This window comes from Somniosus microcephalus, chromosome 7 (genome assembly GCF_052327205.1).
Source record: "Somniosus microcephalus isolate GS21.2 chromosome 7, FLI_Smic_1.0, whole genome shotgun sequence".
In the NCBI taxonomy this organism is placed as follows: Eukaryota; Metazoa; Chordata; class Chondrichthyes; order Squaliformes; family Somniosidae; genus Somniosus; species Somniosus microcephalus.
In genome coordinates, this window is record NC_140993.1 from 159,484,395 (window position 1) to 159,556,483 (window position 72,089).

Consider the following 72,089-nt stretch of genomic DNA (forward strand, 5'->3'; position numbering starts at 1 on the left):
GAAGGCGGTATACTGGCGGTCCTCAGGGCGGATAGGGAGTTGGTGATAGGCCGACTTAAGGTCGATGGTGGAGAATACCCGGTACTGTGCAATCTGGTTGACCATGTCAGATATGCGGGGAAGGGGATATGCGTCCAGCTGGGTGTACCGGTTTATGGTTTGGCTGTAGTCGATGACCAGGCGGTTTTTATTGCCGGTCTTAACGACTACGACCTGGGCACGCCAGGGGCTGTTGCTCCCCTCGATGATGCCCTCCTTCAGGAGACGCTGCACCTCAGAGCTAATAAAAGCTCTGTCCCCGGCACGGTACCGCCTGCTCTTGGTAGCGACGGGCTTACAGTCGCGGGTGAGGTTAGCGAACAAGGAGGGGGGCGGGACTTTGAGAGTGGAGAGGCCGCAGGTGGTATGCGGCGGGCGGTTTAAAAACTGCTGGTTGTAGACTGTGAGTGGGGGGAGGGGTCCACCGTATGCCAGAGTGACACTTTGGAGGTGGCATTGGAAATCCAGCCCTAGTAGGACGGCAGCGCAGAGCTGGGGCAGGACAAGAAGTTTAAAGTTTTTATATTCCGTGCCCCTAACCGACAGGGTCACCACACAGTAGCCGCTGATGTCTGTTGAATGGGACTTCGCCGCCATCGAGATCCGATGGCGCGTTGGCCAGACAGTGAGGGAGTAGCAGCTCACCGTGTCTGGGTGAATAAAACTCTCCGTGCTTCCGCTGTCGAACAGGCAGGTCGTGGCGTGGCCGTTTACTTCGATGTCCATCATGGACTTGGACAGATGATGCGGGAGGGCTTGGTCAAGCGTGACGGAGGCCAGTGTATGGCTGAGTGAGCTGCTGTAGTCTGCAGGTGAGGCGGTGGTCGGGTCTGGAGACAAAACGGCGGCCGAGTGCGACGAACAAAATGGCGGCGCCCATGACGCAGATCCCTACAAAGTTGGACAAAATGGCGGAGAAGATGGCCGCCCCCACAACTCACATGAGGCACTGCTGGCGTCTGTGGCCTTGATCAAAGATGGCCTCCCCCACGACTCACATGATGCAATGCTGGCATCTGTGGCCTTGATCAAAGATGGCCGCCCCCACAACTCACATGAGGCACTGCTGGCGTCTGTGGCTTTCCCCCTGCAGGCGTTTACGAAGTGGCCTATCTTTTTGCAGCTGGAGCAGGTCGCGTTCCTTGCAGGGCAGCGCGCCCTTTGATGTCTCCCCTGGCCATAGAAGAAGCAGCTGGCGGCCCGATCGCGGAGGTCCGCTGCCGCAACAGGTCCCGGGGGTGGCGGTCCCGATCGATTCCGGGACACCGACGCCGTAGTAGGTCCCAGGGGCGGCGGTGCGAGGGGTATTGCGGCCGGAGTCGGGCCCGAGTCCCAGGGTCGCGCAGCACTGTACCTGGAGTACGCCTCGAGGTCCCGATGGGCCACTTCCAGGGAGCGAGCGAGGGCTGCAGCTGTTTTCAATTCGAGGTCCTTTGATTCGAGCAGTCTTTGCCGTGAGTAGTCGGACCGAAGGCCTTTCACGAAGGCATCGCGGATATTTCCTTCAGTATGTTCTTCAGCCGTTAGAGCTTTAAAGTCACAGGCCTAGAAATTCAGTCGCGTTTGCGCCCACTTATTGGCTAAAGAGTGGTTTGCGCCAGAAGTTTTTTAGTGCCCGAAATTCAGTTGGTCCCTAACATCGGCGTTAGCCGGTAGCGCTGCGCCGGCACCAATGATGTCATCGGTGTGCGCAGCGCCCCGGTTCCAATGCGATTCCGTGCCGACTGCCAAATTCAGTTGCAGCCGCCTCGCCCGTAGCGGCCGCAAACAGCGTTTGAAAAACGGGGCCTTGCAGCTTCGAGAGGCCGGCGCATAAAGGTGGAGGGGCGGCCGGCCGCTTTCCCGGCGGCCGATTGGCCGCTCCTTCCTCCCCAGACTCCCACACCACCCCCCCGCGGCATTGGTGTCTGACCCCCGCGAGCCCGGCACTTCTCCGTGGTGCCGGGCTCATTTGCCGGGGGAATCCAGTGGCGATCTCACGGCTGCAGGCAGCTCCTCCTTAAGAGAAGGAGGAGGCCTGCAGTACCCCAGCCTGCCGCACCGCATCGGGTGGTGCAGCGGCAGCTGGACGCCTGAAACTGACTTTCAGCGCCCCAAGCGAGGCGGCCAAACCCTGCAATAGCTCCAGCCTCCGTCTTGGGTCACTGCAACTGAATTTCAGGCGGGCGCTACGGGAATCCGGGCGAGCGCTAAATTTCGGGCGCTAAAGACCTGGCGCGGCGATAGTGAATTTCTAGGCCACAGTCCCTGCCGAGTGTTTGTAGCGCCCGTAAAAATTCATCTACAGACTCTCCTGGCTGTTGCGAGCGGGATCTTAGGAGATGTCTGGCATACATTGAATTTACTGGGCTCCGGTACTGCTCTTTTAGCAGGTTGAGGGCGTCCTCGTATGTAGCAAGGTCCCGGATGAGTGTAAATGCCTTAGGGCTCACCTGGGCGGTCAGAACTCTTAGTTTGGATTCCGGAGGCACGCCAGAGGCTCCCAGGTAAGATTCGAAGCAGCTCAGCCAGTGTTCGAAGTCGAGGGCTGAATTCGCTGCCTGTGGGTTTAGATCCAGGTACGGCGGTCGGAGGGCTCGCAGCCAGGTCGGCTGCTGGGGCTGTTGTAGCTGGCCGTTTGGCTGGGGCTGTTGTAGCTGGCATTTGGCTGGTCGTTTGGCTGCTCCGGTCCATACATTTCAAAATTTAGCCAATAAAATTGATATACCTATCAATTCAGTCCATGAAAAGCGACGAGTTAAGGTAGTAACTGTAGGTTTTTATTGGCTAAATAACAGAGCCCACCCTCGTGGGTGATCGGTTCCAACAAGGAAGAATACTAGCCAAGCGGTCACCTTTATACCTGGGCAAGCAGGCGGAGCCATGGGCGGAGTCAGCTGAGGTCAGCCCAGGTATAACAGCGTGCGTGGCAAGAGGTAACCTTGTGTAGTGATAACAACAGTGTAAACAGTGATAACAACAGTGTAACAATAGTGAACGGTTGTGAACGATAACAGTGGTTTACCACAGACCCTATCAAGATATTTTATTTGTCAATAATTGAACGATTGCCAGTAACGAACGCGGATATAGAGAAGGAGACCCGCAATGATCTGACGCTGTCTCAGGTATATGATTTGACGGTGAGGGGATAGCCAACACATGGCGACTCACTGTTGCCAGCATTCTCATCCAGAAGAGAACAGCTGTCAGTATGCCAGGGGACAGTGATGTGTGGATCCAGAGTGGTGATTCCACCCAAGTTAAGGGAGAGAGTGCTAAATGAGCTACATGAAGGTCATCTGGGGGGAGTGAAAATGAAAAGCATTGCTAGGGCTTATGTGTGGTGGCCGGGAATCGATCAACAAATCAAAGACCTAACTAAGAGCTGCTTAGGATGCCAGAAGGTCCAAAATGCACCACCACATGCCCCTCTACACCCATGGGAGTGGCCCTCCTCTCCATGGCAATGGGTGCATATTGATTTTGCTGGTCCATTCATGGACTCAATGGCCTAGAAATTCAGTGGGTTGCGCCAGCCGCTAACGCCATTAAAGGGCTATATTTCCGGCGCTAGACACTTAGCGCCTGAACGCAGTCCGATTTGTGCCGACACCCAAATTCAGTTGACATTTAGCGCTGGCGCAAAGTGTTTGCGCCCGCTCAGCTGCGCGCGCAGCTTATGACGTCATATCGTCACGCAACGCTGTTTGTGCGCCCCAAACCGGAAATTCAGTGGCGCCCGCCCAATGTGGGCGTGGCGCTGCTAAGAATTGTGAGGTGGAACGCAAAAGAGGCCCTGTGGGCCTCGGGGAGCGCAAATTAAAGGGCACTTACACTGACCTATAAAGCCCAGCCATTTTGCTGCAATTACTTTACTGCTTTGGATTTCTGGACAGAGACCAAGGGACAGAGGTTGCAGATTTGGGACAACATAGGAGAGGTATTTTTGGCTTCTGGCCAGTGCTTTGACATTTGATTCATTGTAATTTATCTGTTCTCAACTTTATTATGGGGGCTGTATGGGGGGCCAACCCTCAGTTGCAGCATTATGTGCGAAGGGCTCGCAGACGCTGTGAGAGAGGGCCAGCCATGCCTAGACGCAGAGGGGCCATCAGGCGTCGGCAACGTAGGCCTTACCCACTCAGGCAATACCGGCAGCAGGTGTCGTATCTCACCATGACTGCGGCGCATTGTGTGAAGAGGCTGCGCTTCAGAAGGGAGGTGGTTGCACAGATCTGCCAGCTGCTTCACACAGATCTGCGTCCACAGCTGATGTGCAGGACGTCTCTCTCGGTGGAAGTGAAGGTCACGGTGGCTCTGAACTTTTATGCAAGCGGCTCCTTCCAAGCTGCTGCTGCGGACATAGCGAACATCTCCCAGTTCGCCGCGCATCGCTGCATCCGGCAGGTCACCGATGCACTTTACGTGAGGAGACAGCAATTCATCTCCTTCCCCATGACCCGACAGAGGCAGGAGCAGCGTGCAGTCGGATTTGGCAGGATCGCGGGCTTCCCCATGGTGCAGGGCGCCATTGACTGCACGCATGTGGCTATGCGGGCACCTATCCACAATGCCGAGGATTACCGCAACCGGAAGGGCTACCATTCCCTCAATGTACAGCTGGTGTGTGACCACAGGCAGCGCATCCTAGCTGTCAATGCCCGCTTCCCAGGAAGCAGCCACGATGCATTTATCCTGCGCCAGACTACTGTGGCTGACATGTTCGAGGCACAGCCTCCACCAAGGGGATGGCTTATTGGGGACAAGGGCTACCCTTTGTGTACATGGCTCATGACCCCGCTCTGCGCGCCCAGGACCCCAGCAGAGGAGGCATACAACGAAAGCCATCAAGCCACAAGGAACATCATCGAGCAAACGATAGGCGTCCTCAAGCAACGGTTCCGCTGCCTGGATCGTTCCGGAGGATCTCTTCAGTATTCGCCGGATAGAGTCTCCCAGTTCGTCGTCGTGTGCTGCATGCTGCACAACCTGGCTATCCGCAGGACTCAGGCACTGCCACCTGGCATTGCACCACCACCTCAGGAGGACGAGCAGGAGGAGGAGGAGGAGGAGGAGGAGGAGGACCAGCCCAGGAGGGAGCGACAAGGGCCAAGGGCCGTCCGCCGGGGGCTTATTGATCGACACTTCTAGGCCCCCTGTCAGGGAATGGCCTGTGGCAATGAACGCGCCTGAGGCAGCCGCTCCGCAAGCCCTCAGCCGGTTAACGCAACAACCACTTCAAACATGACACCTGGACATGCTGAATAAATCAAAAGCTTTGTTTCACAAACTCAGGGCCCTTCCCACATGAAACAGAAAAACAGACAAGACCCCCAAAAAACAGTCAAAAACATCTGTCACTCCCAAAACCTGGGGAGGACTAACAAAACTTGCCCATCCAAAAGGCCTTCAACAGCGGCCTTACAAAAATAAGCCCCCCCCCCCACAACAGAGACACCCCCGTGAAAACAAAAAATGCCTTGATCCTCGGCCTTAACAAAATAATGCCCCCCACAACACAAGCCCCCCAATATAAAAGAAACCGCTCTCACCACACTCTAATGGGTGTGCCGAGAGGGCAAGTCCTTAGACAGGCTTCTCCGGTCCCTGGCCGACCTGCTGCTCCACCTCAACCTGGGCCCTGCGGGTGTGGCGAGGCTGGGGGAAGGCTCATGAGGGCCACAAAGCGTGTCGGCAGATGCCCTTGGGGGTCGGCCTAGACGAGGCCTGGCCCGGGAGGGGTACGGCTGCTGACTGCTGCAGCTGTGGCTGGGCAGCATCAGTCTTAGCAGCAGCTCGTCGCACCTTGGCTGGGGGAGTGGCAGTGTCGGCAGCACCATTGGGGGCAAGCTGGCTGATGGCAGGTGCGCGCTGCTCGCCAGAGACACTGGCACTCGGCCGGGCTGGCAGTGTAGCAAGCGCAGCAATCTGGGGGAGGCCAGACCGCTGTGCTGCAGCAGGGCGGCGGGTGCCATGGCGATGCCTCCGTGCCACAGCGAGTGTGGCAGAAGTGAGTGCCCGAACTGCCCTGGTATGTGCCCGCATCAGCTCTGCCAGTGTGTGGACGGCACCACTCATCTCGCGAGTCGCGTCCTGCGCTGCCGCCAGTTGCTGCACACCCGCGTCCTGCGCTGCTGCGAGTTGCTGCACACCCCTGTCGTGCGCTGCGGCCAGTTGCTGGACACCCCTGTCGTGCGCTGCCGTGAGTTGTTCGAACCCCCTGGCCTGTGATTCCCCGAAAGCCACCACACTCTGAGCCAGGGACTCAATGGCGTGAGGCATCTGTTCGACCACCCCCATGAACTCTTGGTGGCGCCGCTAAGACGCCGCCGACATCTCATCGAGGACGCGCACCTCCTGGGCGAGGACCGTGTCCGGACTGGAGGGCGGACTCTCCCTCCGGGGAGAAGGCCGCCGAGCTGGCCGACCCTTCCCGCGTGCGTCGACCCCACTTGGGCCAGGTTCTGCCCTCCCCTCCAACACCTCCCCCCTCTGGGCAGAAGGCCGGCGTGCTGCCGGAGCCTTCCCGCGTGCGTCCACCCTACTGGGACCAGCTTCGGCCCTCCCCTCCAACACCTCCCCCCTCTGGGGAGAAGGCCGGCGTGCTGCCGGAGCCTTCCCGCGTGCGTCCACCCTACTGGGACCAGCTTCGGCCCTCCCCTCCAACACCTCCCCCTGGCTCTCCTGCAGGCCAGACGTCTCCCCTCCATTGCCATCCCCTGGCACGGAGGAGGGTTCCCCCGATGTGCCGCCTTCCTCCTGGTCCTCGACGTCCTCCTCCTCCAAGGGCCTGGCTCTCTGCGCTTCAGGGACCACCTCTTCCTCACCAGCTGAAAGCAGGAAGGCACAAGAGTAGCTTTAGAGTGAGGACAGGCCGTCAGCGAGGGAGGCCTGAGTGGTGCATTATGCGCATTTGTCGGTCAGTGGGAAAGGATGTAGATCTGAAGCGCGAGGGCAACGAGAGAGGTGCAACCGGTCATGTCCTTACCAGTGGGTACCAGTACAGGGTCCGCCTCGCCGATCGCGACAGGGCCAGTCACCCGGCCACGCATGAGTCGTGCCACGCTCTCCTCCAGATCAGTGAGCGCCTGATACTCAGGACGGCCTCCACCAGTGACAGCCTGGCTCCTTACATTGCTCGCCAGCTTGGCCTGCAAGAGAAAGGACGGCCTCTAAGTACAGTGTGGTGCCCTGTCGCTGTGTGCACTGCCTCCCATGGTGGAATAGCTTGGCCAGTGTGGTGCCCTGTTGCTGGGTGCACTGCCTCCCATGGTCGAATAGCTTGGCCAGTGTGTTAAGTGCAGAAAGTGCTATTGATGAACATGCAAGTGCCATTGCTGCGGGAGGAGGGCTGCCCATTAGGCCTTTGAGGTCCCTTTGCCCATAATGTGAGGTGCACATGTAAGGATGAGGGGGACACTGGAAAGGGTACTCACCTTCACCATCCGAGTGAGGTCGTTGAACTTCTTGCGGCATTGGTCCGCACTCCTGGGGACATCACAGGTGGATGACACCCTGCGGGCGATTTTGCCCCAGGCTCTCCTGTACTGGTTCCTGGGAGCCTTCCTGCCACTGTCCGGGCACAGGATCTCTCTTCTCTTCTCCACACCATGAATGAGCACACTCAGAGCATGATCTGAGAAGTGCTGCGCTCGCTCACGGGCCCTCTCCATTGCTCCAGGCGCTATTTTGGCACACCAGTAGTGCTGAGGCCTAGCTGCAGGGCTCCAGTATGCAGGGCGTGGCAGCAGTCAAAGTTGACCCTTCCCCCTTTAAGAGCTGGCCGGCGTCAGGGTGTCTGCTGTCAATCAAAACATGACCGCACCTGCGCTGCGCCCGGCTTCGGCGTTATTAGGCCGCATCGCCGGCTTAGCGCCGGAACACAGCATTTCAACGCCAGTTTCAGCGCTCGGCCAAACTTAGGGCCAACTCTACTGAATTTCGGCGATGTGGCCTACACTTTCCGGCGAGCGCTAACTTTAGCGAGCGCCCGACTTTAGCGCCCCAAAAGTGTCCAGACTGAATTTCTAGGCCAATGTTCTTGATAGCAGTGGATGCTCATTCAAAGTGGCCTGAGGTGATAAAAATGTCTTCAACCACTACAGAGAAAACGATTGCAGTCCTACGGACTATATTTGCCAGAAACGGTTTGCCAGAGCAGATTTGCTCTGATAATGGACCACAGTTTGTGTCTGAAGAGTTTCAAAAATTGATGAGAAGGAATGGGGCAAGGCATTACACATCCGCCCCGTATCATCCAGCCACAAATGGATTGGCTGAGAGGTTCGTACAAACCTTTAAGAAGGCGATAAAGGCCATGTGCGACGATGAAATTCCACTACAGCATAAGATGGACAATTTCTTTTTAGCCTACCGAAACGCGACACATGCAGTTACCAACCAGGCCCCGGCCATGATGTTCTTTAACCGAAGGTTGAGATCTCGTTTGGACTTGCTCAGACCAAATGTGCGAAGAAATGTTGAGGACAAACAATTCCAGCACATCAATGAGAAGCCGATAAGGAGCTTCAATGTAGGACAACCAGTCTTGGCCCGTGACTATCGAACAGAGAAATGGCAACCCGGAACGATATGCACAAGGCAGGGGCCATTAATGTACACAGTGGATGTCGGGGAGAACATTGTGAGACGCCACGTCGATCAGATCTTAGCGTCACAGGAATGCGTCAACCCCATGTCTCGAGTACCTGGGGATGAACCCAACATACCGGTAGCATCTGCCTCAGAACCAGTAGCAGTGGAACCCGATGAACTACCCGATGAAAAGGGGTCAGAATCGCCTCTGCACCAAGAACAAGAACCTCAGGAAAGGCGCTATCCCGAAAGGGTCAGGAAGCCGCCCCAAAGACTGAATCTATAAATGGACTATTGTTGTTTAATGTACATTTTAAAGTGTTAATTGTTATTTGAATAGTAGGGGTACTACTAATCTAAAAGGGGAGGAATTGTAGTGTATGTGCCTTTAAGACAGAACTACTTTTACAGCTCCTGTATACTGTAGTACCGGCAGTGACCACACCTGTATATAAGCTTTGCGCATGCCTCTGTACCCCCAGTCTTGAGACTACCCTCCTCCAGTAAATACCTGTTTATTGTTAAGTTACAGCATCCATGTGGTTATTGAATAACAGCATACCCTCAGAATCACGGATCTAACAGTTTCGCTGGACCACCTCGACTGGAAAGCCAAGCCTGGCTCTCGACAGTCTCCCCCGCAATTCTCGAGTCTCTGCTGGATGACTGGGCAGTTGCCCGTGGTCGACGCCCGAGACTCTGGCCTTGACCTCCAATCCACTGATCTCCAGGAATGAATCCCCGGGAGGTGATGCAGAGTTGCAGGTAGGTTCGAACCTGCCTCGTCGCCAATGTTACGTCCGTGTATAAGAAGACACAGACTGCGGAGAACGGTACAATAGGTGTTTACTCAACGTGGCTCAGACTGCAACTGATCTGTACAGATTACTACTCAGCGTTATATACAGGTGTGGTCACTGCCGGTACTACAGTATACATGAGCTGTAAAAAGTAGTCCCCCCCTTAAAGGTACATACATTACAGGACCGAGGCTGTAATGATCTCTGGAGCCAAGTGATCCCGACAGAACCTAAACTGGGCAATGGTGAGCAGTTTATTGGTGAGAGTAAGTGACGCTTGATAGCACGATCGATGACACCTTACATCACTTCGCTGATGATTGAGAGTTGGCTGATGGGGCTGTAATTGGCCAGATTGGATTTGTCCTGCATTTTGTGGACAGGACATACCTAGTCAATTTTTCACTTTCTCAGGTAGATGCCAATATTGTAGCTGTATTGGAACAACTTGGCTAGAGGCACGGCTGGTTCTGCAGCACAAGCCTTCAGCACAATAGCTGGGATGTTGTCGGGGCCCATAGCCGTCGCTGTATCCAGTGCACTCAACCGTTTCTTGATATCACGTGGAGTGCATCGAATCAGCTGTGGAATTTTGAGAATCCTACCACTCAGTGAAGGTTCTGTACACTGCTAATGCCTCCTTTCTACAGGCAAAGCGATGAAAATGTTGCCCCGTGTAAACACTGGAGTAGAATTTCCACAGTGCTTTCCCAATCTCTCACTATGGGCAGGATTTTCATTGGGCCATGGAGTCAGGATTGGAGGCGTGTGGGGGGTTAAAATCCCGAAATCAGGGGTCCTGACCCCATCCTGCACCCAAACCCGTCTCCATGCCAGTTTCAAAGGAGGCAGGTATCCGTCCCACACTGGGACCCACCTACCCGAGGCGGGAAGGGATAAGTGCCAATTAACTGCCTGTTAACAGGTAGTTAACAGGCAGTTTATAGCCTAATCCCTATTTTTAAGGTTGAAGTGTGGGATTCCCGATGGCTCTAAACCACGCCAAGATAGAGGAGTTGGGCCGTCAGGTTGAAGGACTTGGAGGGGTCGAGATGTCGGTGTTCAGGTGAGCAATGTGTGCATGAGTGTAAAGGTAAGTGTGTTTGGTGTGTCTAAACTGATTAAAGAAGTTTTACATACCTTTTCTTACCTTTTCAGTCTTCCTCCCTTTAGGTCTCGGGTGTCTCTCATCTCACTGGCACAGAAAGCAGAATGGCTGCGAACTGTCAAAAGTGGCAACCTGCAGCTTTCTGTGCAGGAGAGATTTCTAACTGAGTCTGTGGAGAAGGACTCATGTTAGAAGTAAGACTGTCAGGTTTTGACAGCTTCAAACAGCTGTGAAATGCTGATATTTCATCTGTCAAAACCTCTTGACAGATGAAATTTCAGTCTGTGACGTCACCTGTTGCCGGGTGGCCTTTAACTAGCCTGCTGAGCCCGCTGGGTGGGCTCAACAAGGTCAATTAAGTTAAAATCACGTGGATTGGCCGCATCTCGATGGAGGTGGGACTACAACCCCGAAAGTTGTAGTCCCGCCTCCTACCCGACTCCTGAGTTAAAATCCTGCCCTATAACTTTGTCGAAGATTGGCAGAATTCCAGAGAAACAACATAAATGGCAGTTTTTTGCCCATTTTCATCATTTTCTGGGGGGTTTCTGTCAAGCTTCGGCCAAAATTACAGCGAGGACCACCCTCGGAACTTCCAGGAGTAGCTATTGCTTGTTTGATGCATGTGTGCACTGCAGACAGGCTGACCTGACAGATGACACCTACAGTGGCTTAAAAGGATCCAGTGGCATAAAAGCTTATTGCAGTAGTAATCTTTATTGCTGCAGGAAGAGTGATCTCAGCTCTAGATGTTGTCTACAGTTCAGCCTGCAACACATGGCAGGGGGTTGGGAACCTGAGCAGGGAGACAGAGGAAAGGGAGGCAGGGATAAAAGCAAAAGATAGGAAGGAGAAAAACAAAAGTGGCAGTCAGAGAAATCAATGGTTTAAATCAAACGTGGCCACAGTAAATAATAATTCTAATAGGTCTAAGTGCGTTAAAAAAAAGGCCTGAAGGCTTTGTGTCTTAATGCGAGGAGCATTTGTAATAAGGTGGACGAATTGGCTGCGCAAATAGAGGTAAATGAGTATGATTTGGTTGGGATTACAGAAACGTGGCTCAAGGATGGCCAAGACTGGGAACTCAACATCCAGGGGTATTCGATATTCAGGAAAGATAGGCAAAAAGGAAAGGGAGGTGGGGTAGCATTACTGGTTAAAGAAGGGATTAATACAATTGTAATGAAGGATATTAGCTCTGATGATGTGGAATCTGTATGGGTAGAATTGAGAAATACTAAGGGGAAAAAAACATTAGTGGGAGTGGTATATAGACCTCCAAACAGTAAGGCGGAGGTTGGGGCTGGCATTAAAAGGGAAATTAAAGAAGCGTGCAACAAGGGCACAGCAGTCATCATGGGTGACTTTAATCTACATATAGATCGGGCCAACCAAATTAGTAACAATACTGTGGAGGAGGAATTCCTGGAGTGTTTACGGGATGGTTTCCTGGACCAATATGTCAAGGAACCAACCAGAGATCAGGCCATCTTAGACTGAGTATTATGTAACAAGAAAGGATTAATTAGCAATCTTGTTGTACAAGGCCCCTTGGGTCGGAGCGATCATAATATGATCGAATTCTTCATTAAGATGGAGAATGAAGTAGTTGACTCAGAGACTAGGGTCCTCAATTTAAATAAAGTAAACTACGATGATCTGAGGAGCGAGTTGGGTAGGATTGATTGGGGAATGGCACTCAAAGGGTTGACGGTGGATAGGCAATGGCAAACATTCAAAGATCGAATGGATGAGCTACAGAATTTGTTCATCCCAGTTTGGCAAAAAAATAAAACAAAAAAGGTGACTCAACCGTGGCTAACAAGGGCAATTAGGGACAGCATAAGATCCAAGGAGAGGACATATAAATTGGCCAGAAAAAGCAATAATCCTGAGGATTGGGAGCAGTTTAGGATTCAACAAAGGAGGACAAAGGGATTAATTAAGAAAGGGAAAATAGAATATGAGAGTAAGCTTTCAGGGAACATAAAAACTGACTGTAAAAGCTTTTATAGGTATGTAAAGAGAAAAAGATTGGTGAAGTCAAGCGTAGGTCCCTTACAGTCAGAATCAGGGGAATTTATAATGGGAAACAAAGAAATGGCAGACCAACTAATTTCATACTTTGGTTCTGTCTTCACAAAGGAGGACACAAATAACCTCCCAGAGATGCCGGGGAACATAGGGCCTGATGAAAGGATGGAACTGAAAGAAATCAGTATTTGTAGGGAAATGGTGTTAGGAAAATTGATGGGACTAAAGGCCGATAAATCCCCAGGGCCTGATAATCAACATCCCAGGGTATTAAGGAAGTGGCCCTGGAAATAGTAGATGCATTGCTGGTCAGCTTCCAGAACTCGATAGACTCTGGAACAGTACCCATGGATTGGAGGGTAACTAATGTTACCCCACTATTCAAAAAAGGTGGTCAAGAAAAAGCGGGGAATTATAGACCGGTAAGCCTGACATCGGTAGTGGGGAAAATGCTAGAATCTATTATAAAAGATGTAATAGCAGAGCACTTGGTAAGCAGTGACAGGATCGGACAAAGTCAACATGGATTTACAAAAGGTAAATCATGCTTGACTAATCTACTGGAATTTTTTGAGGATGTAACTGGTAAAATAGATAAGGGAGAACCAGTGGATGTGGTGTATTTGGACTTTCAGAAGGCTTTCGATAATGTCCCACATAAGAGATTAGCGTGCAAAATTAAGGCACATGGGATTGGGGGCAAGGTATTGACTTGGATAGAGAACTGGTTGGCGGACAGAAAGCAAAGAGTTGGAATAAACGGGTCATTTTCCGAGTGGCAGGCAGTGACTAGTGGGGTACTGCAAGGATCGGTCCTAGGACCCCATCTGTTCACAATATATATTAATGATCTGGACGAGGGAATTGGATGTAATATCTCTAAATTTGCAGACGACACAAAGCTGGGTGGGAGGGTAAGCTGTGAGGAGGATGTTGTGAAACTCCAGTAAGATTTGGACAGATTGGGTGATTGGGCAGAAACATGGCAAATGCACTATAATGTGGATAAATGTGAGGTTATCCACTTTGGTGGCAAAAACAGGAAGGCAGATTATTATTTGAATTGCAATAGATTGGGAGAAGGGGAAGTGCAAAGAGACCTGGGTGTTCTTGTGCACCAGTCGCTGAAGGTAAGCATGCAGGTGCAGCAGGTGGTTAAGAAGGCAAATGGTATGTTGGCCTTCGTAGCAAGAGGGTTCGAGTACAGGAACAAGGATGTCTTGCTACAGTTGTACAGGGCTGTGGTGAGACCGCACCTTGAGCACTGTGTGCAGTTTTGGTCGCCTTACCTGAGGAAGGACGTTCTTGCCATGGAAGGAGTGCAGCGAAGATTCACCAGGCTGATACCTGGGATGGCAGGAATGACGTATGAGGAGAGATTGTGTCGATTGGGCTTATACTCACTGGAGTTTAGAAGATTGAGAGGGGATTTCATCGAAACTTATAAAATTCTGTCAGGCCTGGACAGACTAGATGCAGGAAGGATGTTTATGATGGCTGGGGAGTCCAGAACCAGGGGTCATAGTCTAAGGATAACGGGTAAGCCATTTAGGACTGAAATGAGGAGGAATTTCTTCACCCAGAGAGTGGTGAACCTGTGGAATTCTCTGCCACAGAGGGCGGTGGAGGCCAGTTCATTAAATATATTCAAGAAAGAGTTGGATATATTTCTTAAGGCTAAAGGGATCAAGGGATATGGGGAGAAGGCAGGGACAGGGTACTGAATTTGGATGATCAGCCATGATCTCATTGAATGGCGGAGCAGGCTCGAAGGGCCGAATGGCCTACTCCTGCTCCTATCTTCTATGTTTCTATGTTTCTATGACAGCTCTCATCTAATGCATCTAGATATGTTTATAGAGTCTATACATGCAGATTCTGGAATAGTGATAGATGTGGACATTGTAAGCTGGATTTTGTCAGCCCCGAGGAGGTGGGTATGGAGGCGGTAAAGCTGCAGGATTTGGGAGCAGCTGGCAAACCCGCCCCCAGCCCACCTCCGTGCCCTTTTGCCAGGAGGCGGGAAGCCGTCCTGCCCCGGGTCCCATCTCCTCAAGGCGGGAAAGGGATTAAATCCTATTAACTGCCTGTTAACAGGTAGTTAACAGGCAGAAAAAAGGATTATCCCTATTTTTAGCTCCGAAGTGCAGGCTTCCCGACCTCGGAGAACCCCGCCAGGGTGCAGGAGACGAGAAGGAGGTCGGAGGGGGTCGGAGAGGGTCGGAGGGGGTCTGAAAGTGAGATGTAGAGGTGAGTGATAGGTGCAAGTGTGGAGTGGTAAGTATGTAAGGTGGGTGTTAAGTGTTATAAAATGTTCACGTACCTTTGTTTCTGCCTACAGCCTTCAGCCACTGTGAATGCGAAGTCCCAAAATCTTCATTGTAGACTTCACAGGCTGGCTGTTGGATCCGCCGAACCAACAGCCAGGTGGCTTCTGCAAAGTTGAAAGGTTTGATGAGTCCTGAACACAAGGACTCATCAAACTATACAGAATGTCAGTGTTTGACAGCTTCACAGAGCTGCCAAACGCTGACATTTCTTCTTTCAAGAAATCTTGACAGATGGCCAAGGTCAATCAGGGTAAAATCCCATTGGTTGGCCAGAAGCTGATGGAGGCAGGATTGAAAGCAGCAGTCCCGCCTCCAAAAGCTGCCCATTGACAAAATCCAGCCCAAAGCCCCAGGTGTCATTGAAACATTATTTGTTGGAAATACTCAGCATGTCAGGCAGCATCTGTGGAGAGAGAAACAGAGTTGTGGGGGTGATTTTGCCAATGGGGACGTGATAGAGGCGGGACTGTTGCTTGTTGGGTTTTAGTCCCGCCTCCATCGACGTCCGGCCAACCCATGCTATTTTCCCTTGTTTGACCTTGTTAAGCCCAGCCAGCGGGCTTAGCAGGCTAATTGAGGGAAAGCCGGTTACTGGTAATGTCAGCGAGTGACGTTTCATCTGTCAAGAGCTTTTGACAGATGAATTGCCATCAGTTGGCAGCTCTGTGAAGCTGTCAAACACTGACAATCTGTCTTCTAAGTTGAGTCGTGGGACACAGGCTTACTTAGAGATCTGTCCTGAGCTGAAAGCAGAAGGCTGGTGCATTTGAGAATGCAGCAGCCATTCTGCTTTCTCTGCCGGTGAGATGAGGGACTCCCGAGACCTGAAGGGTTGAAGCCTGGAGGAAGAAGCAATGGCAAGTAAAGCTTTTAAAACACTTAAGACTCACCTCACACACTTACCTCTGGACACATGCACCCATCACTCACCTGCACACCGGACATCTCGGCCCCTCTGACCCCCGCAGACCCACGGCTCGCCTCGTTAACCCTGGCAAGGTTCGGATCCATCAGGAAGCCCACACTTTAGGTGACAAAATAGGGATTATCCAAAAAGCTGCCTGTTAACTACCCGCTTCCTGGGAAGATGGCACGGAGGTGGGTTGGGGGCGGGATGGGTACCCGCCCCCAGATTCTGCCATTTTCCCAGCAGTCCTGCCTCCATACCTGCCTCCCCAGGACTGGCAAAATCATGTTTCAGGTCAGTGACCCAGGGTCATCGATCTGACATGTTGGCTGGAATTTTGCCAGCGCTCAGAGGGCGGGTTTGGAGGCAGGTGAGCTGCCAAAATAGCAAAGATTGACAGCGGGTAGGAAACCCGCTGTCAACCCGCCTCCACACCAGTCTCCCAGGTGTTGGGTCTGCCAGCGGAGAACTGACCCGACACCAAGCAGCAGGGAAGGCAATTGAGCTCATTAAATGGTTTGTTAAGAGCCAATTTAATGGTATTTTGAGGAATCCTTCCAATTTTACATTCTCCCCCATGGGTTACTCACTGCTCGGGGAACACGCCAGCTCACCCTGGCGTGAGCTGTGTCTGCTCTGATGTATCTGATAAGCTGACAGCTGCAGAAGTGGTGTAAAGGATGCCATGTTGCAGATGTTCAGTTTTAGAGTGCAGAAACTTTTGGTTACTTCATTTGTAATACATACAGAGATTTCTTTAGCTTGCAAGTGTTTAGAGGCAACTGTAGGTTGAGTGCCACCTCATTGGAACAACCTCTCTAACCATTGACAGATCACTCCTGTCATCTCACCTGCAGCTGACATCTGTTGCAGCAACATTGGTGCCCTTGAAAAATCAGACCTTGGTCCTCTGAATCCTTCCATGATCAGCCCCAACACCAACATCACCAGGCACACCAACATCACCAACAACATCACCAACCTTCTCCGCTATCTCCTGATGCTGCAGAGGACACAGAGCATCAGCCCCTGACAGCATTGCTGCCTAGGAGGCCAGCAATGGCATTACCATAGCCAGATTTACTTCACTTGACGCTGTTAACCCTGGCTGCCACATGATGTGCCAAGTTGACACAATCCCACACCAGCACCGTGAAGCATCCCTTTAGTGTCCAAGCCATTCCATGCACACACATCACTATAGCAGGGGGGTGGGGGTGGGGGGGGTGGGGGTGGTTGCGAGGAGTTATGTTTCAACATTCACTGGAACTCAGTAAGACACTTCTCAAGGTGCGCACAGATCTGTCCATGAAGGGGCAGTGTTGGAAAAATAGATTTCACTGTATGGCAACACATTACCAGAAACTTCACATGGACATTGGCTAAACCTCTCAAGTGTTTACCCTTATGTGTTGTTAGTTGGTATGCTTGCAGTAGGATGAGGGTGCGTGTGAGGGGTGGCTAGTGAGATAGGGAAGTGATACAGTAGATAGCGAGGGTTGGGTGGAGGTGCAAGGTAAGTTGGTGTGAGTAAGGATGTGCAGGAGAAGGGTATGGAAGGCAGAGTGATGGGGATGTGTTGCGTGGCACAGCTGGGTGAGTTTGAGTGTGGCTTTGCAGTAACGTTTCGTGATCCACTGAGATCATTGAAAGGTTGGCGCCACTGCAGCCAGGGGCCCCTGATGACACCCCTGCTTTTTCCCTCCTGTGTAATGTGCAACCAGGCTGCGTTGGTGTCCTGGGGAGGTCGCTTTCACTCTTGAAAGGGAAGAGAACCTCCCTGCATGCTGTGACTCCCTCCATAAGCATATGGAGGGAGTCATTGGAGAGCCTGGGTGCAAGCGTCCACCTTTGTGCAGTGCTTGTCAGTGTTTGCAGCACCTCAATGCTGTCAAACACTGACAGAACAACTGTCAAACTCAATGTGGCCGTGGTCCCTTTAAGGAAACTGGCTGATGATGCGTCATCAAATGATGTCATCAGACCCGCTTCCTGTTAATTGGCTGGGAAGCCCGCAGGGCGGGCTTAACAAGGTCAATCAAGGGGAAATCCCTTTGACAGAGCAGCTACAGCCAGGATCATGACTGGAATCCGGAAACTACCATCCCGACACTGCTGAGAAAATCGCGGCCGTTAACTGTTTCACTCTCCACAGATGCTGCCTGATCTGCTGAGTATTTCCAGCATTTTCTGTTTTTATTTCAGATTTCCAGCATCCACAGTATTTTGTTTTTGAACCATTATTTGTTCTTCCTTCATGAATTCAACCTCTTTATCTAGTTCATCAGCACTATCAGTATCCCCAAAGGAATTATTATCTTTCTTGGCGCAAGTTGAATTGCATCAGCAAGCAACAATACTGGAAAGAAAGCAATGTCACACTCCCAGGCTACACAAACTAATGCAAGCAAAATATAACCAAAATATCAATGCTAAATGGAAAAAAAACAGAAGTTTGCAATTAAGTTTTGTAACAGTGACCTCATTTTAAGAATCCAACTTGAACAATCCAAGGCAACGGATTAGTTATGTAACCATTGTATATGAGCAATCTCAGTGCAGGGATGGAACTGGCTAAAAACATCTGAAATCATGAGGGATCTATTGACATAATTCTCATGTCTTTATTGATACTTCCACCTGCCAGCAGCGCAGTCTCTGGAAATAACACCAAAATATTTACTGCAAAATATGACACGTCGTGCGTTGGATGCCCATCCCATTCTGTGTCTGTAGCACAGCTTCACAAAATCTACCCTTATACATTTAGATTTTAGCAAAGCTTTTGAGCCAATACCTCAAAAGTGATTGGTCCATAAGATCAAAAGGCATGGATTGGATGATCAGAAATTGGCTCAATTAGAGGAAGCAAAAGATATTTGTACATGGAATTACATGAGAGAGGAAGAAGGTGTTTATTGGGGTGCCTCAGGGATCTATGCTTACAATCTTTATCGTTTACATTGCATATAAATAATTTGGAATTGGAGACAAAAACAAAGCTGTCTAATTTTGCTAATAATGCAACACCGGAGGCCTGGGAGCTACAACTAAAGAAGGGAAAAACAAAATTTAGATAGAGGACTGAGCTGACAGTTATGGCTTAATCTGGAAAAATGCAAGGTGATGGGATTAGAGAAGGGAAATAAGGAGTGAGAATATAAAATAAATGTTAGTGAAGTACATCACACATCATAAGAGAGGAATATGAAGGTACTGGTAGAACACTCATTGAAACTATTAGTACAGTGTGTGATACCAAGTAAAGGAGGAAAACAGAATCTTAGAAGGAATAGCCGGAGGGATGGAATGCAAGTCCCAGGGCATAATTTATCACATGTGCACCTGATGTGTATGAGACTATGCGATAACTATGACATCATTGTTATATTACTGAAAGAATAGCCCTCAGCTAAACATCTGAAGCCATTTTCTACAACCCAAGGGTTTATGAACAAAGGTTATCAGGCAGGTCAGAGTAACTCTGAATGGTCTTTTCATTGATAAGAGTTGTAACTGTAATAATCCCTTCTTACTGTCTGATGAAAGATAATGGGCCGTATTTTCCGATCCCTACGGGTGGGTACGCGCTGCATTCACACCCGTAGGGACATTGGAAATGCCGGTTTCAGGCATGCGAAGCAAATGCGCTGAAAACCGCCATTTCCGATCTGTCAAGAATCCTCTTGACAGATCGCACGCCTGCCCTGGAGAAGGGCCTCTGCGGGTGGAGAGTTCCGCTTTCTGCAGAACCTCCGCCCGCTGAAATCACTTAAAAATCTTACGGCTGGTAAAACATAGAAACATAGAAACATAGAAACATAGAAGATAGGAACAGGAGTAGGCCATTTGGCCCCTCGAGCCCGCTCCGCCATTTAATGAGATCATGGCTGATCATCCAAATTCAGTATCCCGTCCTTGCTTTCTCCCCATATCCATTGATCCCTTTAGCCTCAAGAAATATATCCAACTCCTTCTTGAATATATTTAATGAATTGGACTCAACTGCCCTGTGTGGCAGAGAATTCCATAGGTTCACCACTCTCTGGGTGAAGAAATTCCTCCTCATCTCAGTCCTAAATGGCTTACCCCTTATCCTTAGACTGCGACCCCTGGTTCTGGACTCCACCGCCATCGGGAACATCCTTCCTGCATCTAGTCTATCTAGTCCTGTTAGAATTTTATGTTTCAATGAGACCCCCTCTCATTCTTCTAAACTCTAGTGAATATAAGCCTAATCGACCCAATCTCTCCTCATACATCATTCCTGCCATCCCAGGTATCAGTCTGGTGAATCTTCGCTGCACTCTCTCAATTGCAAGAACATCCTTCCTCAGATAAGGTGACCAAAACTGCACACAATACTCAAGGTGTGGTCTCACCAAGGCCCTGTACAACTGCAGCAAGACATCCTTGCTCCTGTTCTCGAATCCTCTCGCTATGAAGGCCAACATACCATTTGCCTTCTTAACCGCCTGCTGCACCAGCATGCTTACCTTCAGCGATTGGTGCACAAGGACACCCGGGTCTCCTTGCACTTCTCCTTTTCCCAATCTATTGCTATTCGGATAATAATCTGTCTTCCTGTTTTTGCCACTGAAGTGGATAACCTTGCATTTATCCACATTATACTGCATTTGCCATACATCTGCCCAATCACCCAACCTGTCCAACTCATACTGGAGTTTCTCTGCATCATCCTCACAGCACACATGCCCACCCAGCTTTGTGTAAGGCCTGCTTTTACCAGCATAAGAGTTTAAAAAATAGTTTTTTTTTCACTCATTTATAATTTTAAAATACTTTTAAAAAGTAAGTTTATTTTTAGCCCCGTAAAAAAGTTTAATTATTTTTTTCAAATTGTTTAAAATATTTAAATTAATGTATTTTTAACTCATTTTAAAAACATGATGGCTTTTTAAAAATGTATTTAATGTTTTAGTGTCTTTTTTCAGTGATCCCCATTCATACTTTTGACAGGTCTATCTGTCAAATGTATGAAGGGGGATTCCCTTCTTTCATTGGCTCACCTGGCCCACATGATCCCAGGGATGCTTGCGAACCGCATGTGCCCCTGGGATCCTGGGCCCTGCGCATTTCGAATGTGGAGAGACCCAGGATCGGAAGTGTCCGGACCTTGGGAGCCCTCAGGTAAGGGCGTAGATTTTTCCCGATAGGAGGCATCTGCACACAGGAAGCCTCCTATCGGGAATTACGGGCCAGTATCTTCAGTGCACAGAGAAAGCTGTTCAGTGACATTAGTGTTGCTTAAAATCTCTGCTACTAAGGCTCAATTACCAACACAAAGAGCAAAAAAGATTGATGATATCTATGTCTATTTCCCTTATGAAAAAAGAATTGGTGCAGATTGCTCATGTGTTGGGTATAATATGCATTCATCTGCAATATAACATCCCAATACCAAACTCTTAAGTGGTCTAATCATGAATTGCCAAATAATGTGGCTGAAGCCCTTCTCAGTATCATTGGGAAGGAAATGTTTTTCATGTCAGCAATGGGTGGCACAATGCATGTTAGTTAAATACTTCCTCACATTGTTTTGCAGATCAAGTCTTCAACCATGTTGTATTGTCTTCCCTTAATAAACTATGCTTAATCTAAGTGTATACATTTCATAATATAGCCTTAAGTCTTATGATTAATACTTTGCCCAGAATTTTGAGATAAACTTGACTGGTTTGATAGGTTTAGGATATAGATGGCTCAGTTCAGATTTCCAGAAAAACAAACGGTTCCTGTTTATCACAAAATGCAAAGTAGCACCTGCTGAATAACTTGGCACTGACTGCACCTTGTGTTAATGTGTAGTCTCTAGCTTCTCAGATTGGGTTGTTTGGATTTGGATTAGAGTTCAATAGCCTAGGGTCAATTAATTGACCTGAAAATCCAAATCCTGACCAGTTTGTTCACTACAAGCTCTGTTTAAGAATTAAAGGATCATCAAATGTGAAAAAAATAAAACTAATAATGGTGTATTTTCCTCTTTAGGTACCTGCTGGATGCCCACCAGATACAGTGTATTGGAGGAACACTGCATCTGTAGAAGGGGTGGTTTGTGCAATTTTCCTGTTCTGGGACATATGCATGGCCCAGGCACATTAACAGCACAGGTCCATTTCTTGGCAAGGTTGGGATCCGGGGTAGCAACAAGACTTTAGGAGGATTGAATATATAAATTGAAAATGGGGACTGAATTACATCTGAATGTCTTGGGTCAGTGGTAGCACTCTTGCCTCTGAGTCAGAAGGTCATGGGTTCAATTTCCATTCTAGGATTTAAGTACATTAAGCTTTTGGTCATCTGCCCTAATTTCTCCTTATGTGGCTCGGTGTCAAATTTTTTGTCTTATAACACTCCTGTGAGGCACTTTGCAACGTTTTACTATGTTAAAGGTGCTATATAAATACAAGTTGTTGTACATAACCTCAGCTGACACTCCATTGCAGTACTGAGGGAGTGCTGCACTGTCGGAGGTGCCATCTTTTAGATGAGATATTAAACCAACGCCCCATTTGCTCTCTCAGGTGGATATAAAAGATCCCATGGCACTATTCGAAGAAGAGCAGGGGCGTTCTCCTGGTGTCTTGTCCATCATTTATCCTTCAACCAACACCACTAAAACAGTTTAATTGGTTATTTATCCCACTGTTGCTTGTTGGACCTTGCTGTGTGCAAATTGGCTGCCACATTTTCCTACATTACAACAGTGACTGCAGTTTAAAAGTAATTCCTTGGCTATGAAGCACTTTGGTATAGCTGAAGTCATGAAAAGTGCTATATAAGTGCAAGTTCTTTCTAAAGGTGTTATATAAATCAACTTGTTATGGCTGTGCATGATCTGCTGTGAAAGAGCTATAAAGTTGTGTGAAGATACAGCATGGCAATAAATGTGGAAAGGTTACCTGGCAACATTTTGGGGAATATACCTGATGAATGGAACCTTTGGCTAAGCTTACCTTGGTAGCTTCCTTAAAGTGGGCATTTTCTTCCATATATTCTTCCAAATCTTGCAGGTAGTCCACACAGTGCTGAGCTTGGCCCTCACCTCCTGCCAGACATGCATTCAAATATTCACAGCCTGTTTGAAAACTGCAACAATCTTTCCCCATTTGCAACCATATACTTTAAGTAGATGCATCCATTTGAAGTTCCCCCATGATTGCTTGTCAACAGCGCACCCCCACCCCCTGCCCACCCCCTCCTCACCCTAAGCTCCCAATCAATATGGGCGGAAACTTGCCACCTTTATTAAATGGAGGCTGAGCCTGGAATTTCTGGCTGAATCAGCACGTATCCGATCAGGCAAATACTAAATCATGCTTTAGACAGAGCCCCCTCCCCCCCCCCCCACCCCCAAAGTCCTAAATAGGTAGCTTCCCTTGCATCCATTCAAAATCAAAATATTTTTGTGTGCATTCTGGGGCTTCAATGAGGCCACAATATGTAATGTATACAAGTACGCTAGCATACAAAATGGAGCTGCTCAGAAAATTTCTGGCAGGAGGAATCGAGCACAATACATTCCTAAATGTTGGTCTCCTAATTTTATAATCTCCGGTCCCATTCTGCAGCTGTATAAGCAATGCAGATGATCTGAAAATCTACCTCACTGTGTCTAGTAGTATCAAATATGTTTCATAGAATTGATTGAAAACTTATCTCATAATGGTAACTTTCTGGCAATGAACTGTGGCTGCTTTCAGTCATTTCTAACACAGTCAAAGAGTGAAGTTTAAAATCTATGTAATATAATACTGAAGTTGTGCTAGGAACAACAAGAATAATATGCGAGTCCTATGCTTGTCAGCCGATAGACCCTGGCAGTGCAAAAGGATAGAACTGCAGATTAGGCGACTATGTGAAGATCATGGAGATAAAATCAAAATACGTTGGAAATGGTTCAAAGAAAACTAAAGACATAATTTGTATTAAATAAATCAAGAGAGAAGAAATTATAATGGGAAAGTAAACGAAGGAACAAATTATAAAATGAAAGAGAGACTGAGAAATGAAAAATAGTGAAACAGAAACAGAGATAGAGAAGGAAGGACAACAGAGCAAATTAAAACAAAAAGTAGAAATAAGAAAGGCCATCCCAGTGATGCAGTGCATTAGTGTAACAATGCACTGAGACATGAATGAAAATGAGCATCAAAATTAATTTAGATTTTGGCTTTAAATGTCCTCAATCTCGCTCAGCTGCCATAACTGTGGAGGATCAGGAATCGTGCACTATCAGATGTAGCAGAGCAGGAGTTCCCCATTTACATAAAATAGACAAGTCCCTGTGCAAGTACGGGCAGATCTTAGGTGCCTGCTAGTGGGAAAGGCAGAAAATGTTGTGTTTGACAACCACACAGCATTGAAGCTGGTGGGACAGCTTAAAAGAGCAAGATCTCTAGAAATTTGCTCTTTTTATAAGAGGGTCAATTTTATGGTGACAGTCTTTAATCTTCTGGAGAGTGTCAGGCCATAGTTATCGGGGATGATTTTAGTCTTGCTACCATTTCATTTACATCTATAAATGAGGTAGTAATGAGGCAAAACTTGCAGAAAACAAAATAAAAAGGCTGACTTATCACAAGAGGGCCGCTCATACCAAGTTAGATAGCTAGCGCTCCGAATGGAAACAGGCGGGGGCAGCATTAATATATGCAAATAGGGCTCAGTTGACGTTGTCATAGCTCCCAATGACATTTTTGTCTCAGCCAGCGCTGCCACTGCTACATCCTTAACTCACATGGATTAACAAACCATGGGCGGTGCAGGCTGAGCGGTGGCCATTTACAGGGGTATTTAAACGGAAAGGTGGAAGCAGATCTGGCACTTATTTTTTCTTCAGTCTCTTGAGTGTCTTACGCTTTAAAAGATACCATAATTTTCTGCTCTGGTTGCTACTAAAATTTCCTTGCCACTGAAATCTGTAGCTCCATTTCACTCCTGATGTTTCCACCCCTCCCCTTTAAGGTGCCCTCCTACTAGACATGGGTTCACCCTGCCCACCACCTGTCTTATTTGTGACAGAGATGAAAATCACCCCATTATCTGGACCTCCCCCTCCCCTGTGGGCCCCACTTATTGGTCTGGGCACTGATGTTAGCTAGTTATGTCCCATTTCCCGAGATCTGCATGACTTCCACTCCATACTTCGCTGGTTCCGAGGAAATTTGGGGCAACATTTTCCCCTTTATTTTTGGGAGGTCATCTGCTGTGCTTCTCCATTGACAAAATTGGAATTTGATGCCTGCACTCCATAAGCCAAAATGGAAGTGGTTCTTACCCAAACAGCTGACATGTGCAACGATATGAGAGCATACTGCTAGCTTAAGTTGCAAATGCAAATATATAACCTCTAGCTAGCTCCCTATGCGAGTACCAGAGGTATCAATAGCAAGAGGCCACTTAAACTACACCCCACTAGATTATTAAGGACTGAACAACAGACAGCCACCATGAAGCTGTCCACTCCTGCTTGAGAAGCGGGAATAACAATTTTTAAAAAAAGTAAAAATATATTTTTATTGGTTATTTTCTTTTCTTCAGCCTCTAGGCTCCAAATGTCCCCATATCTTAACTACCTGACAGGATGGTCTGAAGATCAATTCACAGGCCTCACCCATGTTGGCCTTAAAGTGCCAGCTAGAGAGTGTGAAAAAGTGGCTTTCCAATTTTCCTTTCTGCGAAGCCCTCCACTCCAAATACACTTCAGATTAGAAATTCAAAATACAGGCAATTCTAGGTGGGGATCTGCCTCTGACACTCTGAGGTATAACAGCCTGGCATTCAAATGCATTATACTCCTTTACTATCAGCGGGGAAAATAATATTTATTTAAAGAAAAGGATTGGACCTGTGGTCCACTGTAAATCCTGATGGTATTTGAATGGCCAAACTCGGTTCTTTTGAATAAACGACAATTTTTTAAAACACTATTTTTGTTGTGGTTCCAACAACAAACAAAAAGTCTTTGCCTGTCATAGCAGCAGAACAACTAACACCAGATGCAGGAAAACTGAGACGCACATGCAGTGTGTTGATGTGCCAGTGAGTGCTGCCATGCAAAAATGGGCAGGTTAATTGAACCACACTTATCAAAATTGGGCTAATTTTTTATTTGGAAATTAACTGAAACTGGTGCAATTAAGATCATTTTATCCAAAATTCAACTTATTCTTGTCACAGAATGGTAGGACATGGGTTTGCTCCTCTCATATATTAAGTTTCTGATCTCCACTGAGCCACTGAGACTGGCACTCAGTGGTGAGGCAAAGAAAATCAGTGGATATTAACCTGGGATACTTCCCTATATTTTTTAGCAGCAGTTACTATCAGCAGAGGTGTGAAATTATTCACCTACCTGTCCCCTCAGCTAGAGAATGGTGCACAGTCTGCGAGGGACCACAAAATGGGAGAAAATAACTTTTAAAAAATATTTACAAATGGCACTTTGCTAAAGAGAAAAATAAAGAGTAGAAGTGTCAAATCAATGCAGGAAAGAAGACAAGTAATTAAGCAAGTGAGATGGTATAAAAGTGACATAGGAAGAACCAACAGTTTGAAAGTAGAAGGAAAGAATTAAAATATTTTAAATAATTTTTAAACAATAGACAGTAGAGCAGGGAAAATAGAATTCCCCCTCACTCACAAATACTGCTATAGGCCACTCCAGTATAGCTGTGAAACAAATAACAGCTTCAAGGCACCAGATTCATTCGTTTCAGCAGATCACTATCGAAGCATTTTAGTGTAAAATGTCGCAGATAACAATGCAAAGGTATAACATAAAACAACACAAAGTGATGCATTTGTACTGAACCAGCACTCATTGGCCCAGAATTTGCAGTCAGCGGCGAAGCAAAGGCATTCGCTGCTGGCCCTGAAGAAAGCTGCCCACAGACATCTTGCGATTTCTGTGGCGAGAAGTTTGCCTTTTCCGACGCAGAATTGATTTCAGCACAGTGTAGTGGGAATCCTTAATGTGATGCTGCTGTGATGTCAGCAAGCTATCTAAGCAGCCAATCACATTGCAGAATTCTCACAGACAGGGAACCAGGAATGAGAAGTGTTACGTTCATAAATAAATAGACGTTTTAATTATGAACAGCTAGCTTGAGCTAGTCATTTATTCAGCCATGTGGACTAGTGTACAGGCATCCATCTTGACTACTTCCTTGTGGGTAGCCCACTATTAAATATACAGCTCCACCTAGTGTACCATTCTAGAATGACATGTTACTGATCATTACATTCCCCTTCCTTAGAGGTTAAACAAAATCAATATCAATCAATCATAACAACATAAACATCTTCACAACAGTCAACACATTTTCAAAGCTTGACTTTATGAACTCTAAGCTTTTCATTCTTTTATTATAGTTTTCTTTGTACTCAAAGATTAAGTCTATCAGGCTTTTTTACTTCACGTGTGGATCTTCTCAGCACAGGTAAGTCTGATGTGTTTTCATGAGAGCCTGTATGTGTGTTTGTGTTAGATTGTTCTGGTGGTGAGTGACAAGATTCAGTTGTGGCATTGTCATCGATTTGCTCTTGGATAGTTTCTTGTTTTCAGGAGGGAATGGCGGTTCCTCCTGAGAATCTGTCCTTCCTCAGTTCTAACAGTGTATGACCTTGGTCCTACTTCCTCAAGAACTGTAGCTTTCCTGTTCCATGCATCTGGATCCTCAATCCTGACAACATCATCCCTTGTCAATGGTTTCAGAGTTTTGGATGACTTGTCATAGTGTGATTTCTGTTTCAGCTTTAGCAGTTGAAGTCTCTGTCTCAGTTCCTTACTCTGTTTTTCTTTTGCACAGCAGGTTAGCGTGGTGCGCAACTTGCGACCCATTAGGAGTTCAGCAGGTGAAGAACCACAGTCTAAAGGGAAGGCTCGGTAGGTCAGCAGAGCGAGATAAGGATCAGACTTGCTTTCTGTTGCTTTCTTCAGTAGCTGTTTGAGAACTTGAACACCTTTCTCTGCCTTACCATTTGACTGAGCATACAGAGGACTGGATGTGATGTGTTGAAAGTCATAATGTGCTGCAAACTGTTGCCACTCCTTACAGTTGAAGCACGGACCATTGTCGCTAACGGCAATCCTGGGAATTCCATGTCTGGCGAAGATGGATTTCACATGCATTATGACACTGCTTGCTGATGTGCTTGACAGCAGCGCCATCTCAGGATAGTTAGAATAGTAGTCAATCACTATTAGATAGTCTTTACCATTCAAATGAAAGAGGTCCATACCAACCTTTTGCCATGGTGCTGTTGGTAAGTCAGCTACTATCATTGGTTCCTTTGCTTGTTTGTTTTGGTGTTTCTGACATGTCTCACATATGCCTATCATGTTCTCAATGTCCTTATTTATGCCAGGCCGGAAAAATTGGGTGAGTAGCACCACCTGTTAGTGCCTAAAGAGGCAGTCAGTGGCTGTAGCGCCACTGGCTGCGCCTCCCGCGATATTCAGCAGGGGCGCTAATGGTGGCATTAGCCATTTGCGCTGCGCCGCCACCAATGATATCATCGGTGTGCGCAGCGCCCCATTCGTGCCCCGTTCACGATATTTGGTAGCGAACGCCGCAGTTGCGCCGTTCACTACCCGCGCCTGGTTCACGGGGCCTTGCTGTGCCGGCAGCAGCGCAAGTTATGGTGGAGGTGCGGGGCGGCCGCCTTTTTCAGCGGCCGCCTGCCAGCACCTCCGTCCCTGGCCTCCTGAGCCCCCCCCCCCCGGTGGCATTGCCGGCTGTTTCCCGAGAGCCCGGCACTTCTCCTTGGTGCCGGGCTCATTTGCCGGCACTCGCGAGCGGGGATCGCGCTGTTGCAGGCCCCTCCCCCTTAACAATGGGAGGAAGGCCTGCAGTACCGCAGCATGCCGTGCCGCAGCGTGTGGCGCTGCGGCACATTGCGCTGCGATATTCAGTTTCAGCGCCCTAAGAGGGACGCGGAGCGCCTCGAGCCTCACCCCGTCTCCCTCTAGGGGCAATGAAACTGAATATCTGATGATCGCTCAAGCCTCGAACGCTGCGCTAAATCCTGCGCTCAGGCGACTTTGGCGCCCCAACACAATTTCTAGGCCAGTGTCTCTTGCTCTCCTTTTGCATTTTTCAATTCCAAGGTGTCCCTCATGAATCCTTTTGAGCATGTCTTGATGTAGAGCCTGTGGAATGACTATTCTGTTCTGTTTTAGTAATAGTCCACTTGCGACACTCAATTCTGACCTGATATAGTACTTTGGACAGGAACCTTTTGGCCAACCATGATGAATGTTCTCTATTACTGTTTGTAACACTGTATCTTTTACTGTTTCTTCTGCTATTTGCTTTGATTTTGTGTCTGACACGGGCAGCGCAGCAGTGACCGTACTCACATGAACATCCACGTCTTCCTCAGTAGAGCTCACATGACTCATTGTGGGTGCTCGGGATAGTGCATCTGCTAACACATTGTGTTTGCCTGGTGTGTAGATCAGTTCAAAGTCATATCTTTGCAACTTCATCATGAGTCGTTGAATCCTTGGAGACATCTCATTCAGGTTTTTTTTTATGATGGCAACCAATGGGCTGTGGTCTGTCTCAACTGTGAAGGTGGGAAGTCCATATATGTAGCCATGGAACTTTTCTAGTCCAACTACCAAGCCTAGACATTCCTTTTCAATCTGGGCGTATCGACACTCAGAATCAGTCATAGACCTGGAGGCATAGGCAACAGGCTTCCAATCTTCACCCTCTGCTTGTAGCAAGACTGTGCCGAGGCCATCTTTTGATGCATCCGTTGACACTTTGATTCTCTTTGTTGGGTCAAAGAACGTGAGTACAGGTGTGGTTGTCAGCACTGTTTTGAGGTTCATCCACTCTTGTTCATGTCTTTCTGTCCATGCAAACTCATTTGTTATATATAGCAGGTCTTGCAGACAGGCTGTCTTAGCTGACAAGTTAGGAATGAACTTTCCAATGAAGTTGATCATCCCCATGATGCGTAGCACTCCTTTTTTGTAAGTGGGTCGGGGCATTTTGAGTATGGCGTTTACTTTTTCCATATCTGGCTCTATTCTTTTACCAGATAGATTATCTCCTAGGAAAGTGACTTCCTGGACGCCACTTGGCTTTGTTGAGCTTCAGTCCATTCCGGCGTATGCTCTGTAGCACTTTAGTCAGTCTCCCATTGTGTTCTTTCAGTGTGGAGCCCCAGATGATGATGTCATCAACATAGACCCGAACTCCTTCCAGACCTTCAATTATGTGTTCCATCGCTCTATGAAAGATTTCAGATGCAGATATTATCCCGAAAGGCATTCTGAGGAAACAATACCTGCCAAATGGTGTGTTAAAGGTACAGGCCTAGAAATTCGGTTGTGGGTCCGCCAGGGCTTTAGCGCCCGAAATTTTGCGCCGGCGTTAATGCCGCTGCGCCCGCCGAAAATTCGGTTGCCCCGGGCCCAGACGGCGGCGGGCGCTAATGGAGGGTTTTTGCGCCTCACTATGGGCGTTCAGTGCAGTTTTGAGGCACTAATCCCCCGCTGCGGCACCCGAGGCGGTGCGGCAGGCTGGGGTACTGCAGGCCTCCTCCTTCTGTTAAGGAGGAGCTGCCTGCAGCCGACCGCTGGCCGGTCGATTCGCCCGACAAATGAGCCCGGCACCTCGGGGAAGAGCTGGGCTCGCGGGCCACACACATCAGTGCCGCGGGGGGGTGGTGGAGGAGTCCGGGGAGGGAGGTGCGGGCAGGCGGCCGCCGGGAAAGCGGCCGGCCGCCGCTCCACCTTTATGCGCCGGCGCAAAGGTGTGTAACATCCCTTTCAACAATCGTTGGTTGCGGCTGCCACGGGCGAGGCGGCCGCAACTGAATTTGGGCTTGGGGCCGGGTTACCACGGCAACCGGGACGCTGCGCACACCGATGACGTCATCGGTGCCGGCGCAGCGCTACCGGCTAATGCCGATGGTAGGGCCCAACGCAATTTCGTTACCAGCTATAATTCTGGCGCAAGACCCTCTAACGCCTCTAATTGGGCGCTAACCCCACCGAATTTCTAGGCCACAGTATTTGGTGCTCTCTTCATCCAGTTTTAGTTGCCAAAATCCTTGTGAGGCATTGAGCTTTGTGAAGTATCTGGCACCTGACATTTCACTGGTGATTTCTTCTCGCTTGGGAATCTGGTAGTGTTCACGTTTTATGTTTGCATTTAAGTCCTTTGGATCCATGCATACTTTTAGATCATTGTTCTTTTTCTTTACACATACCATGGAGTTAACCCAGTCTGTTGGCTCTTCGACTTTCCTGATGACTCCTAGTGTGGTCATTCTGTCCAGTTCTTTCTTGAGCCGGTCACGCAGGGGTGCTAGAACTCTCCGTGGAGCATGTACCACTGGCTGAGCATCCTCCTTTAGCTGGATCTTGTAAGTGAATGGTAGAACTCCAAATCCTTTGAACACATCCTGGAAATTACACACTACAGAATCCACTGAGTCATCTGGTCTGCTTATGGCACAGTTTATACGGTAGACTCTCTTGACCAGTTCTAAGTCCTCACAAGCTTTGTCACCTAGTAGTGAATTAAGTCCTTCAGCCACAACAGAAAACATGAGATGATGCACTTTGTCTTTGACTGCCACTTTAAGTGTGCATACACCTAAGCTATCTATTTTCTGTCCATTATAGTTCTTCAGTAGTACTGACTTTTTCTGTATTTTGGGCTTTTCTTTCATATTTTTAATGTCACTCACACTGATTAAGTTTGCTTTTGCCCCAGTGTCTAGTTTCAATGTAACTAATGCTACATTTACCTGCAGTGGCATCATCCATTTGTCCTCTTTTACTGCATTAACTTTATGTTCAGCATTGTCCATTCCTGAGGGCTGCTCATTTTCTGTATCCTTTTCTATATTGTCACATGACACCATTCCTACAAAAAATGTCTCACTTAAATCAGTGTCCTCAATCACGTTGACTTGTTGCCCTTTCTTTGTTTTTACTTTTGAAAAGCATTGTTTGGCAAAGTGATTCTTTCCATTACATTTTGTGCACATTTTTCCAAACGCTGGGCATTGTCTTGACTGGTGCTGGTAACCACAGTGTTTACAATTAAAAATTCCATCCTCCGATTGCTTTGCATTTCTGTTCTGCCCACATTTCTTCCCCTTGTAAGACACAGCACCGACAGCAGCACAGTCACTCATTACAGGCGCATTATTATTAATTTCACTGAAAGTCTTTGCGTGCTATTAAGCTAGCTCACTGGCATGACATATTTTCACAGCATCCTCCAATGTTAGTTCAGTTTCTCTCAACAAACGTTCCCTGATTTTTTTATCATGAATACCAAACACAATCTGGTCACGAAACATGGATGATTTCAGTTCAGAGAAATTACATGTCTGTGCTTTCAGTTTCAGATCGGTCACAAAACTATCAAAAGTCTAATTTTGCTGCTGTGTCCGTGACCGGAACACGTACCTCTCATAGGTCTCGTTCTTTTTGGGAGAACAATGTGTATCAAACTTCTTTAGCACATCGTCCATTTTTTCTCTGTCCTCCTCTTGATCAAATACAAACGTATTAAATACCTCTATCGCCTGTGGGCCTGCAACCGTGAGCAGTAACGCTATTTTCCTTGCGTCTGGCATCGTACCGAACCCGATGGCGGCAATGTAGAGTTTGAATTGTTGTTTGAAAGTCCGCCAATTGCAGTCAATATTCCCTGTGAGTTTCAAACCCTCCGGTGGCTTCAAATTCTCCATGTCACATTTCACAATATTCAGCAGATATTACCACTCCTGGTACCATGTTATGTTCATAAATAAATAGACGTTTTCATTATGAACAGCTAGCTTGAGCTAGTCATTTATTCAGCCATGTGGACTAGTGTACATGCATCCATCTTGACTACTGCCTTGTGGGTAGCCCACTACTAAACATACAGTTCCACCTAGTGTACCATTCTAGAATGACATGTTACTGATCATTACAAGAAGCTGCTTTTATCCCGACTTCTTAAAAGTGTTACAGAGAGCAAAACAAAAATTGGGGCTCTCATATGGGGATAAGGTAGAACCTGAAATTTCATGAACAAACTTTTTTAAAATTTGAAAATTGTAACTTTTGTCATAATTTAGAAATTTGACACGCCATAAAATTAAAATTAGCTTTTCAGGGCCAGAAGGGTTGTTTTGCAATCAATACGCTGTTAAAACCCCAATTACACCTAATCCAACAAGGCTTAACATTTAATGTGGTATTTCCAGAGGTATTACTGTAGAAAAGCCCAAGTTTACATCCGTTTCACTGATTTCACTGTTTACACTGATTGCCGGCTGTAGGGGGTGGTGTCACAGCGCAGCCAGTGTCGGAGCAGTGAATGATTTCCGCGTTTAGAGGCGCACGTGCTAAATTCTGAAGTTGTGGTCAGTTTCAAAGGGGTAATAACGCCGAACGCTGTTAGTTCACCATTATTACCCACCACAAATTCCATTGGTCTAGATTTGCCAATCCACTGAGAAACACGCTTTGTGGCCACCAGTTCACCTGAGTCCTGACCCCACGCAATCTGTCGGGGTCAGGCTTATGTAAATTTTGTGGTGAACTCCCAGTGGTACTTTAGCTGCCACTGAGTTGGCTGCCTTGGGTAGAGAGAGAAGAAAATTGCTGCGGCACCAGCTTCAGCTTTGTGTGACCAGCGTCACACTTTGCATCATTTGCAATAGGCTTGATGGCCCTTTAATATTTAAAGTCCCCCCTCTAATACCTTAGCAGTACTCGACACCAGGAACAAAATGGTGTTCTTGTCAGCCATTATTTCCCATATTCAACATCCGATTTTGCTTCATGGTCGAAAATCCAAGAAGTGGCGGCAGAGGTCAGGAAGTAATTCCGCCAACAGAAAGAGGCTGGAAACTGACGGTAATTCATCAGTAACCCAACCCAATTGTACCAATCTGAACAAGTTCATGTTTAATTAGAAAATATTTAGCAATGAGAATAACAAGTACTACAGGGTAGAAATTCTTTGACATTCTCTTTAAATATTGTTCAGTTTAAGCACAGTTTTCTTGCACAGTTTCCACTATCCTACAGATGCTTTTCATTTTTATTTTATGTCCTGCCTCAAGCATAAAATCAACTCACTTCAAGAACATCCCCTCTTTGAACTTTAAAGTTGGGGTTTGGTTTGAGGCAAGACATTCAGTGAAATTAGTGCTTGCATTATAAACCATATCTACTCAGGATATAACCTAAATATATGTGATTCATATTAAAGTGATAAAATATCAGACACAGGTGTAAGATCATTAAACCTGGCAATGATAAACTTTATTCTATTTTAGTTTAGGAGCACAAGCCAGAACAACTTGCAAATCTGTTTGGATATCACCGTATGGGCCTCTTGTTCTACTTTTATATGTGCAAAGATAGCTCCATTACCAAAATGAAGTCATTAGAGAGATCAATCAAAACATGGAAAAAATACATTAGGGCAAAACGTCAGCAAGTTTACAAGTTGTCAGATTCCAAATGTAATGAAAGAAAGCACCTTGGGCACAATCCCTGGTTGAAGGTTGCATACCAGTTCTCAGCTTGCAACATGACATTTCAAAAGCATCAAAAAAAACAATTGAACAGCAATGCTATCAGAGCTCCTGGAGCGGCTTCAGGCAAGTAACTGTATCTCTTTCATGAATTAAGCTCTTGTCATATCCATAGCATATCAGGAAGTCTTTAGAACTCTAAAAACCTAAACATTGTAAGATTTCCTTTTGACGCTGGGAAATTATTAAATATTGTCTTTGAAAGAACATGACTGTTTTGAACTAAAAGAAACCCCACAAATAGTTCAGATGCTAAAAATCTGTTTAAGCATGTTGTGGAAGAATGTACTCTTCTAAAAGCTTAGGATGATAACAGATTAGTGTATATTAACTCTGCCAAATTGTTGATTTTTAGAAGAAGGGAATTTGTTATAACAATTAAGGGCCAATTTTCCTGGGGGACCTGGGATATTTAAATAGTCAGATGGAAACATCACAATGAATGATGAACAGAGCACAGATGAGCAGATTCATGTGGAGTAGGAAGTACCTTGCCAGAGAGTAAGGTTGCTTTCCTCCACTATTGATAATGCCAGGGATCCAGATCTCTGTGATCCTGCTTTTAACAGAAGGATGCTTTCATAGCACAAGAGGTTATTGGAGTCATTGTGCTCCAGAACCTTCAGCACATGACAGCAAGTATGGAGGATTCCAAATGCCCCAGTGTGGGGTGCTCAATCACAGTATGGAAAACATGCATTTAATATTATAAGAAATAGCAACACCAGTGCCATCTGCCAGGTAGACTCAAACAACAGAGGCCATTATGAATGCTCAGTATGCTGCCATACAGGCCCTGGGATGCAATCTAATCACTTCATTGGGAACAATAGCTGCTGAGCTTAGAAAACTAAGGAGAGATTGCTACGGGCTTCATTGGTGCAATGGGGCCTGCACATCCACAGATAAACAGGCTTGGAGGTCTGTAAGAGGGGTCAGCTGTAACTGTCAAAGAGTGCTGTAGCTATCTCTCCCAGTGGGCGGGAGGCCTCAAATTCTCCCCCCATGTATCCTTTTATAAGAACCTGTTGTAGATCACTGCTTAATAGCATCCGTAGTAGTGGATCGGCTGTCTTTTATACTTGTTTGTCTGCAATGGAAAGGAAAATTGGGTGGGATGTATAATGGGTAGCTAATCTTCCACCTCCCATTTTGCACCCATCTGAAGTTGAATTTTACTGCCTCTGGTTTCTGTGCCTTCATGTGCTGGTAAAAATCAGCACTGACTGGTACCTTTCCCTTCAACGTCACTCTGACTTGAAAAGATTCTGTTCACTGGTGGGAATTGCTGCCAGAAAAAGAGTTTCTGCTTATAGCTCAAAATTACAATAATCAGTTAGGGAAATAACAGAGAACCCTTGTCATATAATCCTTCTTGACTTCAAAAGGCTTTACTGCTAAACAAAGTTAATAAACAGTAAATGGCAATAGAATAATAATGGTGGAAAGGGGAGTGTGTGTTGGGGGTGATTGAGGAGTGGACTAGGATGTTGCGGAGGGAACGGTCCCTTCAGAATGCTGAAAGGGGAGGAGAGGTGAAGATGTGTTTGGTGGTAGCATCACACTGTGGGTGGCAGAAATGGCGGAGGACGATCCGTTGTATGCGGAGGCTGGTGGAGTGGAAATTGAGGACAAGGGGAACCCTATCGTGGGCCTTGGGAAGCCTGGCAGCTGCAGCGAGGCGAGCAGAGCCTCGGGGAGCACTCCTTGTGGGCCGGGAGGAGCAGCAGTGCTTCCCCCTGGCCCCCCAAGCTCCCTCCTCAGAATCCCCCCCCCATACAAACCCCCCACTGTGATCAGACCTCCCCCAGGGATCGAGAGCCCCTCCCCTCCAGGGTCAGGGATCAGACCCCCCCTTAGGATCGGACTCCCCCTGTGGTCAGGGATAGGAACCCCCTTGTTATTGGAACCCCCTGGGGTCAGGGATCGGGCCCCCTTAGCATCGGACTACCCACCCCGGGGTCAGGGATCTGACCTACCTGGTCCTGCGGCCTGCTCCGGAGTGCTCCCTGCTCGACTGGAAGCCAAGCCGGTCAATCAGGGTGACTTCCGGGTAGGCAACTTGTCAGGGCTCAGTGTCGCCTGCTGTGGAGTGAAATCTCCACATTGTGCGGGGAAACCCAGACTTCCGGGTTTACTGTGCACTACCGGGACCCCAGCGCATCGGGAAGTAAAAATCCCCCCCAAAGAGACAGAAAAATGGTGGGATATCTTTAAATCAATAGAGTTCAAGAGAAATGTCCTGCAGTCAGAGTTTAAGAAGCTAGGAAGGAAGTTAAAAAGCAGGACCTCAAAGGTAATAATCTCTGAATTACTCTCAGTGCCATGCGCTAGTGAGAATAGAAATAGGAGGATATGGCAGGTTAATGCATGGCCAGAGACATGGCGCAGGAGGGAGGGCTTCAGATTCCCGGGACACTAGAAATAGGAGGATATGGCAGGTTAATGCATGGCCAGAGACATGGCGCAGGAGGGAGGGCTTCAGATTCCCGAGGCAATAGAAATAGGAGGATATGGCAGGTTAATGCACGGCCAGAGACATGGCGCAGGAGGGAGGGCTTCAGATTCCCGAGGCAATAGAAATAGGAGGATATGGCAGGTTAATGCACGGCCAGAGACATGGCACAGGAGGGAGGGCAGGTTAATGCACGGCCAGAGACATGGCGCAGGAGGATATGGCAGGTTAATGCATGGCCAGAGACATGGCACAGGAGGGAGGGCAGGTTAATGCACGGCCAGAGACATGGCGCAGGAGGATATGGCAGGTTAATGCATGGCCAGAGACATGGCACAGGAGGGAGGGCAGGTTAATGCACGGCCAGAGACATGGCGCAGGAGGATATGGCAGGTTAATGCATGGCCAGAGACATGGCGCAGGAGGGAGGGCAGGTTAATGCATGGCCAGAGACATGGCGCAGGAGGGAGGGCTTCAGTTTCCCGGGACATTGGGACCAACTCTGTGGCAGAAGGAACCTGTTCAAGATGGACGGGTTGCACCTGAACAGAGGCTGGGACCAATATCCTCACGGGCAGGTTAACTAGTGCAGTGGGGGAGGGCTGAAACTAATTCTGCAGGGGGTTGGGCACCAGGATGTAATATTAAAAAGTAGAAACAAGGTGCACAGAGGACTGGGAGAGACAGAGTTAAAAATAATGCATAATTAGGTGGGATCATAGAAAATACAAAAAGGTCTAAGTTAGGTTTTGAGTGCATGTGTGTAAACACACAAAGTGTGGTCAGTAAGGCTGGTGAGCTGCAGGCGCAAATAGCCACATGGGAATATGATGTAGTGGCTCAAAAAAGGGGAGGATTGGATGCTTAATATTTCTATGTGCAAGCTATTCAGGAAAGATAGGGAGGGAAAAAAAGGAGGGGTAACAGTTTTGATTCAGGAAAATATTACAGTGCCGGAAAGAGAAAATGTCCTCGAGGGATCAATTTGGTTGGAGTTGAGAAACATTAAATGAGTTGTTGCGCTACTTGGTGTATTTTATACGTCACCAAATAGTGGGAAAGAGATAGAGGAGCAGATTTACAAAGAACTTACTGAGAGGTGCAAGAACTATAGAGTAGTGATAATGGGAGACTTTAAATACCACAATATTGAATGGGACAGTGATTGTGTTAAGGGCAGAAAAGGGGAGGAATCTCTGAAGTGTGTTCAGGAGCATTTTCTTAATCAGTATGCCTCCTGCCTTATGAGCAACGAGGCAATGCTGGATCTAGTCCTGGGGAATGAAGTGGGTCAAGTGGAGAATGTCACAGTGGGGGAGCATCTCGGGAATAATGACATAGCATCATAGGTTTAGATTATTTATGGAGAAGGATAAGCAGCAATCTAGAATAAAAATACTTAATTGGAGGAGGGAAAATTTCAACAAATTGAGGAGGGATCTGGCCCGGGTAAATTGGAAAATGTAATGGAGCAATGGGTGGCCTTTAAGAGGAGATGGTTCGGGTACCATGTAGGTACATTCCCACAAGGGGGAAAGGGAGGGCGACCAAAGCCAGAGCTCCCTAGATGAGGAAGGAGTTAGAGAGTAGGATAAAGCAGAAAAATGTCAGCTTGATAATACAAGGGAGAATCAGGCTGAATATAAAAAGTGTAGAGGAGAAGTGAAAAAGGAAATAAGAGGGGCAAAGAGACAGTACAAGAATAGATTTGCAGCTAACATAAAGGGGAATCCAAATTCTGGGTTGCATTCTTGCTTCAACAGTGTTTGAACGGAATCGAACCCAAGCTTTGTACTTTCGACTTAAAAAAAAATTACACTTTTTTTTTCTTCTTTTGTCAAGTATAGTAACAGTGAAAGATTTGTCAGAGGAGCAGTGGGGCTGATTAGGGAACAAAATGGAGATCTATTGGTGGAAGCAGAAGGCATGGCTGAGGTATTAATTGAATACTTTGCATCAGTGTTTACCACGGAAGAAGACTTTGCCAAAGGTACGGTAAGTGAGGAGGTTGTCGGGATATGGGATGTGTTAAAAATAAAGAGGAGATACTAGAAAGGCTGGCAGTTTAAAGTGGATAAGTCACCCAGTCTGGATGGAATGTATCCTAGGTTGCTGAGGGAAGTAAGGGTAGAAATTGCGAGGGTGCTTGGGATAAAAGGGGCAGTCGCAATCGCAACATGGGGGGTGATTTTGCCAATGGGGGCGCATTGAAGGCGCATTGGAGCCCAGCAGGCTTAACAGGCCAATTAAGGGAAAGCCGGTTACAGGTGACATCAGCGAGTGATGTTTCATCTGTCAAGAGCTTTTGGCAGATGAAATGTCAGCGTTTGATGGCTCTGTGAAGCTGTCAAACACTGACAATCTGTCCTCTAAGTTGAGCCCTTCCACTCAGGCTCAGTTAGAGATTTCTCCTGAGTAGAAAGCAGAAGGCTGTAGCTTTTGACAGTTCAGCGGCCATTCTGCTTTCTGTGCCGGTGAGATGAGGGACTCCTGAGACCTGAATGGATGAAGCCTGCAGGAAGAAGTAAAGGTAAGTAAGACTTATTAAAACACTTTACACTCACCTCAAACACTCACCTCTCCACACTTGCGCTCGTCACTCACCTGCACACCGGACATCTCGGACCCTCTGACCCCCGCAGACCAACAGCCCACCTCGCTGACCCTGGCATGGTTCGGAGCCATCGGGAAGCCTACACTTCAGGGCTGAAAATAGGGATTCTCAAAAAAAACTGCCTGTTAACTACCTGTTAACAGGCAGTTAATTGGCACTATTCCCCTTCCCACCTCAGGGAGGTGGCTCCCAGCGCGGGTCGGGTACCTGCCTCCTGGGAAGATGGCGCAGAGGCAGGTTGGGGGCAGGATGGGTACCCGCCCCCAGATTCTGCCATTTTCCTTGCAGTCACACCTCCTTACCCGCCTCCCCAGGGCTGGCAAAATCGCCCCCATGGTTACAAAATTGGCTACGGGATTGTGTCGAATGGTTGTTTTTTGGACTAGAATGAGGTATACAGTAAAGTTCTCCAAGGTTCAGTACTTGGACCATTGATGTTTTTGATATACATTAATGACTTGGACTTGGGGTACAGGGCACAATTTGGAAATTTGAAGATAACACAAAACTTGGAAGTGCAATAGACTTCAAGAGGACATAGACAGGCTGGTGGAGTGGGCGGACACATTGCAGATGAAATTCAATGCAGAAAAATGTGAGGTGATACATTTTAGTAGGAAGAATGAGTGGAGACAATACATGCTAAATGGTTCAATTTTAAAGGGGGTGCAGGAAGAGAGAGACCTGGGGGTATTTGTGGACAAATCTTTGATGGTGGCAGGATAGGTTAACAAAGCAGTTAATAAAACATATGGGATCCTGGGCTTTATAAATAGAGGCACAGAGTACAAAAGTCAGGAAGTTATGCTAAACCTATATAAAACACTGGTTCGGCCCCAGCTGGAGTATTGTGTCCAATTCTGGGCACCACACTTTAGGAAGGATGTGAAGGCTTCGGAGAGGGTGCAGAAGAGATTTACTAGAATGGTTCCAGGGATGAGGGAATATAGTTACGTGGATTGGAGAAGCTGGGGTTGTTCTCCTTAGAACAGAGAAGGCTAAAAGGAGATTTGATAGAGGTACTTAAAGTCATGAAGGGTTTAGATAGAGTAAATAAAGAGAAACTGTTTCTAATGGCTGAAGGGTTGATAACCAGAGGGCACATTTTAATGCGATTGATAAAAGAACCAGAGGTGACATGAGGAAAAACCTTTTTACGCAACAAGTGTTTAGGATTTGTATTGCACGGCCTGATCGGGTGCGGGATACAGATTCAATAGTAGCCTTCAAAAGTGAATTGGAAAAATACTTGAAGGAGAAAAAATTGCGGGAATATGGGGGAAGAGCGGGAAGTGGGACTAACTGGCTTGCTCTTTGAAAGAGCCGGCGCAGACTTGCTCGGCGAAATGGCCTCCTTCTGTGCTGTAATATTCTATGATTCTATGGGCTACAAATTCGGGTGTTTTACAACACCCGTTACCAGCAAAATGTTGCGAAAACACGACAGCTGCCACTCTTTCGTCAGCTGGTGGCGGGTCCTGCGGCGTCCACCAGTTTCCGAGGGCCGGCAGCGCCACCAATAAAAGTGATGGCCATGGAAATTTAAATTCGGGAGAGGGTGACGTCATTTGACATGCAACACTGACTTAATGTCACCTCAGCAAACTTGGACCTGAGTGCTGAGTTCAGCACTGGGTCCTCAGCTCACCAGGAAAACCCAGCATTCAGCAAACTCACACAGGTGCTGGCAGCTCCTCTTAAAGGGACACACACATCTTTCAGGTAAGTTTGCATTTAAGCTTTTAGACTGGATTTTTTTTATTTTACTGAAGTAGTGACTTGATGCAACACATATTAAAAGTTTTTTAAGGGTGCAGCGAGTGCTGCTGGACACTTGCAAGGCCTCGATGGTAAAGGAAGGCCTCTGAGAAGATGAAACTGCTGCAAATACTCAGCAGGTCAGGCAACAGAGTTCACATCTCAGGTAGAGATGCTGCCTGACCTCCTGAGTATTTCCAGCATTTTCTACTTTTATTTCAGATTTGCAACATCCGCTCGCAGAGGAAAGAGGAAGGCGCAGAAGAGGAAGACGCAGAAGAGGAAGAAGCAGAAGAGGAAGACGCAGAAGAGGAAGACGCAGAAGAGGAAGACGCAGAAGAGGAAGACGCAGAAGAAGAAGACGCAGAAGAGGAAGACACAGAAGAGGAAGAAGCCAAAGAGAAGGAAGCAGAAGGAACGATACAACCCAGACAGCCCCTTTCTGCCGGGATATCTGGGATGGAATCATCCGCCTGCGGTACCAGTGACCACAACCCCAATTCCCCTTTCAACATTTATCCCACACCTTACCTTCCCTCTGTTACTGACCATCACAGCGGCCTCTTGGCCACAACAATGAAAAAAAAAGGCACCACAAAGCAAACTTTCAAATCCAACTTTATACATCTATCCATCCAGTATGAGATCAAGAAATCAACTCATCACCATTATGCATTCCCTTAGTGGCTGTACTGTGTGTGCCTTTTCCTATCTGACTGATGTCACGCAGTGCTACTCCAGTGGCTGCAGCATGGCTGGTGGAAGGTTGCTGACTTTCAATGGGCGACACTGCAAATGGCCTTCCTGGTCGACCTTGCGGAGCTGGTGGCTGGGAGTGTCAAATCAAGTAATGGTGTTTCTTCTATTTCTTCTTCTTCACTCTCCTCTCCTTCTTCTTGGTCAAACATTGGCTGAGCAGGCTGCATTTCTTGGGTGTGTGAAATGAGGAAGGCAGGAGGGTGGAGTTGTGATGAGGGGATTGTAGGGGGTGGCGGGTGGCGCGTGCGCCCAGTCAGTTATAACCCTGACTGCCTGTGAGCGGTTCAAATCGCTCCCACGCCCCTGGGTTCTAGACACCGGACTTAGGTACAGGCGGCGATACAGAAAGACTCGAGTAGACAGCTGGTTCGGTGTAAGAAAACCAAGATTTTATTAAAACAGAAAACGAAAACACAGTCTTATGAGAAAAATTACTGGTAGAGAAACAATTACAGGCATATAACACTATAACTATATTTATACAGGGAATGGGGAACACACAGCACATCGAGGGGAAAAAAAACAATTACTTTAACAATCCCCTTACCCTTATCCCACCCCTATACCTAACTAGATTAAGCTATGAGGGGCCAGGAATTCATGCTCAACAATCCAAAGCAAAACTTGTTGTTTTAGCAATCGCGATTTTGAGGTCTGGGCTGCTGTCCTTTGGGGCACTCTGTCACCACGTGGTCTCAGGGCGCGGTGCTGGAGCTGCTGCTGCGACACACCTTTCTTCTCCTCAGCTACCGTCATCGTCTCGTCGCGATGGGTTCTCTTCTTCTTCTCCCTCGGGCGGTTGTCGGCGGTAACGTTGCGTCAATGAGATGATTAGCAGTCTTTACTGCTTAGATTTTACTACCCATCCTTGAAACGCCAACATATTCGTCATGGCGTGGACACCTACGTTTATATGCAGTGTTCAACGAGCGGCTTGCCCCCAAGCATCAGCTTATTTGTGGGGTTCGCCCAACCAACTTAGTCTCACTGTCCTCAGATACTTTCTTTCCCGAGCATCAGCTTATAACTCGGTGCTTGGGTTTTTTAATTAATACGTCTTCTGCTGCCCTTCTCTGCTCTTGTCGGGTCTACCTTACTCTTCGTCTCGGTTCATCTCGCCTTGTTTCCTCTGCCCTCTCTCGTGGCCCGGGTGTCCTGGGTCATGACTTTGGACTCGGGTCTCGTTCCCCTCCCCTGCTGTTGGTATGGATGTCCTTGGTTGCAACTTAATGCGGGGAGTGAGAAGAGAACCCGCCATGAGGCCAGGGCTCGAGTGCGAGCGGCGGTAGCCCAAGCAGAGCAAGAGTCAAGCGACCAGAGTCAAGAGACAAGAGCCAAGAGATAAGAGAGCGATTGGTACTAAGGGCCTACATTTATACTCTTTTCAATTGCCCCTTATCTGCGCGCCAAATCAGGTTAGTCAATTTTTTCAATTTTGGCGGGCTGTTTTAAATGATTGTACCAATCTAAAATAACTGTTTTTAGATGGCCGTTTATCGCACCTAATGGCCCGATGTCTGGGCTGTATTGTCATTAATGCATTTTAAATGGCCTGTCCAGCCTCGATGGCTTCCTTAAGCTGTTTCCGATTATTTATGCGGACAAACTAATGGCCTCATGTTTAGGCCTAACTGGGTTGATCTGTTCCAATTTGACGAAAATGCATATTCAATTGTTTGCTTAGCTGTCTGGCCCTTCAAACACAAAAAGTCCTTTTCACAGAAATGCATTTTAAGTTTTGATTTCCCAAAGCTGCTTGTTCTGAGCTGCAGAGTCCAAGCTTATAAAATCTTACAGGCTTTTGGTCACGAGGTGCGGACGCCATCTTTGGGTACCCTTTTTAAATTGTCCATAGGGTCCCTTTTATTAATAACCTTGGGGAAATGTGGAAATTTTGCGAATCCTACAGGATGGTGGGAAAGCAAGAGGTGCATGCAAGAAGGAGGATTACATATGAGGATACCAGCATCTTGTATCCTTTCAGTCCCACCACTGGCCAAGGACTCAGCCATGCCCCTGCCAAGAGTGGCCAGCACCGTCTCCTCCAAGGGGGTGAGGTGAAGCTAGGAATGGGAGGTGTGCCTCGTGATTGGTAAAGAGTTTTGGTAGATGAGTGATTGGGGGTGGGGAGCCGTGCATTGAGGCTAGTGATGCAGTTGGTAGGAGCTGGCTTTTAAAGATGCATTCACTGGCCTTGACCACTGTTCTGAGGTCATGAAGCTTCTTTGGGCACTGGAGCCAGGTGGTGGGGGCGATACTGCTGGTCCCACATCATTCTTTCTGGAGGGCCTCCTGGCCCCTGTGGGTAGAGGACCTCACTTGCAGTGTTGACCCCTGCACAAAGCTGGAGTGCTGCGTGCGAGACCCTTGGTGCCCCTTCCTTGGCTTGCTAAGCCATTTGTGTTCATGCTGAAGCACTTTTCCCATTTTTTGAGGTGCGGAAAGGAATTCAGTTTTAAGAGCTGAAGACTCCCATTTGTGAATTTGTTTTCAAATAATATATATATTTTAAAAAGGCAGTAGAGCTGTAAGGGCTGAAATCTGCAGTTTTTTTTCATTTTTATTTTCACCAGTTCAGAAGGCATTGCCCTTTTAAGCAAACGACGATGCATTGCCCTTTTATTACCCCACAATGCTTAGCGAAATCATAGCCTCACTTCCAGAGGTTGTTGGAAGATGCAACGCTGCTTCTGGATGCCACATTCAAGACTGATGCCGGGACTAACCCCACCAGGAGGGTGTTACACAGTCAGTTTAGCGCTGGGCTAATAATCTTTAGTCCCCAACGCAAAATTTTCACTCCAACCAGCGCCACTATTTTTGGCGGCCGTTAACCTGCGGCTGCGGTGACCCCAGCAACTTTCGTGTCACATTCGAATTTCTAGGCCTATGATCCTATTCCACTAAAAGCCAAAAACAAGCAAGCTAATTATGGGGAACCGTGGATGAATAAAGAACTAAAGGAAAAATTGTATCTAAAGAAAAAAAATATAAGAAATAATTAGATACTGAAGGAGAGGAGGTCAAAAGGAAATACAAAACTTAGGAGAGAAGTAAAAAAAAAACATCAGGAAGGCAAAGAGAAATTACAAAATTAAATTATCAAGGCACATAAAAAGAAATAATAAAGTGTTGTATAGACACATGAATAACAAAAGGAAGGGCCGATAATGAGAGGACACAGATTTAAGGTGATTGGCTAAAGAACCAGAGGTGACATGAGGAAAACCTTTTTTATGGAACGAGTGGTTAGGATTTGGAATGCACTGCCTGATAGGGTGGTGGATGCAGACTCAATAGTAAGCCATCAAAAGGGAATTGGATAAATACTTGAAGGAGAAAAAATTGCAAGTATATGGGGAAAGAGCCGGGGAGTGAGACTAACTGGATTTCTCTTCGAAGGAGCAAGTGCAGACTCAATGGGCTGAATGGCCTCCTTCTGTGCTGTATTATTCTATGCTCAAAGTAGGGATAGGGCCACTAAAGCATGAGCAAGATAAACTCACGGGTAATGACAGAGAAATGGCAAAAGTATTGAATAACTACATTGCCTCAGTTTTTACTAAGAAAGATAATGGCCCAGATTTTGCAGTCAGTGGTGAAGGAATGGCGCTTGCCATTCAACTCACTAACAGCTGCCCACAAAGATTTGACCAGCTTTAGAGTGGAGACTTGCTGACATCGGGCGTCTGTTCCAGCGTGGGGCCCTCTACAGGGGATCTGTGGCATGTGTGAGTAGGTCAACACACAGCGAGGCTCTTCAACCAATCAAATTGAAGAATCCCCACTGCGCCACGCAGAGTCCAAACCAAGAGGTATAAAGCAGGAAATATAAATTAGATTTAAATGACGTACAGAAAACAAAATAAAAATTAGGAAGTACAGATGGTATTAAGGGAGAGGGATAAAAGACACAGACAGGAAAAGTAAAAAAAATGAAATTTTAAATCACCAACACTAATTTTCTTCACACTTGTAAAGTTAAATTTTCAGGGCCAGAGAGGTTGTTCAGCAGTAATTATCACTTATCACGCCATTAAAAACTCACTTACTCCTGAATGCAACAGCCCTAACATTTTCATCCATTTTTAGTGGGGGACTAGTGGACAAGTACAGCAAGTTCACACCGTTGCCATCATTTCAATGCCAAGTCTATCGGTGGGGACTGCAATAGCACACGCTGTGCAGGAGCAGAGTATCTCTGACAGCAACTTTAGGATTTCCGCAATTAAGTGCACATGTGCGTACACCTGAAGTTGCTGTCTGACTTATCCCATAATAACGGTGAGCACTGATAGACACTTGACATAAATAAAGGATGAACTTAAAAAGAATATTAATACAGTTGGGATAGAAAAGGAGAAAATAAATGACAAACTAGCAAAACTAAAAAAAAGAATAAAACCCTAGGTCTGGATGGTATGCATCCATGCATAATCAAGGAAACTAGGGAGGAAATGGCAGAGTTACTAGGTTATACATACAAAAGTTCCACAGAAGACGGGGTAATGCCAGAGGACTGGCAGACAGGTAATGTTGTCTCTATATACAGAAAGGAAGATAGAACAAAACCTGGGAACCATAGACCAGGGGAATTTATAATGGGGAACAAAGAAATGGCCGACCAATTAAATACATACTTTGGTTCTGTCATCACAAAGGAGGACACAACTAACCTCCCAAAGATGCCGGGGAACATAGGGTCTAATGAAAGCGAGAAACTGATAGAAATCAGTATTTGTAGGGAAATGGTGTTTGGGAAATTGATGGGATTGAGGGCCGATAAATCCCCAGGGCCTGATAATCTACATCCTAGGGTACTTAAGGAAGTGGCCCTAGAAATAGTAGATGCATTGCTGGTCATTTTCCAAAATTCGATAGACTCTGGAACAGTACCCATGGATTGGCGGGTAGCTAATGTTACCCCACTGTTCAAAAAGGGTGGTAGAGAGAAAACGGGGAATTACAGACCGGTAAGCCTGACATCGGTAGTGGGGAAAATGCTACGGTCCATTATAAAGGATGTAATAGCAGAGCGCTTGGAAAAAAGTGACCAGATCGGAAAAAGTCAACATGGCTTTACAAAAGGTAAATCGTGCTTGACTAATCCACTGGAATTTTTTGAGGATGTAACTGGTAAAATAGATAAGGGAGAACCAGTGGATGTGGTGTATTTGGATTTTCAGAAGGCTTTCGATAAGGTCCCGCATAAGAGATTAGCGTGTAAAATTAAGGCACATGGGATTGGGGGCAAGGTATTGACTTGGATAGAGAACTGGCTGGCAGACAGAAAGCAAAGAGTTGGAATAAATGGGTCTTTTTCCGAGTGGCAGGCAGTGACTAGTGGGGTACCGCAGGGATCGGTCCTTGGACCCCAGCTATTCACAATATATATTAGTGATCTGGACAAGGGAACTAGATGTAATATCTCCAAGTTTGCAGACGACACAAAGCTGGGTGGGCGTGTGTGCTGTGAGGAGGATGCTGAGAAACTCTATTATGATTTGGACAGGTTGGGTGATTGGGCAGAAGCATGGCAGATACAATATAACGTGGATAAATTTGAGGTTATCCACTTTGGTGTCAATAACAGGAAGGCAGATTATTATCTAAATGGCAATAGGTTGGGAAAAGGGGAAGTGCAACGAGACCTGGGCGTCCTTGTGCACCAGTCGCTGAAAGTAAGCATGCAGGTGCAGCAGGCGGTTAAGAAGGCAAATGGTATGTTGGCCTTCGTAGCGAGAGGGTTTGAGTACAGGAACAAGGACGTCTTGCTGCAGTTGTACAGGGCCTTGGTGAGGCCACATCTTTTGTATTGTGTGCAGTTTTGGTCGCCTTAGCTGAGGAAGGATGTTCTTGCCATGGAAGAAGTGCAGCGAAGATTCACCAGGCTGATATCTGGGATGGCAGGAATGACGTATGAGGAGGGATTGGGTCGATTGGACTTGTACTCGCTGGAGTTTCGAAGAATGAGAGGGGATCTCATCGAAACTTATAAAATTCTAACAGGACTAGACAGACTAGATGCTGCAAGGATGTTCTCAATGGTTGGGGAGTCCAGAACCAGGGTCACAGTCAAAGGATAAGGGGTAAGCCATTTAGGACAGAGATGAAGAGGAATTTCTTCACCCAGAGAGTGGTGAACCTGTGGAATTCTCTGCCACAGAGGGCAGTGGAGGCCAGTTCATTAAATTTATTCAAGAAGGAGTTGGATATATTTCTTAAGGCTAAAGGGATCAAGGGATATGGAGAGAAAGCAGGAAAAGAGTACTGAATTTGGATGATCAGCCATGATCTCATTGAATGGCGGAGCAGGCTCGAGGGGCCAAATGGCCTACTCCTGCTCCTATCTTCTATGTTTTTATGGCCTAGAAATTCACTGGTGCCCCCAGTCTCGCCAGGGCGCCGGAAGTACCGCCCCGGAAGGAGTCGCGAAAGCCAGCCGGAAATTCAGTTTCAGTGCCCCAGACGGAAGCGCAGCGCTACTCGAGGCGCCCCGCATCCCTCTTGGGGCACTGCAACTGAAAATCGCAGCGCAACATGCCGCAGCGCCACACATAGAAACATAGAAACATAGAAGATAGAAGCAGGAGTAGACCATTCGGCCCTTCGAGCCTGCTCCGCCATTCAATGAGATCATGGCTGATCATCCAAATTCAGTACCCTGTCCCTACCTTCTCCCCATATCCCTTGATCCCTTTAGCCTTAAGAAATATATCCAACTCTTTTTTGAATATATTTAATGACCTGGCCTCCACTGCCCTCTGTGGCAGAGAATTCCACAGGTTCACCACTCTCTGGGTGAAGAAATTGCTCCTCATTTCAGTCCTAAATGGCTTACCCCTTATCCTTAGACTATGACCCCTGGTTCTGGACTCCCCGGCCATCATAAACATCCTTCCTGCATCTAGTCTGTCCAGGCCTGATAGAATTTTATAGGTTTCGATGAGATCCCCTCTCAATCTTCTAAACTCCAGTGAGTATAAGCCCAATCGACACAATCTCTCCTCATACATCATTCCTGCCATCCCAGGTATCAGCCTGGTGAATCTTCGCTGCACTCCTTCCATGGCAAGAACGTCCTTCCTCAGGTAAGGCGACCAAAACTGCACACAATACTCAAGGTGCGGTCTCACCAAGGTCCTGTACAACTGTAGCAAGACATCCTTGTTCCTGTACTCAAACCCTCTTGCTACGAAGGCCAACATACCATTTGCCTTCTTAGCCACCTGCTGCACCTGCATGCCTACCTTCAGCGACTGGTGCACAAGAACACCCAGGTCTCTTTGCACTTCCCCTTCTTCCAATCTATTGTCATTCAAATAATAATCTGCCTTCCTGTTTTTGCCACCGAAGTGGATAACCTCACATTTATCCACATTATAGTGCATTTGCCATGTTTCTGCCCAATCACCCAACCTGTCCAAATCGTACTGGAGTTTCACGACAGCCTCCTCACAGCTTACCCTCCCACCCAGCTTTGTGTCGTCTGCAAATTTGGAGATATTACATCCAATTCCCTCGTCCAGATCATTAATATATATTGTGAACAGCTGGGGTCCAAGGACCGATCCTTGCGGTACCCCACTAGTCACTGCCTGCCACTCGGAAAATGACCCGTTTATTCCAACTCTTTGCTTTCTGTCCGCCAACCAGTCCTCTATCCAATCAATACCTTGCCCCCAATCCCATGTGCCTTAATTTTGCACGCTAATCTCTTATGTGGGACCTTATCAAAAGCCTTCTGAAAGTCCAAATACACCACATCCACTGGTTCTCCCTTATCTCGGCGCGCTGCGGTACTGCAGGCCTCCTTCCCCTTCTTAAAGGGAAGGGCCTGCTGCAGCGCGATCGGCGATCGCGAGTGCCGGCAAAAGAGCCCGGCACCGAGAAGTGCTGGGCTCTTGGGACACAGCCGGCACAATGCGGGGGGTGTGCTCAGGAGGCCGGGGACAGCTGCGCGAAGAGCTGCTGGCAGACGGCCAGCAAAAAAAATGGCTGCCCCGCACCTCCGCACCTCTACCGCCGCAGGTAGGCCCCCCTGAACCGGTCACAAATTGTGACCGGCGTTAAAGCAGGGGGCGCTACCAAATTTCGCAATCGAGGCGGTAGCGGTGCGCTGCGCACACCGATGTCGTCATCGGTAGCGGCGCAGCGCTAACGGCTAGCGCCGCCATTAACATCCCCCTAAATTTAGCAGGAGGCGTGGCCAGTGGCATTAAACCCACTAAGTGCCCTCTTTGGGTGCTAACGGGTGGCGCAGCCCACTGAATTTCTAGGCCTATGTTTCTATGACCAGTCAGCTTAACGTCAGTGATACAAAAGATACTGGAATCTATACTATAAGAAGTGACAGAAGAGCATCCAGAGGCGGAAAATATAATAAAAAATAGTCAGCATTGATTCTGAAAGGCTTAACTAACCTGATAGAATTCTTTGAAGAGGTAATAGAAAGAGTAGACAAGGGTAATGCAGTAGATGTCATATACTTGGATTTTTAGAAGACTTTCAATAAGATACCACTTCGGCTCATGACAAAGATTATGGCATGTGGAATCAGGGTACAAAAGCTGACTGGATAGCAAATTGGCTAAAAAATAGAGAGCAGAGAGTAGGCATAAATGCTACAATAGGAAATGATTGAGGCAAATATCTTAGATGCTACAGATTGGAGGAAGGTAGAAGCAGTATTCCACAAGAATCAGTGCTGGGACCACAGTTACTTACATTAATGATTTGGACTTAGGAACAAATAACTCAATACCAAAATTTGCAGAGGATACAAAACTGGGGGTATAGCTAACACTGAGGAAGAATGCAACATAACATGAAAAGACATTAGAAAACTTGCCGACTGGGCAGTTAAGTGCCAAATTAACTTTAACATAGATAAATGTGAGGTGATTCACTTTGGTAGTAAAAATAGAAGCATCAGCTACACCTTAGAAAATAAGAAACTGAATGGGGTGGAAGAGCAAAGGGATCTAGAGATACAGGTGAACAAATCATTAAAACCAGTATAACAACAGAAATTGCTGGAAAAACTCAGCAGGTCAGGCAACATCCGTGGAGAGAAGTATCACAGGTCAGCAAAGCAATTAAAAATGCTAACAAAGCACTGGGATTTATTTCTAAGGGTATAGAATTCAAAAGTTATATTAAACTTGTATAGGACCTTGGTCAGGGTGCACTTAGAGTACTGTACACAGTCTGCTCTCCATACTATAAAAAGGACATAGAAGCACTGGAGAAAGTGCAAAAAAGATTTATAGGAATGGCATCAGAACTGAGAGATTACAGCTATTGGGAAAGATTAGGGTATTCTTCTTTAGAAAAGAGAAGGCTTAGAGGAGACCTGATAGAAGTCTTTAAAATTATGAATGGTTTGGACAGGGTAGATGTGGAGAGAATGTTTTCACTTGTGGAAGAATCCAGAACCACAGGCCATAAATACAAGATAGTGTAGGAGTACCTGGAAATCAACAGACTGCAAGATTTTCGTAGCAGCAAAGAAAAATGCGTGTTAGCTTTATTAACTCTCCGCATGGACTGAGGGACTCGGCCTTGTCGCAGGGCTAAAACGTCATCACACAATCGACGACTCTTAAAGGGACCCTGCCCCGATAACCCAACCAAGTTCCGTACATAACGTAGAGCGATAACAACATTGGCTAAACATAGTGAATTGTGTTACTGTCCCTATGTGGTCTCTGCCACAATAGTTGCTAAAAATTCCAATAGGGAAATAAGGAACAATTACTTTACTCAGAGAGTGGTTAGAATCTGGAACTCGCTACAACAGGAAGTGATTGAGGTAAAGAGCTTAGATGCTTTCAAAAGGAAACTTGATGAGTACATGAGAGTAAAGGGAATAGAAAGATATGCCGAAAGGCTGAGATGAGATAGATAGAACGGGAGGAGACTCGTGGGGTAGAAACACCAGCACAGACTAGTTGGGCTGAATGCCTGTTTTTGTGCTGTATATTCTATGTCATTTTTTTTGTCTTTTAATACTCCTGTGAAGCGCCTTGGGACATTTTACTACATTAAATGCACTATATAAATACAAGTTGTTGTTGTAATTCTATGAATTGTAGCTGTAACATATGCCTCACTTCCTCCAGCATAGCTCCTATGCCCCATAAGAGAAACGAGATACTTTCTGCCCTGCTGCAATCTTTCCAGTCATGTTTTTTGGTTACAAGCTTGATGTCTGTCTGCCCTTTTAAGCTGCAGGGCTTTAAATCCTGCAGCAACATGCAATTTTTTGCCCACCTATGGGTGAGCTCCAAATCATCAGAAGTTTCCATGCCTGGAGAGTATCCACAGTATTAAAATCCACTTACGTCCACTTGGAAAATCTACACAACTATCTCTCTACCTAAACTGAGAACAGCAGTAAAATTTAAAAAAATCAAGATGCAGCAAAAACAGTCTGAAAATGCTCATAGCAATCTTTAGGCAAGCCTCATGAAATCTACTTTCTTTTATGTCTATGTCTGGCAATCCTGGATGACCACTTTCAATGGGCAATATGACTCAGTATTATATGTGCAGGAATGCTGAAAAGTTCCAGTATGGCAATTTAATTTCAATATCACAGGAGCTTTTCAGCATTCCTATAGACATAATGGTTAGGAATTTGCGGTCCGGGTGACGACGAACTGGCAGTGTTTGCCGTCATTCCGCCTTTGAAACTGACCGCAACTTCGGGATTTGGTGCAGAAATCTTGAAGTTGCGGTCTGTCAATCACAGCTCCAACACTGGCTGGGCTGTGCAACCCCCCACCCCCCACAAGGCTGGCAATCAGTGTAATCTCTCAAATCAGGAAAACTGACGAAAACTTCGGCTCTTCCACAGTAATTGCATTGTTAAATTCCTCACTGTAAGTTAGACCCAAAGGGATTAGGTGTAACTGGGGTTTTAATAGCGTACTGACTGCTAAACAAAGGTTATGGGCCTTAAAACTAATTTCAATTTTGTGCCGCGTCAAGTTTAGCCATTTTAATAAAATTAATAATTTTTAAGAAAATGTTTAAAAATTAAATATTTTTAAACGTTTCATCTTTATTTCCGGTTTGCCTTTCCCATGGGGGAGCCCCAATCGTTGTTTTGCTTTCTTTATCATTTATAAAAAGTTAGAATTTTAACAGCTTACCCACTTCCTTGTTCGCTGTATGTGAGAAATCTGCGTTTTGATTGGCTGCTTAGACAGCTTGTTGACATCACAGCAGTTCGCAGTTTGGGATTCCCAATATACTCCATTGATTTGAATTACGCATTGGAAAACCCGAACCTCTCGACACAGAGATCGCGAGATCTTTGTGTGTAGCTTTCTTAGGGGCCGGCGGCGAATGCCTTTGCTTCGCTGCTGACTGCAAATTCTGGGCCAATACTGAGTCGTATTGCCCATTAATTTTGCACGTTACACACATTTCTCTATAACCTGCATTCAGAAATGTGTGTAACATGCAAAATCAATGGGGATGCAGCATTACTGATCTCTGCCCCATTTTCCAAACAGTAAAACCCACTTTAAAGGAAATTTTAACTCCAGGGACGGAAGCTGGCTTGGAGAGCATGTGTGCTGCCTGTTAGCTCCAGTGGGAGGCCCGGCTGATTTTAAGCAGGCAGGCCTCATTTACATTCTCCCGGCCAGCTGACCAGCTGAAATAAGCAAAAAAAAGCAGCTGGCCGACTTCTGGCAGTTTTGTCAAAAAAAAATGTATTCATTTTATGGGATGTGGGCATCGCTGGCAAGGCCAGCATTTATTGCCCATCCCTAATTGCCCTTGAGAAGGTGGTGGTGAGCTGCCTTCTTGAACCGCTGCCGTCCGTGTGGTGAAGGTACTCCCACAGTGCTGTTAGGTAGGGAGTTCCAGGATTTTGACCCAGCGATGATGAAGAATCAGCAATATACTTCTAAGTTAGGATGGTGTGTGACTTGGAGGGGAACTTGGAGGTGGTGGTGTTCCCATGTGTCTGCTGCCCTTGTCCTTCTAGGTGGAAGAGGTCGCGGGTTTGGGAGGTGCTGACGAAGAAGCCTTGGTGAGTTGCTGCAGTGCATCTTGTAGATGGTACACACTGCAGCCATGGTACACCGGTGGTGGAGGGAGTGAATGTTTAAGGTGGTAGATGGGGTGCTAATCAAGCAGGTTGCTTTGTCCTGGATGGTGTCGAGATTCTTCAGTGTTGTTGGAGCTGCACTCATCCAGGCAAGTGGAGAGTGTTCCATCACACTCCTTACTTATGCCTTGTAGATGGTGGAAAGGCTTTGGGGAGCCAGGAGGTGAGACACTCACCACAGAATACCTAGCCCCTGACCTGCTCTTGTTGCCACAGTATTTATGTGGCTGGCCCAATTAAGTTTCTGGTCATTGGTAACCCCCAGGATGTTGACGGTGGGGATTCTGCGATGGTAATGCTGTTGAATGTCAAGGGGAGGTGGTTAGACTCTCGCTTGTTGGAGATAGTCATTGCCTGGCACATGCGTGGCGCGAATGTTACCTGCCGCTTATCAGCCCAAGCCTGAACGTCGTCCAGGTCTTGTTGCATGCGGGCATGGACTGCTTCATTATCTGAGGAGTTGTGAATGGTGCTGAACAATGTTCAGTCATCAGCGAACGTCCCCATTTCTGACCTTATGTTGGAGGGAAGGTCATTGATGAAGCAGCTGAAGATGGTTGGGCCTAGGACACTGCCCTGAGGAACTCCTGCAGCGATGTCCTGGGGCTGTGATGATTGATCTTCAACCACCACAACCATCTTCCTTTGTGCTAGGTATGACTCCAGCCAGTGGAGCATTTTCCCCCCGATTCCCATTGACTTCAGTTTTACTAGGGCTCCTTGATGCCACACTCGGTCAAATGCTGCCTTGATGTCAAGGGCAGTCACTCTCACCTCACCTCTGGAATTCAGCTCCTTTGTCCATGTTTGGACCAAGGCTGTAATGAGGTTGGGAGCCAAGAGGTCTTGGCGGGTCCCAAACTGGGCATCAGTGAGCAGGTTTTTGGTGAGTAGGTGCCACTTGATAGCACTGTCGATTACACCTTCCATCACTTTGCTGATGATTGAGAGTAGACTGATGGGGCGGTAATTGGCTGAGTTGAATTTGTCCAGCTTTTTGTAGACAGGACATACCTGCGCAGTTTTCCACATTGTCGGATAGATGCAAGTGTTGTAGCTGTACTGGAACAGCTTGGCTAGTGGTGGGCTAGTTCTGGAGCATATGTTTTCAGCACAATAGCCGGGATGTTGGCAGGGCCCATAGCCTTTGCTGTATCCAGTGCGCTCAGCCGTCTCTTGATATCACGTGGAATGAATCGAATTGGCTGAAGACTGGCTTCTGTGATGGTGGGGACCTCAGGAGTAGGCTGATATGGATCATCCATTCGGCACCTCTGGCTGAAGATGGTTGCAAATGCTTCAGCCTTGTCTTTTGCACTCACGTACTGGGCTCCGCCCTCATTGAGGATGGGGATATTCATGGAACCTCCTCCTCCCGTTAGTTGTTTAATGGTCCACCACCACGGCTGGATGTGGCAGGACTGCAGAGCTATGATGTTATCCGTTGATTGTGGGATCGTTTAGCCCTGTCTATAGCATGCTGCTGTCATTTTTTAGCATGCATGTAGTCCTGTGTTGCAGCTTCCCCAGGTTGGCACCTCATTTTTACGTACACCTGGTGCTGCTCCTGGCATGCTCTTCTAAACTCCTTATTGAACAGCAAGGGGCCCAGAGGCTGCCCACTGGCAAACAGTTAAGTTGCGGTGTGTGGGGGCGGGGGGGCGGCGGTGGAGGATTACGTCAGGATCTTGTTCCTCCTGGCTCCGCAAAGGAAAGTTTAACACTTACCTTAAAGGGCATTTTTGTTTGCAGACCAGGTTTCACTGGGGTCGATTTTAACTTGGCCAAATTGGCGTTAACAAGGCGCTAACAGCCTCAAAATGAGGTCAGTGAACTTAACACCCTGTTAATGCCGATGCCCAGGGTGCTGCTATTTTTAAACTGGCCTACTGCTGGGTGGTCAAAGTGTTTGCCTGTTTCAAGCAGTAGGTCCTTTTAATATGCTGTGCATGCTTCGCCCAGTTGTACCCACAGTACAGCTGAAGAGGACCAACATATGTAAGTTTAAAATTACTTTTGTGGAGCCAGACAGAGAAGGAGTGCTGCTCCAGGCCCCACAAAAATAATCTGAGCCAGGCTCCCTCCGGGCAGGTACAGCAAGCAATAAGGAAGGCAAATGGCATGTTGGCCTTTATTGCAAGGGGTTTGGAGTATAAGAGTAAGGAAGTCTTGCTACAATTGTACAGGGCCTTGGTGAGACCACACCTGGAGTACTGTGCACAGTTCTGGTCTCCTTATCTAAGGAAGGATATACTTGCTTTGGAGGCAGTGCAGCGAAGGTTCACCAGATTGATTCCTGGGATGAGAGGGCTGTCCTATGATGAGAGATTGTGTAGAATGGGCCTGTGCTCTCTGGAGTTTAGAAGAATGAGAGGTGATCTCATTGAAACATACAAGATTCTGAAAGGGATTGACAGGGTAGATGCTGAGAGGTTGTTTCCCCTGGCTGGAGTGTCTAGAACTAGGGGGCATGGTCTCAGGATAAGGGGTAGGCCATTTAAGACTGAGATGAGGAGGAATTTCTTCACTCAGAGGGTTGTGAATCTTTGGAATTCTCTGCCCCAGAGGGCTGTGGATGCTGAGTCTTTGAGTATATGCAAGGCTGAGATAGATAGATTTTTGGACTCTAGGGGAATCAAGGGATATGGGGATAGTGCAGGAAAGTGGAGTTGAGGTCAATGATCAGCCATGATTTTATTGAATGGCGGAGCAGACTCGAGGGGCTGTATGGCCTACTCCTGCTCTTACTTCTTATGTTCTTATGTTTCAGATCACAACCCCCTCCCCAGCCTTACCTTGCTGCTGGTCTGGCAGCCCCTGGACCGCCTGATATTGCTTGATTCCGGCGAGCTGCATCAGGACACCCGTTAGGAGCAGGCAACTCGCTGGTTGAATTTAAATGAGGCCTGGGCCTCAAAATGGCTCTGGCTGCTTCGCTCTGGGCATGATCGGGGTGGCTGCTGTGCTCTGCCTGAAAGTTAAAATCTACCCTGCATGGGGTGATTAAAGTGCCATGTACGTCATAGGACCCAATTTACAAAAATATATGAGGGTCGCGTCTGATTTCCGGTGGCAACCTCGGCAACATTAAAAACACTGGCGTTGAAAAAGCTGCTAAGTGGTAATGGACCCGCTCCATTGTAATCCCAGATCACTCAGTTTCTACTGGGTGGGGAGGAGTTAAAAGTCAATTTTTATCTTTGAATTGGACATTACTAATTAGAAAAAAATGCCCCTTTAAAACTATCAGTATGGCTGCTCCATAAACGGCCATAAAGACTTGTAATTTAGAAACCTTAAAACTCATCAAACAGGTCTTCCTTTATCTGTACAATGTTCAAAGGTCTACAAGCCAACACAAAAGTGTTTGTTTAAAGAAATGTAAACAAAAACAATCGATACAAATATTATTTTTTGTGCCTATTTTTTCATTTATTCCAAAACCCTATTGCCAAAAATCCTGCAGTGTTAGCATAATTACATTATCTCATAATTTTGCTCTTGTCCAACAGGTTCGAGGCTCTTACTCCCTGTGAGGACAGGAAAAGGGACTGCAGGGAGGATGAGCAACCTGGCCACAGCACCGTGGAACGAGGGGCCATTCAAGTGGTGGGAGTAAAAAGAAATATTGTAGTGGTAGGGGATAGTATCATTAGGGGGATAGGTAGGGTTCTTTGCAGCTGAGAGCGAGAGTCCCGAAGGCTGTGTTGCCTGCCTGGTGCCAGGGTTAAGGACATATCCTCTAGGCTGGAGAGAAACTTGGAGTGGGAGGGGGAGGATCCAGTTGTCGTGGTCCATGTTGGTACCAATGACATAGATAGGACAAGGAAAGAGGTTCTGCTGAGGGAGTATGAGCAGCTAGGGGCTAAATTACAAAGCAGAACCACAAGGGTAATAATCTCTGGATTACTACCTGAGCCACGAGCAAATTTGGCTAGGGTAAATAAAATCAGAGAGTTAACTGCGTGGCTCAAAGACTGGTGTGGGAGAAATGGGTTTTGCTTCTTGGGACACTGGCACCAGTACTGGGATGGGAGAGAGCTGTTCCGTTGGGACGGACTTCACTTGGCCAGTGCTGGGACTAGAGTCCTGGCGAATCGAATAACTAGGGCTGTAGAGAGGGCTTTAAACTAAATAATTTCAAGAGAGCGAAAAATAAAAATGTCAGCGGAGAAGGCAATAGAGCAAGGTAGCAGTGGGGGAATGAAAAACCAGAGCATGTCAGGAAGGGACAGAATGTATAAAGATAAAGGTAGAGTAGTAAAGGGGGTAAAAGCAGGAATAAATTGTCACAAAACATATTTAAAAGTTCTTTATCTGAATGCACGCAGCATTCGTAACAAAATAGACGAGTTGACGGTACAAATAACTACACATGAGTATGATCTGGTGGCCATTACAGAAACATGGCTGCAAGGTGACCATGACTGGGAACTAAACATCCAGAGGTATTTGACAATTAGGAAGGACAGACAGGAAGGAAAGGGAGGTGGGGTGGCTATGTTAATAAAGGATGGAATCACTGCAATAGTGAGACATGATATTGGGTCAAAGGATCAGGATAGTGAAACAGTTTGGGTGGAAATAAGGAATAATAAGGGGAAAAAGTCACTAGTGGGCATAGTCTATAGGCCTCCTAACAGTTGCAACTCTGTTGGTCGGAGTATAAATCAGGAAATAGTTGGGGCTTGTAATAAGGGAACAGCTATAATCATGGGGGATTTTAACTTTCATATTGACTGGACAAATCAAATTGGGCAGGGCAGCCTTGAGGAAGAGTTCATAGAGTGCATTAGGGATGGGTTCCTTGAGCAGTATGTAACTGTACCAACCAGGGGGCAGGCAATCTTAGATCTGGTCCTGTGTAATGAGACAGGATTAATAAAAAATGTTCTAGTAAAGGATCCCCTTGGAATAAGTGACCATAACATGGTTGAATTCCAAATTCAGTTGGAGGGTGAGAGAGTTGGATCTCAAACCAGCGTACTAAGCTTAAATAAAGGAGACTATGAAGGTATGAGAGCAGAGTTGACTAAAGTGGACTGGGAAAATAGATTAAAGTGTAAGACGGTACATGAGCAGTGGTGTACATTCAAGGAGATATTTCACAACTTTCAAGAAAAATATATTCCAGTGAGGAAAAAGGGGCGTAAAAGAAAAGACAGCCATCCGTGGCTAAGTAAAGTAATAAAGGATAGTATCCAACTGAAAACAAGGGCATATAAAGTAGCCAAATCTAGTGGGAGGATAGAAGATTGGGAAGCATTTAAAAGCCAGCAAAGAATAACTAAAAGATTAATTAAGAAAGGGAAGATAGATTATGAAAGTAAACTAGCAATAAATATAAAAACAGATAGCAAGAGTTTCTACAGTTATATAAAAAGAAAAAGGGTGGCTAAAGTGCATGTTGGTACTTTAGAGGACGAGACCGGGAAATTAGTGGTGGGGAAGATGGAGGTGGCAAAAACGCTGAACAAATATTTTGTATCAGTCTTTACAGTAGAGGACACTAAAAATATCCCAACACTGGACAAATAGGGGGCTATAGGGGGGGAGGAGCTAAACACGATTAAAATCACTAAGGAGGTGGTACTCGGTAAGATAATGGGACTAAAGGTGGATAAATCCCCTGGACCTGATGGCTTACATCCTAGGGTCTTGAGAGAAGTAGCAGTAGGGATTGTGGATGCATTGGTGGTAATTTTCCAAAACTCCCTGGATTCAGGAAAGGTCCCAGCAGATTGAAAAACTGCTAATGTAACGCCCTTATTTAAAAAGGGAGGCAGACAAAAGGCTGGAAACTATAGACCAGTTAGCCTAACATCTGTGGTTGGTAAAATGTTGGAGTCCATTATTAATTTAATCGGACAGAGTCAGCATGGTTTTACGAAGGGGAAGTCATGTTTGACACATTTGCTCGAATTCTTTGAGGACGTAACAAACAGGGTGGATAAAGGGGAACCAGTGGATGTGGTGTATTTGGACTTCCAAAAGGCATTTGACAAGGTGCCACACAAAAGATTACTGCACAAGTTAAAAAATCATGGGATTGGGGGCAATATACTGGCATGGGTGGAAGATTGGCTATCTAACAGAAAACAGAGAGTTGGGATAAATGGTTCATTCTCGGGTTGGCAATCAGTAACTAGTGGTGTTCCGCAGGGACCAGTGCTGGGAGCCCAACTCTTTACAATCTATATTAACGATTTGGAGGAAGGGACCAAGTGCAACGTATCCAAGTTTGCCGACGATACAAAGATGGGAGGGAAAGCAGTGAGTGAGGGGGACATAAAAAACCTGCAAAAGGACATAGACAGGCTAAGTGAGTGGGCAGAGATTTGGCAGATGCAATATAATGTTGGAAAGTGTGAGGTTATGCACTTTGGCAGAAAAAATCAAAGAGCAAGTTATTATCTAAATGGAGAGAAACTGCAAAGTGCTACAGTACAAAGGGATCTGGGGGTCCTGGTGCATGAAACACAGAAGGTTAGTATGCAGGTACAGCAGGTGATCAGGAAGGCCAATGGAATCTTGGCTTTTATTGCAAGGGGGATGGAGTATAAAAGCAGGGAAGTCTTGCTGCAGTTATACAGGGTACTGGTGAGGCCACACCTGGAATACTGCGTAACAGTTTTGGTTTCCATATTTAAGAAAAGATATACTTGCTCTCGAGGCAGTTCAGAGAAGGTTCACTCAGTTGATTCCGGAGATGAGGGGGTTGACTTATGAGGAAAGGTTGAGTAGGTTGGGCCTCTACTCATTGGAATTCAGAAGAATGAGAGGCGATCTTATCGAAACATACAAGATTGTGATGGGGCTTGATCGGGTGGATGCGGTGAGGATGTTTCCACTGATGGGTGAGACTAGAACTAGGGGGCATAATCTTAGAATAAGGGGCTGCCCTTTCAAAACTGAGATGAGGAGAAACTTCTTCACTCAGAGGGTAGTAAATCTATGGAATTTGCTACCTCAGAGAGCTGTGGAAGCTGCGACATTAAATAAATTTAAAACAGAGATAGACAGTTTCCTAGCTGATAAGGGAATAAGGCGTTACGGGGAGAGGGCAGGGAAGTGGACGTGAGTCTAGGTTCGGATCAGCCATGATCTTGTTGAATGGCGGAGCAGGCCTGAGGGGCCGTATGGCCTACTCCTGCTCCTACTTCTTATGTTCTTATGTTCTTATGTGTCATCAGTAGTGTTGCTACAGAAGCAACAGGTAATTGTGAAGCAAAAATGAGGTTGTGCCTTTTTAAACTGTTTGGAGAATAAGCGAAGGCCAAGAACTTACAGAGCAGCATAACAAGAGCCTCAGGTTTGTATTGCAAACTTCAGACCAGGACAAAGAGAGGAATAATTCAGTCGAGTTCCAGTGTCACGCACCTCACTAAACATATACATATGATGCCCTCTATTGGCCACACATAAAAAAAACACATTTTAGAACTTTACACAATTGATACAGTGGCTTTAGCAATACACCATAGCTGAAAATTACACCATTAGACTGTTTTGGGTACCATTGCACAGACTGCGGTGCCCACACTAAAATTAATACATTAGGTGAAACATTTTATTTTCCGGTACTTTCATCATATGAATATGACTGGATGTACATGGCTGGCGTGGAATGATTTCACAATTACACAATTCATGGACTCAATTAAAGATAACAGACTTGCGACTTCCCTGTGTTGCACAGTCAGGTTCACACATTACATAAATATTGCACTACATTGGGGGAAATACTCTATATGGTTCAAATATCTCTTTGAAATTCTACGATTGCATTAAATTTTGTAGGTTTTGTACAATGGAATGTTAGGAAGGTTTTCTTTTTCTCCTGAGACTAAGTATAAAATCAATATGTAGTCTAGAATAATCACATTAAAGAAACTGAAAGAGAGCCAGGGCAACAAACTTTTGGATGAAAAGTCATGGACGCTAAAACATCACTCACCCCCCAACAAAGGCTGACCTCGATTCTCCTGCCATTGCAAGCCCTGTTTATACAGCAGCTACTAATTCAGTTTTCTGCAGATTAGCAGCTGTTCTGAATTACTCATGGCCGTGTAACTGCTGCGTATTTGCCTACTGCTAATCTGTTGTGGAGCAAAACCTCCCACCTCCAGGGTGCAGATTTAATTTTGCTTTGCAGCAAGGTAATTCAATTTATGGCCATATAAAGAGCTCCGGCGCCACAGAAAATAATGACTTGATCCAAGATGCAATGGGTTTAGCTCCAATTGTTTCACTCAAAACTAAAAATGAGAAAAATCCTGCTGATCCAATATTTTCTATCTATTCCTACTAGCCGAGACGTCTCCCACCTACGGTAGCCAGTCTGTCTGTCTGATTTCAATCCTTGGATGAGCCACAACATCCTCCATCTCAACATCAGGAAGCCTGAAGCACTCGTTTTCGGCTCACACCATCAACGCCCCTTCTCTGCCACTGATGTCATCACCCTCTCTGGCCACTCTTTCAGTCTGAACCAGACCGCTCACAATCTTAAGGGCCAATTCTAATTTGGGCGGAAAATCAGGGGCCGAAGCGGGCGGCGAATCATCCGCACCCTCCTCCACCCCAGAGTATGAGGCCCAGGACATTTGAACTCCTGGGCCTCATTTACCTGTCCCGATTGACTCTCGCCGAAAGCCAGCAAGAATTACATCACTGATGGCGGGTGGAAGTCAAAATTGGTGGGGGCTCAGGATACCAACCGGAACCCACGGGAACGGTCCCGGGCAGATTAAGTAGGGGTTGGGGGAGTTGGTCGGCAAGTCTGCGATCGGGGGGTGGGCGGGGCGGGGGCGGCAGGGGGTGGGAGGTAAGCGCAGTGCAGGAGAGACCCAAAATACTCTTGTGGCGCTAGGAGGAGTATCCCTGTTCTTCCTGGCCCACAAGGTATAAAGTATGTGTCTATACTTAATCCAATAATGAAGAGACAGCTTGGAAGATTCAACGTAGGTCTTTACTTAATACCAACAGGTGGGAACTGAGGGGAGATCAGTACCCACAGTACTATTTATACCCCTATGGCCAGGAGTGGTACTACGGTATCACTACGCCCTACAAAGTAGTGCTGCCCTGGCCATAGGTTTAAAGTAACATACCTATTACATACACAACATTCCTCCCCTTTTACTTAAAACGTACCACTGCAATTAAGTCAATAGATGCCCCATAACTAGGGCTAATAACATTTGGTAACACAATATACATAACATATTTACATCAAGAGTTGTCTACTTATATATATATAAACAGAAACATGTTATAGATTCAGTCTCTGAGGAGGCCTCCTATCTCGACTAGGATAACGTCTTTCTCTAGTCGGTCTCGGTGTAGGCGGCGGTACTTCCATCACCCCTTCATCGCTGGACTCGTCGGTGTCTGATGGCACATCCTGTGCCGTGGAGATCACTGGAGTGCTGAACTCCTCGCAATCCTGAGACCTCTGTAACGACGAGCTGGGCCGTGATTCTGCTGTAACAATGTGCTGAGACGTTTGAGGTAGTGAATCAGTTGGGTTTCTGGACTCCACAAGTTGATCAGCATGTCGTCTGATTATGCCTTCCCCTGCCTCAACTGTGTACATCAAGGGTCCCTGGCGGGCCTTTATCGTACCAGACCGCCACTTTTCATTCCGATAATCACGGGCCAACACTTGCTGCCCCACCTCGAAGCTCCGTGTCTGTCTGTCAGGAGCCCTACGAAATACTCGGTTTTCCACATCTCTCCGAATGTTTGGTCTGAGCAATTCAAGGCAAGACCTTAACCTTCTATGAAAGAACATGACGGCGGGGGCCTGGTTGGTCACCGTATGTGCAGCATTACGGTATGCGAATAGGAAGTTGTCCATCTTGTGTTGTAGTGGCAACCTTTCCTCCCCCATCGCCTTGATGGCCTTTTTAAAAGTCTGTACAAAGCGCTCTGCCAGCCCATTTGTAGCCGGATGATATGGTGCGGACGTATAATGTCACACTCCATTCCTTTTTAGGAATGCTTGAAATTCTTCTGCCACAAATTGTGGCCCATTGTCTGAACAGACTTGCTCAGGCACCCCGTTTCGGGCAAAAATGGTCCTTAAGACTGCGACCGTCTTTTCGGCTGTCGTTGATGACATCTTTATGACCTCCGGCCATTTTGAATGGGCGTCCACTACAATAAGGAACATCGCATCCAGGAAGGGGCCAGCGAAGTCCACGTGGATCCTTTGCCACGGCATTGAGGGCCACTCCCACGGATGTAGTGGGGCTTGTGGTGGTACGTTCTGTACCATCTGGCACCCTTGGCATGCTTTTGCTACTTCCTCAATGTCCCTGTCAATGCCGGGTCACCAGACGTAGGCTCTGGCGAGGCTTTTCATTTTGACACCCCCCAGATGACCTTCGTGTAAGTCCTGCAACACTTTATGTTGTAATTTTTGAGGGACCACCACCCTGGCTCCGCACATCAATGTGCCCCGGCAGACGGACAACTGGTCCTTCCTTGCCGAAAACGCCGGCAATGATGCGTCACCCTGCGCCGGCCAGCCTTTCACGGTTAACTCGTAAACCCTTGCCAATGTCGGGTCATTCCGTGTTTCCCGCTCGATACATTGGCTGGTGATGGGCAAGTGTTCCATAACAGCCGTATGATATATTTCCACGGGGTCCTGTACTATCTCTTCGATCTCGGCAGGCAAGGGTAGCCGCGACAGGCCATCCGCATTGCCATGCTGTTTAGTACCCTTATATTCGATAAGGTACTGGTGTGCTCCTAAGAACAGTGACCATCTCTGTAGCCTTTGGGCCGTCATCAGGGGCACCCCTTTTGTTGGATTAAATATCGACACCAACGGTTGATGATCCGTCAATAGTGTGAAACGTTGCCCATGCAGGTAGTGGTGGAATTTTTTTACACCCCACACCAGGCTGAGGGCCTCCCTGTCGATTTGCGCATAGTTTCTTTCGGCTGTAGTTAACGACCTTGAGGCAAATGCTATTGGCCACTCCGTCCCGTTGGGAAATTTGTGTGACAACACTGCCCCTATACCGTACGGGGAGGCGTCACATGCCAACCTCATTGGCATTTTTGGGTCAAAGTGTGCGAGCACTTCCTTTGATGTAATGAGTTGTTTACCCTTTTTAAAAGCAGCCTCACACGCTTCATCCCAATTCCAGGAGACTCCCTTTTGCAGCAAGGAATTTAGTGGATGTAAAATGGACAATAAGTTCAGGAGGAACTTATGGTAATAGTTTATAAGGCCTAAGAATGATCGTAACTGAGATACATTCTCAGGGGGCGGGGCCTTCACTACTGCCTCGATCTTTTCCGGGGACTTATGCAGGCCTTCCTTATCTATAATGTGACCACAGTATGAGATACGTTCCTGGAAAAACTCACATTTCTGCTTGTTCGCCCTGAGTCCGTATTGTTGCAACCGCAGAAGTACTCGCTCCAGGTTAGCGAGGTGGTCGTTATCCGTTTGTCCTGTCACCAGGATGTCATCCAGGTAGCACTGCGTTCCTGGAATGCCCTGTAGGACCTGTTCCATGGTCCTCTGCCATATTGCCGGGGCGGACGCCACACCAAATACCAGGCGATTGTACTGGTACAATCCCTTGTGTGTGTTAATCGTTAGGAGCTTTTTCGCGTCCTGTTCCACCTCCATCTGTAAATAAGCTTGACAAAGGTCAATCTTCGTAAAGTGTCTACCCCCAGCTAACGATGCGAATATGTCCTCTATCCGCGGCAGTGGATACTGTACCGTGTGCAGGACTGGGTTAATAGTTATCTTAAAATCCCCGCAAATGCGAACCTTCTTTGGTTCCCCCGGTGTGTTATTTGCAGATTTCTTTATAACTGGGACGATGGGCGTGGCCCACTCACTCCACTCAATCTTTGTAAAGACACCTGCACTCTCTAAGGCATCCAGTTCTGCTTCCACAGCTGGCCGAATGGCGTAAGGCACCGGTCTGGCCTTACAAAACTTGGGGTTTGCGTCTTGAGCAATAGTTAGTTTTGCTCTAATGTCCTTTAAGGTCCCCAGCCCTTGTTGGAACACCTCTGGCATTTTTGCCAATATTTTCGACAGCCTGCTTGTAATGGTTGTATCATCCTTGGTGGTCTCTACTTTTAACTTGTGTATCGACTTCCAGTCGAAATTGATTTTTCTTATCCATTCCCTACCCAAAAGTGGTGGTCCACCGTTTGGTAGGATGTATAAATAAAGTCCTGGCACTTTCCTGCCATTGTATTTAACTGTTACTTGCATTTTTCCCTTCGGGTAAACTTTTTGTCCCGTACATGTTTTTAATTTAATTTCCGTATCCTTTAAGGGAATGCATTTGAACAGCCTGTTATAATCTTGTTCATTAATTACTGATAGGGCCGAACCCGTGTCCAGCTCCATATTAACTTCAACGCCTGCTACCTTCATTTTAACCCACATTGTGCTGTGGTCCTCCGTTTTGTCTACGCTATATAACTTGAGACATCCCAGACCTTTAGGCTCTGCTTTTGTGCCTTCCTGTGACTCGTCTGAGCTACTGTCAGACATCTTATGTATATTTGTCCTTGCCTTGGTACTGCTCGGACTGCCCCCACTATTGGGTTTCGTACCCGAACGACAAACTTTCGCTATATGCCCCTTTTTTCCACACTGCCGGCATATTTTATCACGAAACCAACAATTACTTTGGTCGTGGGTGGTTTTGCCACAACGGTAGCATTTACCTTTGTGAAATGTCACCTCATGGGTGTCATAGCAGGTTGTGTTTTGTCGCATTTGAGCAGCACCCTGCGCTGCTGCTTCGTGGACCGATGCTATTTCAATCGCCTGATCTAGGCTGAGCTGTTTCTTGGCTAGCAACCGTTTTCATGTACTCTCATTTAACATGCCACAGACAAATCTGTCTCTGATCGCGTCCGCCAATATGGCTCCAAACTGGCAATGTTTGGACAACCTTCTGAGCTCAGCTAAATAGGCTGCCTGCGACTCATCATTCCTTTGGTCGCGTCTGTAGAAGCGGTACCTTTCCGCTATAAATGGTGGCTTAGGGTTTAAATGTTCCTTTAACGTATCAACAATTTGGGCATACGTTTTGTCTGCTGGCTTTTCTGGAGTAAGAAGATTCCTCAGCAGACCGTATGATTTTGCCCCCATACAATTTAATAAGGTTGCTACCTTTTTGTCATCTTCCACCTTGTTTACTATGCAATAAAGTTCATGCCTTTCGATATAGGCATCCCACTCTTCTGTGTCCTCAACAAATGCTGACAACCACCCTTCTTTAGACATTGTAAACTGCTGAAGAGCTTTTCCCACCTTTCTCCACTAGATGGCGTTTTTGTTTTTTTTATTTTAAACTGCTGAAGAGAATTTTTTTTTTTTCCCCTTTGTCCACTAGATGGCGTTTTTCCCGCCTTTTCTCCTGCTGCGGCTAACGACCTCTCTCCAGCTTCGTTATTTTTGGCCCTTGCAGCTCCCGTTATTGCCACCGCCGCTATTAACAAAGACCTTCCCCTCTCGTGGCTTGCTAGTCCTCGTGGCTCCGTTTGTTCCCCAGATTGCCTGCCCGTTCTGGCCCTTGCAGCTCCCGTTCCCCGGGAAGGATTTCAGTTTACCTGGCCCTGGGTGGACTTTTGCCCCGTGGCTGGAGCGCCCGTTCAGCCTCTTCTCTCAGCTGCTGCAGCCTCCGCTGGAAACCTCTCTCTCTTGCTCCGTTGCTGCCGCTCCTCCCGAACCCGGAGTGCTGGGCGGCCTCCTTCGGTCGACGCTGGACTCTGCAGGCTGGCTGGTAAGAAGCCTCTCTCCTTCTCTCTCCGTACTGCTGCCGTTCCTTTGTTGCACCGTGTACTGGTGAGTTCGAACCTTACTCGTCGCCAGTATAAAGTATGTGTCTATACTTAATCCAATAATGAAGAGACAGCTTGGAAGATTCAACGTAGGTCTTTACTTAATACCAACAGGCGGGAACTGAGGGGAGATCAGTACCCACAGTACTATTTATACCCCTATGGCCAGGAGTGGTACTACGGTATCACTACGCCCTACAAAGTAGTGCTGCCCTGGCCATAGGTTTAAAGTAACATACCTATTACATACACAATACAAGGAACCTTAAAAAACAAATTTAAAAACTTATCTGATTATGGATCCTTCAGTTGGTGGGCCAGAGACAGTAGATGGCTCCGTGATTAAAATGGAATGCATGTTCCCATTACACCATCGGGACGCGACACTGCAATTGAAATTAGGCCCCCACTCCTCTGGAGCGGGTGGCCTGAAGACAGGTGAGTAAAAATGATGGGGGCGGGAACGCGTTAGGAATACGGCGTGAACCCTCCCCTCGTCGCCATGTTGCTCCTGCATTGGGCGGAGAGCAGTTTAAAATTAGCCCTTTTGTTTCCATTTCGTCTCTGAGCTGAGCGTTAAACCCCATATCCTGTCCATCACTAACATCGCATATATTCACTTCCACAACATTGCCTGGCTCCACGCCGACGTCAACCCCTCCACCACTGAAACCCTTATACGGGCCTTGTCACCTCCAGAATGGGGGCAATTCCTGGGGTAGCACTACATTAAACCATGCTGAGAATTGTGAGGCAACGTAAATACCAACACGTGCACTTTTATGCCCAACCATTATCCACATGGTGGTAAGTCAGAGCAAAAGTTGCTGACAGTTAGATTATTACTCATGTATTTTTTAACCTTTAAAGCACAAGTCAGAAGATTTGCTGTTTTATGTATGGGGAGTTCCTGTTTATTGGACAGAGTAAAGTTTAAAGGCTGTCCCATGAGAATTCTTCCAGCAGTCAGCTTTGTTGCCAGGTAACAGAAAGCACTGCCAGCTTAACAGAGGGATGTATTTTTGGTTGGTTGAGAATATAAATTCCACAGAATGCCTAACAATTTGAGACCTATGTCTCAGAGATCTCTAAACTCTTTCCAAATATTTAAAGGTGATGAAATTATTCATATTTTTCATGGCTTTTAAGTCATCAGGGCTCTGATTTTCTGAACTTTTTTTAGGTGAATTTAAATTGGTTCTGACAGTTTTCTTACTGAATTTCTTTGAATTCCACTCTGAACATAACTTACAAATGTGAAATAAATATGTCCTTTATTGAATACTGAATGTGGCTTACAACAAATCAGTCTGAACCAGGGAATCTTTTGCTTGATGTTGTTACCTTTTTATCTTTGGATCTTCTCTACATTGTTGAATTTTTTTTACATTTACATCCTAAAATAAAATAGTACATGCATTCCTTGGTGAAATCTGAGATACCTTATCGAGTAAGGGGTCAGTTAGATAGGTACATGTAAATGCCGTGCAAGATGGAAAATACTGAATTGTGAACTGAATTTTGTTCTGGCCATTTAAGGAGAGCTACATCTAAGCTATTGCTTCACAAAAATATTTGACTTTTAAACTTTGTAACAGTGGGTATATTGTATAAACGGTAGGGTTGAATTTCCGTGGGGTTCTCCCGATTATCCCCTGTAACTTTGGCAGAAGATCCACAGAAAACCCGGAGAAACGCTGTAAACGGTGTTTATGCCATTCCTTTGAGGTTTCCATGGATCTTCCACCCAAGTTATGGCGGACGAATTGGAAAACCCCATGGGAAATTTAACGCCTGTGCTTTTGTTGAAGCTGCTGTTGTGCCTTCGAATCTAACAGATTCCTGCAGATGAATGCTGATACTATAGGTGATTCCTAGTCTTGCCTAAAAGGAAGTATGGACAAAAATTTTGAGGGAAGAGACGAATTTCACAGCCACTAGCAATGTTGTCCTATGGTGCAGCTTGACCGCAGCTGTCCTTATAGAAGTTGGCAGAGATTTGCAACTAACTCTGTTGCCAATCTGGAACCTGTGGAACCAGTTTCCCAGTCTTTGGCAGGTATGTGCACCAGATGTGATTAGTAGCATATTGGCAGCTGTGGCCATTTCAGCTCTGGGGCCTGCCTGATTGTTGTGTATGTACCCTTAAGGGAATAACTGGTCTTAGACTGCAGTACCGGCAGTGACCACCCCTGTATAAAAGGCCCTAGCAGGCTTCTGTAGTTTCAGTTTCAAGCTGCCTCTTGTTCAGTAAAGTACCTGTTAAACTGTTCTCCCGAAGTCCGTGTATTATTGAGGCACGGACTTTACAGTGGCGACGAGTAAATTCGAACTCACCTGCAGTGTGGCATCATCTCACGGGGATCTCGCCTGAAAGGAAGGTACTGGAAGGTTGTAGTCGGAGCAACGGGCGTCGACCGAGGGCAACCGCCCGAAGAATCCATCGGTGTTTGGAGAATTGCAGGAGAGACTGTGGTTCCAGCGAATTGTGCTGGTAGCAGGTAGCGCGCTGACCCATCCGGACTGTGGCGGGCTCAAGCTCGATCGAGCAGCTCTACAAATCGGGCCGCACAACGTCGCCGGGAAAAGAAAACAAGAGAGAGAGGGTGGAGTGCACAGGGCGCGGTCGGTGCTCGAGAACAGGACAGCAGAGAGAAACTAAACGGGGGGGAAGGAAAGCGAGACGCGCCGAAGCTGCGGGTTGCCGCCATTACCCTGTAGAACGCTAGGAGCAGCGTGGCAGTAAGGGGAAGAAGCAAAAGCGCGGGAGGCGCCATTTTATCCCGTTGGGGAAGAAGCAAAAGCGCGGGAGGCGCCATTTTATTCCATTGGGGAAGAAGCAAAAGCACGGGAGGCGCCATTTTAAATCGCCCAAGATGCCGAAAAGTGGCAGTATCACTGTTTTTGACAACGAGGTAGAAGACTGGACCACGTATGTGGAAAGAATTGAAGTGTACTGCAAGGCAAATGAGGTGGCTGATGGAAAGAGGGCGTCGGTATTATTAAATCTGATGGGTGCGAGTACGTACGGCCTATTGCGGAATTTAATTACCCCAGCTAAACCAATGGAGAAAAGTTTTGAGCAGATTGTTCATATCTTACAGGAACATCTAAGCCCTACACCACTGCTGATAGCAGAAAGATTCAAGTTCCATAAAAGAAACCAGCACAAAGATGAGAGCAATGCTGACTATCTTACGGAACTACGCAAGTTATCGAAGCACTGCCAGTTCGGAGCAGGACTGGCAGACACCTTATGGGATAAGTTTGTCTGCGGGTTCCAGAGTGAAGGAACCCAGAAACGACTACTTTCAAAAAAGGACCTGACGCTAGAACAGGCTTTCAGCGTGGCAGCATCCTACGAAGCAGCAGCACGGGGAGCTGCGGAAATACAACAGAAACCACAAGAATACAGCGCTAACGAAATGGCGTATGGAGCCGAAAAGTGCTATCGCTGCGGCAGAACAACCCATGAGCTGAAGGACTGCTGGTTTAAAGACAAAATATGCAGGCAATGCAGGAAAATGGGACATATAGCAAGAGTCTGCAGGTCGGGAAAGAAGACCAACACGACAAGAACTACTAAGGAACAGTACAGGAAAGTAAAGAAACTGACAGATAGTAGTTCAGAAGATCAGGAGAGCGATAAGGACTCCAGGAGCAGGCGACTAAGTTGTTTAAAGTTACACAACGTGATCGCAAAAGAAGTTCACCGAACCATTTGGGTCACCCTCACGATTGCAGGGTCCCCAGTGAAGATGGAATTGGACACAGGATCAGCCCTAACTGTCATGAATCGACGAGACTATGAGTGGCTATTCTCACACATACCCTTAAAGGACACGTCCATTGTATTGAAGACATACACGGGGCAAAGGTCTACCCCAGAGGAAAAATAAGGGTGCCAGTTGAATATAACGGAAAGGAAACACAGAAACTATACATGTATATACTACGAGATGGAGGACCACCATTATTGGGACGTGAATGGATCCGAAGACTACAATTGGATTGGCATTCCATTCTGGCACTAACTGTGACTGACAAAAAAGATGATGACGTCGCACCTGGACGTCTGTCACAAATTCTATCTGACGCGGAAGAGGTGTTCCAACAAGGACTTGGGACTCTAAAAGGAGTAA